The 56,990-nt window shown below is 37.7% G+C and overlaps 1 protein-coding gene across 1 annotated transcript; it reads left to right on the forward strand.

Moving 5' to 3' along the window:
* Positions 1–7,703: 7,703 nt before the first annotated feature.
* LOC149280699 (putative ATP-dependent RNA helicase DDX60) lies at positions 7,704–55,999 on the forward strand. Its single transcript, XM_089500166.1, has 37 exons — positions 7,704–7,803; positions 12,202–12,271; positions 14,536–14,725; positions 16,985–17,323; positions 18,031–18,147; positions 19,932–20,060; positions 22,490–22,640; positions 23,169–23,321; positions 23,579–23,681; positions 24,577–24,692; positions 25,095–25,264; positions 26,023–26,275; positions 27,327–27,493; positions 30,309–30,332; positions 30,474–30,608; positions 30,700–30,849; positions 31,594–31,713; positions 33,088–33,183; positions 34,316–34,431; positions 34,718–34,851; positions 35,117–35,226; positions 36,261–36,365; positions 37,333–37,461; positions 38,774–38,898; positions 39,825–39,968; positions 40,955–41,084; positions 46,114–46,266; positions 46,621–46,725; positions 47,776–47,976; positions 48,088–48,192; positions 48,469–48,610; positions 50,054–50,175; positions 51,103–51,250; positions 51,917–52,059; positions 52,706–52,857; positions 54,903–54,965; positions 55,903–55,999. The coding sequence occupies exons 1-37, from the start codon at positions 7,704–7,706 to the stop codon at positions 55,997–55,999; spliced, it is 5,007 nt and encodes a 1,668-aa protein (XP_089356292.1).
* The last annotated feature ends 991 nt before the right edge of the window (positions 56,000–56,990 follow it).

Here is a 56,990-nt window from a genome sequence, read left to right on the forward strand (position 1 = left end):
AGCATAATGCTTCTAACCCGCAGCATGACACTAATTTATTTTGTATTTAATATGTATATGATTTAGGTAACAACCAAGCTATAAATATTGATGTCTATGCTAAGAATACATGTAACATGGTACTAGTTATATTTAGTTGGCATTACCAAAGAGCAATTTATCTGGCAGAATAACAAGTTACATAGCTCTCACTACAAGGGGGTATATTAAAATACATATACATTTTTGATTTTCTTCTATCTCCCGAAATAAGTGCTGACTGCACATATCACATAGCAAACCCACATGAGCAGACAGCACAGTTGCTCAGTTTAGCTGCATCAAATGAAATTTGTCTTCTGTGGCATGGCTTGTGGCCAACCTGGCTAACAAACATAATTTGTCAGCAGATAAGAACCATTTAGTGCATCTAGTCTACCATTTTCCCGATGCCTTGTGCATATTTTAATTTCCTCACTGTATTAGCCTCTACCCCTTCTGATGGGAGGCTGTTCCATTTATCTACCACACACTATTACCAATCTTTAGAACTGGGTTTTACCCAGCCGTGGTTGCCTAGGCCCGCAGTGATATTAACCAATTGGTCCAGCAGACCTCTTTACGATATATACAGGTTAAGCTTCATCTTTTAAATAACCTGTACTCCATCTTCTATAAGACAAACATCAAATAAAGTCAAAATAATGACTCCTTCAGACCTGGGAGTTTTCATAACCAAAGGACCAAAATATTTTTGTCATTTTTGCCATATGTTTGAATATGTTATTCAGGAGATGTAGTGCATACTGTTAAAATAATAGAAATACATAACACATAATACCATATTTGCTTGATTATAAGATGACCCCCCAAAATTTGAATATTAATTTAGGAACAAAAAAAAGCCTGAATATAGGACTACCCTACAGGAAAAAAAAAGTTTTACTAGTAAATATTAACTCACATATAAACTATTTCTTCATATTTAATAAAAACTATGATTGAGAAAAATGCACGATTTGTTTTTATTTCCTTTTATTTGCCACTCTGCCCCCAGTTATGCACATCTGCCACCCAGATATGCCTTATACCCCCTTTTATGCCACTCTGTCCCCAGATATGTCTTTTAACCCCTATATGCCGCTCTGCCTCCCTGACGTGCATTTTAACCCCCTATTTGCCACCCTCCCCCCCACAGATATGCTTTATAAACCCCTATATGCCACTCTGCCTCCCTGATATGCCTTTTAACCCCCTATTTGCCACCCGCGAGATATGGCTTATACCCCTTATATGCCTCTCTGCCTCCCTGACATGCCTTTTAACCCCCTAATGCCACTCTGCCTTCAGAAAACCATTGAACCCCCCGGCTGTGGGATGTGCACAAACAACCTCCGCTGCTGCCGGCACTTCTAAGGTGGAGCACTGGAAGGTCATGTGATGCCGGCGCTCCGTCATAGAAGCCCCAGAGGAAGTGCCGGCAGCAGCAGAGGCTGCCAGAGGATCCGGGTCCCTGCAGCGCTGCGGGGGATCTGGATCTTAGCCTTGTAGTCAGACCTCTATTTGAGGTCTGATTAGAAGACGACCTTGAATATAAGACGAGGGGTATTTGTCCTTATAATTGAGCAAATACTGTAATTATTAGTGATAATATATATAAAAAAAGATACTAAAATAGAAAGAAAATTCCACATTTTTTCAATCTCACTTCAGTTGTACTGTACTGTAGGTGCCACAGCTGAACAATGATCCAATGTATGTTCAGCAACATCTCCTGATTACAGCCATAGCCCACATACATATTTTTTATGTTCCAGAGGGCCACATTCATGCTTTTCATATTACCATATATTGCATATTTCTAATACTAGTGGTAAGGGGCACTTTTAAAAAAATATTTTTATATTTTATTTATCACTGGGCTCCCAATGTTTTTTATTTATTTATTTCAATTATATCTAATATTTTCCCCCTTTTTAAAAAAAATAAAATTGTAAGGAGGTGAAACTGTTTTTCTCTCTCTCTCCTCCTGATCTGTTTGTGCTGATTACAATGTGATTAGCAAGCAGGGCTTCTTAGCCTTGCGTTGCAGATTACAATAATTGAAACCAGTCAGTAGGGGGAGCAATGGGCGAGCCCAGCAGGGTCTAGAAAGACCCTGCTGAGGCTATCCTGTCCTCAAGTGAACTTCTGGTTGGTGCCAGCAGTAACACCTACCAGAAGGTGCCCATTCATATGTTGAATGGGCATTCCTATATAATATAATTATTAATATAATTAGTCTTATAATTTTTCCTATACAATAACATATTACAATAATCAACATATAATATCCCTTATTTAGATTATGTCTAGAAGAAATTTGAAAGCATCACGCACCATATAATCCCACATATTTTAGTGGCCACATCCATGCCATTTAACATACTATAGAAACATAGTAATTTAGTCCATTTAGCCCCCCTCCTCCTCTACATTGACGTAATTTTCAGTTGTTGAAAGAGGAAAGATTTCTTCTTGACTCCAAAATGGCAATCTGATTTAAAGTGTTTCAGATTTTTCAATACAAATAAGGTATATAAGGTAAATGAGTCAGACAGCCCCGATAGTTTTGAAATATATAATGGAGCTGTAACAAGCTCTCTCCCCAGTCCATTTGTTCCTGAGTGTCAAGAAGATAAAGGTATGTGCAGCTCCTGGCACAGTCCATTCCCTGTCACCTCCTTTACAGTCTACATGTCACCTGCTGCTAGGCACTGACAGTTGTATTTTTTGCCCCACATTAAATATTGCCCTTCAGATGACATTTATGCGAACCTCTCTGCAGATTTATTATGCTGGGTCAGCCCAGCCCTTCCTTTAGCCCCTTTCCTTTTCCTTGACCCATTTGTTTGCCTAGCATTTTTATTTTATCTAGCTCCCCATAGTTTGTCTTGCCTTTATCTTTGTGTTGGCCCCATCTCTCCCCCAGCCATGTTTTACACCCCTAGACCTACACACCTCTAGAGTCCATTTCACTGTTATCATTTCACTGTTATCATTTCACTGTTATCGTTTCCCCTCTCATGTCTTTGCTGCAACTAATTTTCTCCTAGATCACATCTTTTATCCCCCAACTCAAAAGCTTTGGCTCCTTTGTCACTTCTGCACTCCCCACTTTCCTCTGTTCCCAGTTAATTTCTAGAACTCTCTTCTCTTTTCTTATCATATTCCCTTCATCCCCTGAACTGCCTTCTTTTTTGCCCCATAACCACCACTCTAGGCTTGTCCTTCCATGCCCTTGTCTGTTTCCTTGTCCCTGTACATTGTTCTACTATTGTTCTCTACATTATTTGGCACTTTGAATTCCATTTTAAACCACTTTCTTCCAAGCTCTGACCTTGTAGAACCTGATGGTGGTGGAGTTATGACCATATTCTAGGCAAATGTCTTCATAATAACAGCTTCCATAATGGGTATATGCTGTATTTGACAATTTGTCTGATTCACAAGATTATATACAGCCAGACTTCATGTGCCAGGCTGGTTAGTGGGTTAATATGTGGGATGTACTGTACATATTTTTTTAAGTATTTTATTACTCAGTTTAACTAACCTTAACCATGTGTAATAAGTGAATGATGTATCATAATCATAACACAATTAATGCCTGCCGTGTAACCCTTTGTGTAATCTGAAATGATTCTTCATATACCATATTGTGGTCAGCTTAGATGTGCATTTTTCACAGAATATGCTTAGAATTATTCTATGCCTTGATTGATTTGGGTACTATAATTTTGCAAACAAATATATGATCATATAGCGCCCTCCAGTGGTAGGTATTAAAATGTCTGTATAATGAAATAACTTTTTTAAAAACAAAAACTCTATAAAACCTAATAGTTGGCAAATTACATTTAATTATTGTGCAAATTGCACTAAGTGGGTTCAGTAGTTGCCTTAATTTTGAAAAAAAATAGTTGCAACTTGGTTAATTTGAATCTACCGAGGACTCTTGAATTTAGTTAGAATGTTCCAATTTCATAGCTTCTGTACATTAGATGCAAACACAGGTAGAACATGTTTACTTGCAACATTTCTGGCATGTGGTCTATGAATCATCGGATAGCCACGTTACTTTGATTCAAAGCCACGTGACCTTTGATTCAACAAAGGGGGAGAGAAACAAAGTTTTACTGATACAAGGTTTTACTGTATACTCTAATATGAGTTTACCACAAATATGTGAAAGAACAAGGCTCAACTTTAAAGTTTCTAGTTCATTAGATAAAGATCTTATATTTTAGGACCAGCCCTGAGAAAAAGCTGTTAAGGTTGTGGTCCACTTGTATTGTATTTGTATTGAGGGTATAACCAATGAATCATTGGATGTCCCCCATAAAGGTGCAGCTGAACCTCTCCAGGTGGAAGCAAAAGGGTGTGCCTTGTCTCGTGTTGTTTCTTGATGCAACAGTTGGCCTGGATGGAAAGATTAATTATATAATCCAGGCAACATGACAGACCAACATATGCCAGTGCGTCTTTGAGTAGATAAGACAAGCCCGGTCTTTACTGCAAGAGCTAGTTAGTTGCATTAAGGTCTTAAGCAGAGGATGTGAGTGTGGGGGCACTATATACAGCAATATAAATCCTTGGTTGATTTTGTTATAACCTGCCCCACTGCCAATGGCTTGAGGGAATATGGCGGCAATCATCACACACTCCCTGGTGATCATGCAGACCCCTGATTTGTTTCCCTTATTTATTTTTGTATCAATTCTAAAGTGGGGAGGCCTGCAAGTCATCAGACAACCTACAACCCTCAATGAATTTGCAAGTTGTCTCATTAATTAACATGTATGTGAGTTGTAAGTGCTTATTTGCTGACAGCTCTAATTTTTTGCCAACTCATAAGCACTACACACTTTGTAGTGAATAGACCTCCCAAGTTTACTTTAATGCAAAACCATTTCCCCTGCCCCATGTTTTTTTAATGCAATCGATTTACAGTGCTAATATTATTATTATTATTATTATTATTGTTGTTGTTGTTGTTGTTGTAAAAGATCAAATCCACTACTTAGAGCACAGGGAGTGTGCATGGATCTTCAAGTCTTATAATAAGCTATTTGCTTTTAGATTTTTAGATTTTAGACCCAAAATAATACACCAACTTATTACATCTGTCTTGGTAATCAGATAAGTATAAATTAATAAATCCAATGAAATATCTGTAAAATTAGTTATTATACTAACTTTATATATACAGTGCTTGTTTTTGTTAACTTTTACCTATGAAATAAAATTATTTACATTACCTGTCTGAAAATGTAACAAAAGGTAGAAAAGAAACCTTTTCTGATGAGTTTCAGGAATTGGTCTTGCAAAAATTGCATAAGTTCTAATAACTTTATATGAAATAAATTATTATTTACTTATTTATTATTTATTATTATAATAATATTTATTATGCATTACATTCAAAGCATAATCTACAAATCTTTGTTAATTGCAGTACTAAACTAAAAACATTTGGCACTTGCCAGCCTCCTTTCATAAGGTAATTAGGAAAACAGGGCTCCAAAGTCCTGCTTCTTGATCAGTGTTTGATCAGCAGATCAGCAAAAGTGAGAAAAATGAAAACGATTAAATAAAAAATATTTGATATGTCCCCAATTATATTACCATGCTATCACAAGAGGTATCCTCTATCAAGAGAGGTCCCTTGGGACTACCCCATGAGGATCTCTACTTGTGTTGCAAAGGTGAGTATTAAAAAAGTATTAAATCATAATATAGAATTTTGCAAGGCAGCATTTTGACCCATTAATCTCCTCCAAAACAATCACTATTGCTCAGATGATAAAAAAACATGTTAACCTTAAGGAGTTAATGAAAACGAAACTAGCTTGAGCCAAGAAGAAACGAAACTGAATGTGCAATACAGTACAGCCCCACTGTATATATACATTCCCACCAGCTGCACAGTACACATTTCCCATTGGAAAGGAAGAAGAAAGCCCAGCGTAGACAATACACTGCTCCGATTTCGAACAAGTAAGTAACAGAATAAACCTTTACCAATCCATTTACAACTAATGTATGCATATATGGACAGTAATGATAGCTCTTTGTTTCCATAATATTTTGGAATAACAGGTTTCATTCATAGTCAGGCCAGCTTGTGAATGCAAATAGACAAACAGTGACTATATGTGGCCATATAATTTTAGGAAAACAAAAATCATTGTTAAAGTGCATATTTTGTATAAATTGTTATACTTTCGGAGATGAATTTATACTTTATACATTATGCTATTCTGCAATTTTAAACCAGTACAGATCTCTATACATTGTTATTTAGACTGGAATTTTAATTTTAAGTATTAGCATAGGTAACTTTAACCCCTTCAAGACAGACATGTACATGTACGGGCTGCTTTTAAATACCTGCAATCGCTGCGTGAATCGTTTTCACAGCAATCGGCGGCTTTGCGGCATCCACGGAAGCCTCACAAGTGTGGCAAGCCATTGATATTGGGAAGAAAGCCCTCCCTCCCAAAAAATGGGGCGACTGTCCAAAACAGATCTTAGCAATCGATTCCTACACGTAATCGGTGTCGCTGACATCCCTCGATATCGAGGCATTCAGCAACACAACCCCCCTACACTGATCGCCTTATGATTGCTCCGAAGAGCAACCACAAGCGCCATCAGTGAATGGCATTGCTGCCACTCACAAGATGGCGAAGCCAACTGACACATCAGGGTCTATGTAGACCAACAATGACAGCATCCCCACAAACGTAATGTATGTGGTACATATTAAGAAATGATAATTTTTTTAAAAATGTATCTACTAACCTCTTCAATTATATCTGCAAATATCTTATAATTTAATCACAACCCAGTGTATCAACAAAAAAGTTGCATTCAATTAGCATAGGTCACTACCGCAGCTGGAGCTCATTATAGCTATTGGGTATAGCTAGTAGTAGTACTTTTTATGTTTGATGCTTGCTTTCATGTCTGTTCGCCGTAGTTTTATTAGAATATTTATTTTGTAACTAATTATATATATTCATCGATAAAGTGATGTGTTAAAACATAATGGTTAGATAAGAACCCATCCCATTAAAGAGTCTGTGAATGCGGTGTAGTAATAGTCTATGTTATTCAGAATTTTAGTAGCATATCATTTGGCATAGGGGGAGCATTGTGGTATTTTTGTGCTATGGTCCATGTGCTGGCATTGCAAGGGTTACAATCTATAGTTTTTTTCTGTCTGTTTGCACATATACAGGCTGTTAATTCCACATTTCTGAGGTGTGTAGAAGTATTTAATATGTTTCGTGTGAATTCTAGACAAAGTTTATTTTTATCCTCCGGAAGGTACGTGTGCATTAACATTTAAGTTGCACTAACATTCTGCTCGCTTATTAGAAACAGATGTTTATGGGCAGCAATCCAGAATGGAGTATAGTCAGGGAGGAACCATGCGTTTCAACTACTTTTATTTATATTTTAACACTAACATTGCCACCTTATTTATAAAACAATGAAAAAATCAGAATACTAATCTTTATATACTAATACAACGGACTAAGAAATAAATGACAAGACAATTCCAAGCAATAATAGCTTCCTCTACTGACATTGTAACTGCACATTTAACTCTTTTTCAAAACCTACAACTATGTGTTCTGTCCTGGAATTCAGAGGGCTTGATCTTGAACGGAGACATGGCCAGCAGTACGTGTTTGACAGATCCCGAAGTTTTGGAGGAAGCATCTGAGGCGGACTCCGATGACAGCAGTGAAGCAATATCACTCCATATACCAGGTAATACATATATTATTTATACACCAATATTTTATGGCTTAAGCCACTATATGTCTGCAAATAGTGTAAGCAAAACACTTTTTTTAGCACTCATGATGACTGCCCGTAAGTGTCGATCACACAGTTTGCCAGTCACTATGAGAAAGTGCTAAAATCTTTTTTGTTTTGGCGGTTCCTCCCGACTGTCTTCTTTAACCTACAAGACTTACAGCCTTGCACACTGTACATAGGTTCACTTTTTAGCCAAATTACAGTTTTAACTTTATAAGACCTGCTTTCAAAATGATATTTGGAAGATACTGTCCACCAAAAGATGGAGGCCTAGGTGAGATCTATGTTGACATATGAAGAATATGAATTATTTAATTCACATGGCAGAGATAATGTCTATCATATTGTTAATTGATAGAGACTTTATAGAGATAATTTTGTTGCTTTACCTCATGTAAGCTTGTTTAAGCAAGGCCCCCAGGGTAGTGAATTCAGGAAAAACAACACTCCCCGCCATGAAGTCACATATCGCTGTCTCTAGTACATATTGAGTTCCCATACACCGGGACTATTGTTGGCCTGCTGACGTCAGTGGGCAGTCCTGGCCACCTCCCGCAAGGGAAGGTTCCGGGTAGCCAGAGCCTAGAAGTTACCAGGTTTGCCAATCACTCACCAGATACTGCCACCACTCACTTGTGAAATATTGCTCTAATTCATTCTTGATCACATAAGACTACTAAAATACTAATTCATTCCCTTGGATTACTGTGCTTCACATCTCATACTTTACACTGCTCTAATCTATCCTGAACACCTCTGCCAGTCATTATTCTCCACCCATTGCCCTACTGTGCTCTCCATACCAAAATTAAATTTGAACTTCTTTTGAGTAAATATAATAATTTACTAAAACGACATAGGACTTGTAAAACACAGTAACAAAGTAGAGGTACACATGAAAAAGATACCCTAATAAAACATAACATAAAGAAGACAGGATAGGGCAAGAAAAAAGTCTCTAATAAGTGGCAGTCAAGTCCTTTAATTCCCGGTATATTGTACGCCAGAAAAGTGTTTTTTCTACCCATAAACCCAAACTACAATCTCTTTTCCACATCTCTATCTTAAACCCTGATTCACCAGGCATTAAGGTACAAGTGATCATGTGGTCTACTATATGAGTGTACTGGCCAGGCTCTTTCCAACTTCCTCTCAAAGTAAGAATCAAAAGAGAATGGTCGCACATAAGGAGCTCTGCACTGATGAATATGGATGAATATGATCAGAGCCGGCCTTAGGTGTTCTGGCGCCCTGTGCGGACTACTCCTCTGGCCCCCATCCCAAAAAAAAGAAAGGAATAAAAACTTGTAACAAAACTTGTAACAAAACCCCAATCACTATATACTACGCCAAACATTGATGTTTTCTAGGCCTACCACTTAATTGTCTGGCTTAGTAGTAGGGATGCACCGAAACGAATTCTGGACTGAAACCGAAAGTGCAGCAAGCATTTACCTGTCCAAAACCGAATATGACCCCCCCAACACCATAAAAAATCTAACACTTTTATTTAAAGTAAGTAACACACCAAAATAGGAGAAAACAATTAAATAATATTATATATATATATATATATATATATAAAGTCCAAAAATAGTTACCGGCACTCCAGGGACTTTCCAAATAACCACACAAACAACTTCGGTTTTCAAGTCTATATATATCATATATATATATGATTAACAGCAATCACATTCCTATCATGCCCAGGCATACCCAGATTCCAGGATTTACTCGCAGACTTGGCATAATAGGAGTATGATTGCCCTATCTACCCCTTCTCACTCTCTTCTGCCGTATCTACCCCTTCTCACTCCCTTCTCCCTATCTACCCCCTTTCCCCTGTCTCACTCCCTTCTCCCTATATACGCCCTCCTAACTATCTACCCTTTCCCTCTTTGAAGTTCACTTACCTTTCAGGAGTCCTGCGGTGGGGGTGCAAGGCCTCTGCCTCCCAGCTCTGCCACTGTATGGAACAGTATAGAATGATGGGAGTTATGATGTACTTTTAGAGCATAATTAGATCATGAAAAAGACATTGGAAATGGTACAGCATAACACCCATCACTCTCACACACTTACCAATCCACACATATACTAATCCACACGCATACCAATCCACACGCATACCAATCCACACGCATACCAATCCACACGCATACCAATCCACACGTATACCAATCCACACGTATACCAATCCACACATATATACCAATCCACACGTATACACTAATCCACACACATATATACCAATCCACACATACCAATCCACACATACTAATCTACACATATATACCAATCCACACACATACCAATCCAGACGTATACCAATCCACACGTATACCAATCCACACGTATACCAATCCACACGTATACCAATCCACACATATATACCAATCCACACATATACACTAATCCACACATATATACCAATCCACACATATATACCAATCCACACATATATACACTAATCCACACATATATACCAATCCACACATATATACCAATCCACACATATATACCAATCCACACACATACCAATCCACACACATACCAATCCACTCTCACTGAATGCTTTCCTACCTTTCCTCTTTTCTCCTTACAGCTCCTTTTCCTCCTCTTCGTTCTTCTTCTTCAGTTCTTCTGTCTTCTTCTGGGTCAGAGGGCACGGACAGCGGTGGGAGCGGCTTCAGTGTTGTGCGCCGGGATCTGACAACAAACCCCGGCGCACAGCAGCTGTTGCCGCGCGGATCACAAGGGAGCGGTATCGGAGGTCTTTAACAGACCTCCGGCTCCCTTGAGTGATGTTAAGCCGGGTTCAAGGGAGATCCTTGAACCGGCTTAAAATCACTCAAGGGAGCCGGAGGTCTGTTAAAGACCTCCGATACCGCTCCCTTGCGAGCCTGCTCCTCCAGCGGCGGACATTACTGTCCGTCTCTGGAGGGGTGCCGCTCAACCCCCCCCCCCCGCCGCTAGGTACGCTGCTGGCGGCAGCGGTACGCTACGGTGGCGGCGGCGCCCCCTGGAGTGTGGCGCCCTGGTCGCACAGGTCGCACACCCCAAAGGCCGGCCCTGAATATGATAAAGGTTTGCACCTGAAAGGTTTAGTCTTCACATACACTATACTCCAAAAATGATGTGGACATCCCTCCTAATTATTAAGTTGAGATGTTTCAGCCACACCCATTGCTAAAAGGTGTATAAAATCAAGCATATAGACATCTCCATATAGAAAAATTGGAAGTAGGTACTGAAAAGTGACTTAATATGTGGCACCTCTGGCACAAGTCAGTTTGAGACATTTTTGCCCTACTAGGTCTGTAAGTGCTATTAATGTGAAGTGCACGCATCTAGGCGTAACAGCATCTCAGCCGGAAGAGTTAGACCACGTATACTCATAGAGTGAGGCTGCCAAGAACTGAAACATTTAGCGTGTACAAATCTGATGGATGAATCTGGGTTTGGCAGATGCCAAGAGAACTCTTCCTGCCGGAATGCAAAGTGCCTACTGTAAAGTTTGGTGGAGGAGTGACAATTTCAGGGTTTGGGCCCCAGTTTGAGGAAGGCATTTTCCTATTCCAGCATGACTGTACCCCTGTTCACAAAGCAAAATAGATGGTTTGATGATTTGCTGAGGAGGAACTTGAGTGGCCTGCACAGATATCTGACCTTACACTCCTATGTGGTGAATTGGAGCAAGTCAGGTCTTCTTGTCCAACATTAGTGCTCTTTTGGCTGAATGGCCACAGACACACTCCAAAATCTTGTGGGGGAGTAAATGCTGTTATAGCTGCAAAGGGGGAGGGGTAGCAAAATTCCCATTAATGTAGATGAATGTTTTGGAACATTACTCTCATACAGGTGTAATGGTCGGCTGTCCACATACTTTTGGTCATAAAGTATCTTTACTTTACTCTACAGAAAGATACAAATAAACAGTAGCGGTGAAGCTGGGGAGTCAGGGGCAACTGTGTGATATTGCAGATAGTAATATGAAAAGTGATATGCTTAGCTACTCTGTGGGAGTGTGTGCCTTAGATTCCAAGTGTCCATCTACTAGCAATGTCAAGATTTTCTAGGGATTTCTAACTTTGTCCCTATATAATTTCATATAGTTACATCAAAGGAGGTGGATGACATAAAAACAGTTTTACACAAAACCTTCCCTGTATGCAGGTTTTTTTCTTTTAGACTGAATTGTCATAATTCCTGAAACCTTGTTTTCTTTAAAGTCTATCTGTTATAATTAGTATTATTTCTATTTCAGTAGATTCAGAATCTGACTATTGACATGTAATACATGAGAATAGAATAATATTTTTTTCATCACTTTTACATTTTTTTTAGGACTAAAGAAATATGCTTCGTTTCTTAAAGACATGTCCATATATCTGATGAATACGTTTTCCAGAACCATGTGAGTATTTACAAAATCTCTGAAATGTAAGAATAGCCAGACCACATAGAACGAGGGGACGTGCAGCTCAGTAGTTGCTGTTTCTCCCTACTGAAAGTACTCCATTTTATTTAAAATAATGCACATTAAAGTACTCATGGCTTTAATATGCATTCTGTTTTGGTGAGGCTGTCCGGGACATTGCACTGTCCCTTTAAGCAGTTGCTCAGGGTTCCAAATAGGTTAGGGAATGCATGCAGGCTTCGGTATCCATTTTTTTGTCCTGACATTACTTGAATGCATATGGTCCACATAGGAAATTGAATTCAAAAGGGTACTATGACAAAAAAAACCATAATCAAGAATGTATCGTTTTCAGATGTCCTTAAAAGTGTATCATGTATGTTACTACTACACTTTTTGATTAGGTTTTTTTTACATTCTAGTTATATTCTGCAGCTATTGAGAAGTCCCCATTAAATAAAAAACGGCGTTGGGACCTCAGGTTTTTCAACAGAGCTTAATATTACCTAATACCTAATTTTCTAGTAGCAATTGTCATTTAGACATAATATTAATCCATGAAATAATTGAATGTTGCCTTCTCAGTGGAGTACATACAGAGGTTGTGGTTGTAGGTGCAATGTCAGCTTGTAAGATGGACCCTCTCTAGAAGTGCTGTGTAAATTGTTGGCACTATATCAGCCATAAAATAATAATAATAATAATAATAGTAATAATAATAATAATAATAGTAAAACAATAACTGGGCCAAGTCACGGTGAAACTTGACTTTACTGCACTCTTTGGTGTTGAAGGAGAAGAAGATATGTTACTGGGTTTTAACTAATGATGCTATTGATTGTTCAGAGGTATGAAGCCATCATTGACAGATAAAACAGCTCACAAAGAAGAAAGAAAATAATGTAGATTGTCTGCTTCCCTAAACAGCACCCATTCAAAATCCTGGGTAATATGTTGCTAGGAGTGAGACTTCCTTAACCCCTTCAATCCCAGGGGTTCTTGGTACCTCAAAGCCAAGAGCAATTTTGCCATTTTTGGGGTATGTCGGTTTAGCGATGATTCTCTTTTCCTGTGAATAGTGTACCCATATAAACTATATATTGTTTTTTTCAAGGAGAGATAGAGCTTTCGTTTGATACCATAGTTAGATGATTAGCTGAAAATTTAGAATGAGAAATTTAGTAAAAACTAGCGAAGATTAGAAAATTAAACTAATTTTTTTTTACATTTTCCCTCTGAATCCTCACAAAATTAGATAAAGTGATGGAAAATCCCCTCTAAGTTTATTAATTCAGGTGTCCTGATTTCAGAAATACCTAATTTATATAGATTTTCCAGACTTTCCCAGCACCAGGGAGCATACTATAAGGTGTACAATTTTGTATAATTTTTATGCCTATGGCTTAACGGGTTTGGGGGTTGTGAACGGGGCCAGAAGGGTTATACTGGCTAGATGTTATGCTAGGGCAATGGGAAGTAAGGTTTTTTAAGAATTTTTTATTATATTTTTTTATATATATATTTTTTTAAAATTTTATTTTTTTTACTTTTTTTTTATTTTTTATATATTATTTTTACACAGAAATGGTTAGATGTCCTCCTAGGGACCTCCTGAACATGCCAGTGATGTCACAATGACATCACATCTCACATTTTAATTTTTTTTTGTATTATATATATTATTATTTTAATGATTTATTTAATATTATTTTTTAAATGAATTAACTTTTTTTTTCTGCTTTTCTCTTTCAGGACGGGAGGGGGGGTGAGAGAGATGGTTTCTCACTCCCCTCCCCGCGATCCCCCTGCACCGATCACACTGTGATCTCTATGCAGGTCCTCACAGACCTGCATAGAGATCGCAGCGTCTCTGTGCCTCATCGGAGGGCAGGATATCCCCGCAGGGGAACCCGGAAGGGAATGCCCGATCGCGCGATCACGCAGTTGCAAACTTTCAACTGTAACAGCTTACCGGCTTTCATGCCGGAAGCTGTTACGGGAGATCGGGCAGCAGAAAGCCGGCGATGCCGGCTTCTGCTGCCAGGGGGGAGTCCAGGCTGTCAAACGATGTGTCCCTGACGCTTGCACGAAGGGCTGGGCGTACTGGGACATCCATAGGGGTTTCTTTGTGGGCGTTTTTTGGACGTCCCGGTACGTCTATAGGGGAATGAAGGGGTTAAAAGGTTCATCGGTTGTACCGACCTAAACCAAATACATTCAGAGTACTTGACCAATAAATGTTTTTTCTTCCTTTCCTGCAGTTTTGCAAGCCTTCTTAATGATTACGTAGAGTCGGAGTTCTTTGTGATTGATGGTGATTCTTTGCTAATTACCTGCATTAAAGACAAATCCTTAAAGATGGGACAGAGCTTGCACTTTTTTTTCTTGGTAGAGCGTTTTTTACTCAATCTGAGTAACAAGGGGGCCAGATATGTGGTTGTTTTTTTCAAGGTGAGTACATTTATTGTGAAACCAAATGTTATCTATGTAATGGCTCAAGGGCACCTTAAGCCAGATTACAGTCCAGGTGACAATGAACAGAAAGGCATGCAAACTCTTGTTCTGCTTTACGTAGAGTTGCCTTCTAATAACAGTGAAGTATTTAAACATTTGATTTTTGTTAAAAGAGGGTGTGGTATAACCAGAGCCACCTTTACATTTTTCCCATAGCCACATTGAGTGCATTACTAATAGTATATTCAGGGCAGAGGTGGGCAATAGAACAATTACACTGGCTGGTCTGATACATTTTGGCAAATTATATCAAGCTTTTTTGAGTATCGACAGTAAGAAGGATTTAAAGTTCAATTTCCCTCATGACTGGATCACTTTCCTTTAATAGGTTTTCTGCTTATGTAAATATGGTTGCAACAAGAATAGATTGTGCACACAAACATGTTCTGTTTAGGCTGTGTGTGCATGTAGACAATAACATGAACAGATGGCAGTAGGCAGGCAACTTGTTTTGATCCAGGAAGGCTACAATGTTTCGAAGAAGTTTAACCCCTTAACGACCTTTGCCGGTTCAGGACCGTCATGGAAAAACGGTCACGTAATGACCTTTGATGGTCCTGAACCGTCAAAAAATTAAATAAGCTTAGAAAGCCCCGCCATACGGGGCTGTTGACGCCCCGGGGAGGGGCCAGACATGGCCCCCGATGCCGATCTCGGCCTTGCTGAATGCCTCGACATCGAGGCATTACAGTAATGCCGTTTAAGTGAAGTAATGCCGTTTAAGTGAAGAAAGTGATCGTTGATCACTTTCTAAGCTTATTAAATTTTTTGACGGTTCAGGACCATCAAAGGTCATTACGTGACCGTTTTTCCATGACGGCAAAGGTCGTTAAGGGGTTAAACTTCTTCGAAACATTGTAGCCCGTTTTAAAAGCTTAAATGATGTCGCTGGAATGCCTCGATCAGGAGGCATCCAGTGACACCAAACACTTACCTCTGGATGGGCTGTGACCGCTCCGGAGAGCGGTCACAGCCGCAGCTGCCGGTGATCTTCGCCATCAGCAAGATGGCGGCGGCCCGGGAAAAAAAACAATAAAGATGAAAGAGTTCGCTAGATGGTCTCCAGGTACTGCATTCAACCATGCAAGTCAATGGAGCCCAGCTTTCTAATCACAATGTGATTAGTAAAATATTCAAAAAATAATAAAAAAAATAAATAAATGTGCTAACATTTAAAAATAATTATGCAGTGATGTCACTAGATGAACCATCCAGTACCAGCAAAATGTGTATAAAAAGTATAAAAAAATAAAATAAAATAAAAAAATAAAGTTTATTATTTTGAGCAAGTGCTAAAATTTCTCAAAAATCTCAACAAAGAGTTAAAATAAAAGCACTTCAAATACCCAAGGGGTGTCTAATATAAAAAAAAATGGCTGATGGGGTAAATTGGAGTGGCCTAGCTCAAAGATAGGGCATAGGTACAGACTGACCAAAATGGAGAAAAAAGCGCACTTCCCAAATGTGGCATTTTAAATCTCAAACAACACGACAAACCCATGCATGTCGGGTATCACTGCACTCAGGAGATGTTCCTGAACACACATTGGGGTGTTGTTTGACAGTGACATATACTAGAACCTGTATATCTATAACTAAAGTACAATTTGTGTGAAAAAAAAATAAAACAAATTACTATTAAGTATTAAGTTTGACAAAGTGTGGTTGTATAATTGGTGCATGGAAAGGGTTAAAATAACAGCATTTGGGATACCCTGGGGTGTCTAGTTTTCAAAAATATATGGTTTGACGGGGTTCAATTGAGTTAACCAGCTTCAAAGATATTCCAAAGAGGAGATGGAGGCAGAATGACCAAATGACCACCTGAATTACGCATGCCCCAAAAGTAGCCTTTTACCAGCCAAACAATCTGACAAACCCATGCATGTGGGGTATCGCTGTACTCAGGAGATGTTCCTGAACACACATTGTTCGACAGTGACATATACCAGAACCTGTATATCTATAACTAAAGTACAATTTGTGTGAAAAAATGCCTTTGACATTTCATTTAACATTATACCCTCTTAAAGTGTGCCAAGGGAAAGGAATTTAGGTACTATATATAAATGTATATGTTATTGTCCCACCATGTCCCTTTACCTTTGCTTGTAGCATCGACATGTTTTTTTTTTAGGCCACATACACTTCAAAATGATTATTGCTCTAGAAATTGTGCTTTTACTCTATCCGCAGGACATGGAATATTTATACTTAGGACAACCTGATCTCATTTTGTTACGTACACAACTGAGGCTGCACTTAGCAAAAAATCTGGGTACAGATGTCTATATTTTCACGAGCTTCTTATCAATGGAATGGAAAGAGTTTCTGCAGCAAAAATGTCCTTATTTTTTAATGGTTTCTGATGAAGGAATGAATCTTCTTCAAACATACTTGTTAAATCTGCTGATACTTGATGCTCTAGGAAACAAAACTAATATCGTACTCACTGCTGGACAGGAAAATGATCACCTGAGAGTTTATGGATACCATGTTAGTTCCAGATTCCATCATCAGCGATATATGCAGAAGGTAAACCATGACATGTTTTACTGTCATAGTTTGTGACGGTTTCATGGATGATAAATGAAAAAACACTAGAATGCTTGTAATTTTGTTATATAGGCACCAAAATTACAAAATGAGTCAGGGAAAATAATAACAATGTAACAGTTTTGTAATAGTGATTGCTGCAACATGAGATACATTTGTATAGTAGTCATTAACCAGACATGGTTTAGAAGGATCAAACATAGATACCAGTTGCCTCTTGATATAGATACTGTAGGTACCTGCTATGTACTAAAAAATGAAATTAGAGAACTATTTTGTTCATCAAGCGGTTAATCTGATACATTACATGTGATGGTTATTTCTTTACAGCAGATAAAACAGCTGTGATATATCACAGTGCACCCACCTTCTTCCAAAGGTTTACCAAGAATGTGAGCATTTACATTCAGTTTTATGTGTCTCTATGATGGCAGTATTACATCTACTGACATATAATTGTGGACTGCCCTGACCACTGTACCAGCAGAAGTGGTGTCAGAGGTACCTTTAAAATGATATAAGTAAGAGAGAGAACAAACAAGAGGCCTTGGCAACCACAAGAATTGCAATGATAATTTTTCTCCAGAATGGACACAATTATAGAGTAATCAATTATAAAACAACAATGTTAAACTGTGGTGTTATTATTGGAAATAATATTTTATTTTCTTGGTGTATTGTCATAGAACTTAGAAAAAGTTACGTCAGCTGCTGAAGGGCTACGTCACCGTGCACAAATCTGTGGTAGACAAGCTTCACCATCACTCTTTAACCAAGTAAAGCAAGAGAAACTGTATACGAAGGTACAAAAATCTCAATACTTCTCACTTTAATACATTTAAGTCTAGGAAGATCTTGAAAATGCTACTGGAACCAACTATTTTTTTCACCCTAAATTCTTTCACTGTAATAATTCAATAGTCAAAACTCAAATATGACAATCCACTTCATAAAGCCCTTACAACATACCCACATGTTCATCAAGACCTTCTCATCAATTGTTATTGGTAACTGAGAGCTAATTCATGAATTTATCGCTACTCCCTCTTTTCATGTCACACTATCACTGGTGCACTCAGAGAGATCTCAGAAACCAACATCTATCGAAAGATATCCCCTTTCCCCATAGGCAAAATATTGGTTTACACTGACTGCCTACTGGAAAGGAAAGAGTAGAGAGAACTTATTATAATAACAATAATGTTTGCTATATTGTGACAGTATGCTAATGACACCCAGATCTATCTATCCTCCCCTGATCTCTCTCCCTCTGTCTTAGATCGTGTAACTAACTAATGCTAAGATTCCCCCATCAATTTCCCTCATTGTTAATGGTGCCATCATCTCCCCGTCTACTCATGTACGCTGTCTTGGTGTCACCCTTGACTCCAACTTTTTGTTCACCCCCCACATTCAGTCTGTCTCTAAAAACTGTTGTCTCCATCTTAAAAACATGGCCCGCATCCGTCCCTTCCTAACACAGCATGCCACTAAGGCTCTTGTCCATGCCCTAATTATCTCCCGTCTTGATTACTATAACTCTGTCTTAGCCGGTCTCCCTCTTAAACATCTCACCTCTCGACAATCCATCATGAATGCTGCTGCCAGACTCATCTACCTCTCCCATCACTTTACTAACGTCTCTCCCCTCTGTCAGTCTCTTCACTGGCTGCCTGTGCGCTTCAGGATTCATTTCAAAATCCTGACTCTTACTTTCAAAGCCCTTCACAGCGGTTCTCCTCCCTACATCTCCTCACTCATCACTAAATACACTCCACACCGGTCTCTCCGCTCATCCAATGATCTCCTTCTAGTCTCTCCTGTGATTTCTAGCTCTCATGCGCGATTACAAGATTTCTCCAGGGCTGCCACTGTCCTCTGGAATGCCCTCCCCCGTTCTATCCGTCTCTCCCCCTGCCTTCGGTCCTTCAAAAAATCCCTCAAGACCAACTTCTTTAAGGACGCTTATAATATTGCACATTAACAACCCCTGTGTTCCCTAGCTCACATCTCCTAGTCCCTCCAATGCAATACTTACACTAGTGTGTCCCTTACTATGGCACTTTTACATTTTACCTATAGTGTAATACCTATTGTCTAAATCCCTCTAGATTGTAAGTGTTTAAGCAGAGCCCTCCTCACCTGTTGTCTCTGAAAGTCAAATTGTTATGTTACATACTACTTGTTACTTGTTATGTCCTGTCTACCCATTGTACAGCACTATGGAATTTGATGGCACTATATAAAACAATAAATAATAGTAATAAGGAGTGTAGTCATAAACCTATTTATTGAATTCATGAAGTCAGGGTTCAATAGACCTCAAAAAAACTTTAAGGAACAAAGGTTAGAATTTGCAATTGAAAAAGCTTTGCAGACTGGGCATAGACTGATGAGTTAAGCATAACTTAAGTGTGTGTGTGTGGAGGGGCATTCTTGAAAGGGGTTGATTAAAAAGAGGCAGAGCATGGGAAGGAGTGGGCAGAGCATAGGTACGAGTAGAGAGTAAGTTAAACTTAAGTCAGTAAGTCTTGCTATACAGCGTTTCATTCTCTGAACTTTATTTTTGCGGACATATTTGTTACAGGTGATGAAATGCATTTCTCACTTGTCTAATTCTTTGGCTAAAAGATTAGACATAAGGATCATTATCACTGCTGTTTCATGCTCCTTAATACTGCCTATGTGCACTGAGAATCAAGACAGTCTTTTACAGGTATGTGTTTAAAATCTTACATTGCTTAAGAATCACTGTCTTGCTGACCTGAATAGAATAAGCCTTGAAATATTTTCCGAAATCCCTGTTAAATTTTAATGGTGGGAATATTCCTGAGCATAATGTTTTGATGCATGACACACTGAGAGATATGGTAAAATGGTAAATTTAGTGCAACATATCTTTTGCCTAATCAATTGACCTAGTGGGATGATAGCGTGTTCTGGTAGTCTGACTTACAATATACTAACTATAATCAGTTTGGGTAAGGTTGACGCTACATGCAAATCCTACAGACTAGCTAAGGATTTTATAGCCTACTTTTGTTTTCAGAATGATTGCTGAATATATATAATCCCATCTATCTAGGGATGCAAAAATAACAATATTAATAACTGCATTTACGGTATTTGACAGCAAACTTGCTCTCATAAAAAAACAAACAAACCAAATCCATATATAAATTGCCTAAACCATATGCACAGTGGGGTAACTACATGGGTCACAGCTGTTGTCACTGCGACGTCTCTCTAGACGTGAACATGTATATCTATTTTGAAGTATATGTGAGCATGGATGTGTATGTGAGCATGGATGTCTATGTATAAGTGTATGTGAGCATGGATGTGTATGCTTAAGTGTATGTGAGCATGGATGTCTGTGTACTAATGTATGTGAGCATGGATGTGGATGTGTATGCGTAAGTGTGTGTGTAAGCATACATGTATATGTGTAAGTGTTTATGTGTGAGCATGTATGTGTAAGTGATGTGAGACAAGCTGGAGCAAAGATGGCACAGGCAGGCTGTTTGGAGGCACTGCTAAGCTGCTTGGGGCAAAGGAGCTAATCACAAGCTGGTCTGGGGCAAAGGTGGCACTGTAGGACATGTACCTTGGTGAAGTTGGAGGGCTCTGGGGAAACTTTTGCACCGGGGGCCCTGTGGTTTCTAGTTAAGCCCTGCATATGCATCTACGATTAAGATTAACTTAAATATGTAACTGTTTTCTTTATGAGGTGTGGATATAATGTGAGACAATGTTACTCCATGTAAAGCAGTAAAACTAGGCTAAGTTTTGTGCCCCATGTTGAACGAAAGGGAAGACTTCGTTTTTGTGTTTTCAAATTTCTGTAGTTCTTTTTCTATGCAAAGGCCAATTTAATAATTAACTTTCTTTAAATCCACAGGATAAGAAAAGTACACTGACATTGGATGAAGTGGCTGATCTTTGTAAAATGTACTGTCTCACAACAGCTATTGTGCTTACAGTACCTCTCTCTCAAAGAGCAAAGATTAGGAGTCTAAATGCAGACTGGAACAAACATGCATTATTATTTATTAACATGGTAATTATGATCACTATTAATATTATCATTATATCACAAGCTACTCTAGAACACATATGCAAGTACGTAACTGTAATGATATAATGGTTTACGGTGACCTACAATGATAAACTGATATAAAAAGGTTCCTTATTAATGAGCAGTATACCAGGACTAATAGTGTGTATAGAAACAGTGAAAACATTTTTAAATTAAATTGTAATTTATGTATAAATAAAGTAAGTGCCTTACTTGGCTACTATCTAGAGGTGACAAAGTCACATAAAAAGCAAGTATAGTCCTGCCCCCAGTCACACCCTTAACCACAACCCCTTAAACAACAGCATCCCTCTTTAGCCATTTGAAATTATGGTATTATATCATGGGCTGATCCTCTCCTTGAAGCAACCAAACGGTACTATGTTTCACACCCTTATTTGGTGCTGGTTTTCCCTTCTGGTTTAGTTTGGCTCGATCGTCTCAACTCCTCAGATGCCAAACTGAACCATTTTTTCCATCAAAGCCTGACTCCAGTGCCATGTCTTTAACATGTCTTGAACCCCTGTGGCAACCAAACAACAGCAGATGCTTCATTCTAGTGTTCTTCTCCACCTCCTCTCCGCAGAAGGAGGTTTAACTTGACAAATCCCCTGTCCATCTCCTGGACTCAGGGCCATACTGGTTCACAAAGATCTATCTGAAGGTGGACAAGAATACATCCAGGTCCCACATGCAAAAAAATTCATTTTTGAACCCTACAGGCAAAATGATCACTCTAAGATTGTGTTTTTTTTCCTCTTCCTCCATGTTAGAAATATAATACATTAAGAACACTAATGTGTTTGCTATGTAATGTTTCCTAAGCACATTTTAGACTTATTATATGACATCAATTTTATCTTTCTACCTCAAATTCAACATTTTCAGTTTGCTTTTGGAAAGTGTTCTGTACTGCATATTCAGGCTGTGATTATTAAGTGAAATGTTTGGGCATATGCAGAAACATGATATTTTTAAGATTTGCCTGTATTTCTCATGATTATCAACTGATACTTTTTGGACATATGTTAATGATTTTTATGATGTGCTGTGATTTCCATTTTCAGAAAAAACTGTTTGAAAATATTGTTCTGACAGTGGCAAAAGATGAATCAAAAAAATCCAAATGGAAGATTTATTGGAAAAAGGTTTCTGATTTAACAGATGATCTACTGATGAAAAACATTGCATATTACTATGAAAAAGAAGAAGGTGCAGGTATAATAGTATGAATGAAACAGATATTTCAAGTAACAGATTGCTTACCTTTTTAGGAAAACTCATTCTCTTGTTTGTTGGCCACACAACCATTCTACTTTTATTACATAGTACCACTAAAAATCATAAAAAGGTTCAGGGGTTCTTATTTGTTGTCATCAGGACAGTCCTCTGAGGCAGCGGCAGGTCCAGGGGATGGCAGTCTCTTGGGTGATCAGGTCCCCTGTTGTGCCGCTGTGCAATGGGGCAGTTACAAGGGAGACTCTGATCTTCCAACTGGGCCATTTACGTTAAAGAGACTTGTGTTGTTTGCCTTCAAGACATGGAGCACCGGGATATGATGTCATGAAGTATGGCGGTGCTCCATTGGAGGATGGAGCAAGTGGAGTGAGTGGCTAAGGTGTATTCCATTGCTTGTTGTGGTGATAACTTGCAAGAAAACTGACCATTGGCTGTTATGTGGAACAACATAACCTTCTTAACACAACTTTTCAAACCTTGTAATTTATGTTTAATGTTCAATTTTAGGTCTTCAGTTGGAGTATGGGAGTGACATTGACCAAATGTATAAAGATATTTGGAGTACCACATTGCAATTAGTTGCAGAGCAAAAAAAGTTGGCGTCCTTTCAAATCCGAACCACATCAAAGCATTTCCTGTCAGATGATTCATCAGTGAATGGTAAATAAATGTAAATGTTGCAAGTAGTGAATGTGTAGTCTGTCTTTCAGAACATATAAAATAGTTAAGAATATTTTATCTACAAAGCAACATCCAGGAGGTATCATATGCACTAATGTTTTAATTGTATCCTTTGTGAGAAAACAAAGAATTGGGTAAACCACTGGTGTCAGTATTGTTTCTAAATGTTTAACCTATACTTTTAAACAATACACGTTTCTTTTTGTTAATAAACATAATTTTTTACGGTTCCCAAGTGAAAAGGGAGAGGATACCTACAGCAGGCCTCATACCCATTCGATCGGCCATAATTGAAGATTTTGCTGGAGACATCATGAAGGAGCTACCTTTTTTGAGTAGGTAGGTAAAGAAAAGTGTGTTTTTCTAGCAAGGCTGCACATATCCGAGTAAGCAAGTAATTGTCTATTTTGATATTCTGATTTAAATTAGAATGGATGGTATCCAAGCTAAATTTAAATGAATGACTTGAGCCATTTATACGATAGCACCAACTAGGGTTAGATAAATCCCGGTTGGCTCTTGCCCCTACAATTTTTCTGTTAGTTAATGATATTTTATGCTCTCATCGTTTTTTTTTTGATACAACACAGATTTGTCCAGTTCTTGCACCGAGATCCAATCCCAAAGGAAATAGTCCTCTGCATGCGCACTAATATATGTATACAGTATATACTATAATTCTGCTACACCTGAGATGCAATTATGGATCTACCTATGATAAACGTATCAGGGGATAAGAAGAGGAGCACTGTATGTTATACAATGGGCCAATAAGTGAAGACACCGTTAACAATGTATTTTGGAGGTTGAGGGAGCTAAAGCAGCTTGTTTCTTAACTGAGTTTTATTGTTTGTAGAAGATCCACAAGGGGACAGCAGAAAACATTTTGCCATAAGTCATACAAATGCATGGAAGGCCAGGAAAGGAATATATAGCTCTAAATTGGACGACACATAGAACAGAGAAAAATGATCTCCCAGAATCTCCCTCTGTTCTCTGTGTCGTTTTATATACATCTAGACTGGAGGAGTGCTGCAAAGCTTGCAGAGCTTACTAGGGAGAGTATATTTTCTTTTTGTCTGCTTTATTTTTAAGTCTGAATTTTGTTATTTACCCCATTTCAGTAACAATCCTCATGCTTTATATATTTAGTTTGCAAGTATGTCTACTAGTGCCTACACTGCCTCATTTATTTTCTTAAGAACATGTAAATTAATTATGTTTTATGTTTAAGCGATGATCCTGTGATGACTTTACTAAATAAGACAAAGTCATATGATGAACTTTTACATTGGCATTCTGGGAAACCACTCGGTGATCACTACGACCGCACAAAGCAAGGGTTCACTGGTAATGAAAAGCTACTGAAACAAAACATTTTTTTCTTATAACGATGTAAAATGTTATAGTCTTCTTTTATGCTGCTCTATTTCACCTAATACTGGAAGAGAAAACTTATTTCTAAGCTGTTTCAGAATGTAGTAGGTGAGGGATACGAGAATTCCAAAGGAAACATGGATTTTGAATGTGATGGGACATGCATTTAATGGAAAATAGATTACATCAGTTCGTTCTTAATCAAGAAATGTATTTGCTGCCATTTGTGAATTGTACACTTGTCTACTATTGATACTATTTGACTTTGTAACGTGTTTAAGTGGTAGATTGCCTTGTCATATTCAACAACATCAATTAAATATTTAGCTGCATTAGAGTTATGTAATAATAAAATGTACCTGCTTGCCTCAACAGAATCAAATCAAAGTAAATGGGCAATGAAACAATATCAAAAGTACCAGACTTTTCAGCGTTATTATGGACAAAGCTTAGGCGTGACTGTGGTTAAGAATATTGTTGTACAATGTGATGAGCTGGAAAAGTCACATGAAGGCCCCAAACTTGGGAAGAAAAAGGAACCTTGGGTAAGTATGAATCCACAAACAAACCTAGATCATGGGATCTAAGTCATCGGATGGTTGAAAAAGAGGAATGAGGAACAAGTATTCCCTACCAGCTGGTATTGCACCATTTGCTTGGAATTCTACTAATAGGTGCTGCCACAACCATAAGGAATTCTGGGTAGGCGAACGCAAATAAGGTCAACAATTACCTTATTTGCTTACTCTTTGAGGCTTGGGGAAGCAGTATCCCAACCTCTTGCTGACGAGTCCCATTAAGGACGAAACAGCTGTCCACGAGTGGTGATCTGGCTACTGCACCTGTTGCCCAGGTTTTGTCTTGTACAGCGGGCAATTACTTTCAAGGGATCCATGTATAAAGTGGATATAGAGGCAAAAGGTGATCATTGTTGACCTTATTTGCATTCACCTACCCAGAATTCCTTGTGGTTGTGGCAGCACCATGGGATTTCTGGGGAAAAAACAAGCCTTCTGGCTTGCCTGGTGTCTGTAGATGAGTGTTAAATAATGCTTTTACTACTAATGGTTCTACTTGTTAAGTAACAAAGTACGTACTAGTTAAACTGAAAAGCTTTTAAGTGGTGATCAGGCATCAACAAGTGCTGCTAGGCATGTATATACTAGTGGTTACCCACTGCAGTACAAACAATAACAGCTTTGTGGAAGGGATATGGACCAGACCCGTTATATCATAATGGGGACCCAAGCTTCTATATTAGAAACATTCAAACTTGTTAAAAGACTTGTATTTGCATTACAAGGTAAAAAAGAAGGATGCAATTATAGAAGAGAACCAAAGGAAGGCTAAAGCCATAGAAGAAAACAAAGATACAGAAAAGTGGAGAACAATGGCTTCTGGTCTTCAAAATGAAATCAAGAGGGACATTTTCCTAGGAATAAAAAGACAGGACCAATTCATCAAAAGCATAGCAACGCCATCTGTGAAATTTTGTGCAGAGTTTACAGCATTAAATACCTGCTTCCAGGTGTGGCAGGAGCATTGCAGACTGAAATGTAAGTGATTAAACTTAGCACATTAATCCTGATTCCTTACAACCTTTTGAATGATGATGCAATTTTTAGTTTATTTCAAGATCAGGCTTATTTTTGCTATTGTTAGATTTAGGTGAGAGTTTACACTACCATAGGTAAGACCAAACATGAGGATTTACCTCTTTCCTCTTCTTTTTTCCTCTGTGTTCTTTCTTCATCCGCTTCTCCCCAGTATCAGGTCCATTAACCACGCCTCTCGGATGGCTTCATCAAAAAGGTGAAGACTCATTGCACACCCTCTCCCCCAATTGGAGGAATAGGGAGAGGCTGTCCCTGGGGGGCATACGCTGGCTCTGCCCTTTTGTGGAAGTACTCCAAGATGCCAAAATATTACAGTCAGATATGTGGAGAAAGTGTTTCTGTTCTCTTTCTCTGCGAGTCTGTCTGCATGTGTGTATATACACTAGATGGAGAAAAGTATTGGGACACCTGACCATTACACACAGGGACTTTTATGATATTGTTAACACAATAAAAGACAATGAAAGCCCCCCCCCTTGCAGCTATAACAGCTTTCACTCTTCTGGGGAGGCTTCCAAGTTGTTGGAGTGTTTCTGTGGGAATTCTTGCACATACATCCAGTAGAGCATTTGAGCATTTGTTAGGTACTGATGCTGGAAAGCCTGTCTCACAATGACCGTTCCAGTTCATCCCAAAGGTGGTTGTTGGGATTGTGCAGGACGGTCAAGTTCTTCCACGCCAAACTCATCCAACCATGTCTTTATGGACCTTGCTTTGTGCACCACTATATGGACAAAAGTATTGGGACACACCTCTTAATTATTGAAATCAAGGTTTTGGCTAGGTCCAGTGAGGAAAATCTTAATGCTTTGGCATAGCAAGGCATTTTGAACAATGCTAATGTCCCAAGTTTGTGGGAACAGTTTGAGGAAAGCCCTTTTCTATTCCAGCCTTTGCCCTAGTGCACAAAGCAAGGCCCATAAAGACATGGTTGGTAGGGTTTCGAAAAGTGACAGATCAACTTAAAAGTTGTTTTTATCTTTTTATTTAGCCAAAGATCAAAGAGATATCAATATTGCTGTAGAAGTTATGAAGAAAATACACACGATTATGAACAAGCATGAAGCATTGCTGCAGAAACAGCATAGAAAGATGATTGCTGAATATCTTAATTTTCTAGGATTTGAGAACTTGGCGTGTTTTATGCAACCACCTAAGGTATTAGTTTATGTCCCACAAAAAAGTAGACAAATTGTTGCATATAGTATGACTTTAATAAGACTTCTTATATAATCATACAATCTTGTTTATGACAATTATTTCTGATTTCTCACTTGACCTGCAAACCAGGGCTGCCATCAGGGGTAGTGTAGTGGGTGTTACTCTGTGTGTGTATGTATGTCAGTATGTTACTCTGTGTGTGTAAGGATGTTTATGTGTGTGTGTTAGTGTGTGTAAAAATATGTTACTGTATGTGTGTGTAAGTATGTAAGTGTGTGTATTTTACTGTGTGTAAGTATGTTAGTATGGTAGTGTGTGGATAAACATGTTACTGTGTGTTGAGTCAATGTGTGTGTTTTAGTTTATGTTGTCGGATAGTGTGTGCATTTATATAAGACTGTTGTGTTAGCTTATGTGTGTGTGTATGGTGTTTTGTGTGTTACTATATGGCATTTGCAAGTCTGTATATCCACATGCAGTGTTAGGGAGCGTGTGTATTGGTGTATGGGGTTAGCATGTATGTGTGTTACTGTAAGGTGTTAATCTTTGTGAGCATATGATGATAACATACCTCCCAACATTTAAAAATGTGAAAGTGGGACACTTTTTTTTAAATCTCACGGAACTCACCAATACAAGCAATTACACTTTAAAATGTCCCGCTTGCATCCCCACTTAAAACACGCTTCGTTTTTGTCAGCACAGTGATGCATATTAAAAATGAGCGTCATGGGAAGTGCAGCAACAGTAAAGCTGCAGATGTTAGCTGCGAACTAAAATTCTCATGATTCTCAGCCAGCCAGGTGTCCACCATAATGTAGTCCACAGCAGCAGAGTAGTCTACAGCAGCAGAGATTTTTTTAGTTAGCCTCCCTCCCAGGACCCCTACACACTGCCTTTACACATACCTGCCCATAAACACACATATACACATACACTGCCTTTACACGCACACATATATACTGCCCTTACACACATATACACATACACTACCCCTACACACACACACATATACACTGCCCTTACACACACATATACATGTATACTGCCCTCACACACACACATATACACTGCCCTTACACACATACATATACATGTACACTGCCCTTACACGCAGATATACATGTACACTGCCATTACACACACACACATATACACTGCCCTTACACACACATATACATGTACACTGACCTTACACACACATATACACTTCCCTTACACACACATATACATATACATATACACTGCCCTTACACCCCAGCTAACAAATAACTATACTGCTCTTACACATACACAAGCTTACAGACACATACATACACATACACTGCCCTTACACCCCTTTCTCCCCATCTCTTACCTCTTCCTTCAGCCTTCTTACTTTTTCTTCCATCCTGTATCCTGCATCCTGTGGTGGGAGCACTTCAGACCTCATTTTACTGCTCCCTCTTCACTACGTGCCATCTATTGCTGTAGAGCGCAGGGATGATGCCATATCCCTGCGCTCAGCATTATTTGCCGACGCGTAATGATTAGGGAGCAGAAAAGCGAGGTCTGAAGTGACATACCTCGCGCTCCCTAATGTTGAGCCGATTAGAGGGAGATCGTGATCTCCCAAGTAGTCTGCAGGCTGCAGCTGCTGATCGGGCGTCTGTGCTCCCCCCGCAGCAGAACCTGAGGTGAGTATCGATCTCGCCTCACCCTGCCTCTGCAAAGCGGGACATCGGGACAGAGACCCAAAATTGGGACTGTCCTGCCTGAATTGGGACAGTTGGGGGGCATGCGATAGTATATGTGTGTTTGTTACGGTTATGGTCTGTTATGGTATGGAATGGGTAAGTGTATGGTGTTAGCATGAGTGTTATTATTTGGTGTTAGCATCTGTGTGTGTTATTGTTGCTTTGTGTGTTGGAGTGTAAAAGGTCAGCCTAGGGTTAGTGGTGCCTGGGAGGGGGAGAGGTGGAGAACAAATGTGTACAGTGGTAGAGTGAATGAGTGCTAAAGTGAATTTGCGTGTTAGTATGTATGCTTGTTAGTTATAGGGGGCCTTGAAGAAATACTGCACCCAGATACCACTAACCCTAGGCTTCCCCCTGTTCGCATAAGGTGTGCTTATGGGACCATCTTAAGGCGGAGTGAAGGGTGGATCACTGGGTGGGGCAATTGGATAGACATCGGCGGGCTTAGGAGGAGAGCATAGGGGCCAAGTGTTAAGCATGTACTGGGCCTCAAGATTTCTGATGGCATCCCTGAAACAAACTATAACTAATCCTGTCCTTTTAACCTATTATATCACTGTATATTCTTCTTCGGTTTAAAATAATCTAGCCCATAAAATATAATATATCAAATTTTATAGCACAATTTCTTTGGGTAAAAGAATTCCATACCTTTACTGTTCTTACTGTAAAAACCCTTGACATTGAGGACTGCCAAGGACCCATGCTGCCGACCATCCCATAGTAAACCCACAAACAAATACCAAATTTCCATCTCCTGAAAATGCCCCCTTTAAAGAATGACACAACACACTATTGGTATATGTGCACATTATTACACATTATACTATGTGGCTATCCTGAGTCAAACTTGAAGCAATGCATAGGTAGGATACATTTTAGTAGAATAATTTTAAAAATAAGTTGATTTTCACATAATTAGTCTAAAATAGGAGCTTTGACCATGCATGCTTCACTTTATAGATACTGCTATAAAATAAGTTCTGTGTTAGCCAAAAATCTCACTATGAATTCATATGGATCAAATATGATTACTTAAAAAATAAATGCATATATAAATATTAAAATGTTTCCAGGCAGCCAACCTTGGAGATAAGATGGTGACTAATGATGGAGATGAAAAGGTAACCAGACTTGAAAACAAGATGATAACCCTCCCTGGAGATGGAAAGGTAACTGACCCTGGTGATGGCAAAGTGTCTGTCCCTGGAGATAAGAACATAACAAGCTTTGGACATAAGACGATGAACAGAGAATATACAGTTGGAGTTGGTTCTAGTCGGTTCCAAATGCAGTACATGGGACCATACCTGTTAAGAGATGAGAGATCTGATCCAGACCCCAGAGTTGAGCATTTCATACCAGACACATGGCAGGTAATCAAATTTATTAGTACTATATATATGTAATTAAGCTTCTATTTACAATTAATTAAAAATACAATTTTTTTTTACATTTCATTAACAGAGAGAACTTCTTGATGTGGTTGATAATAAAGAGTCAGCAGTGATAGTTGCCCCAACGTCTTCGGGCAAAACATATGCATCTTACTATTGCATGGAAAAAGTCCTGAGAAAAAGTGATGAAAGTGTTGTAGTTTATGTGGCTCCTACAAAGGTAGGCTTTCAAAATGCTTGACATAGTCCCATCAACTCACAAATGCTAAATAGCTTGTAACTTTTCACTCATGCATCACTTTGTCTTCATTTTATATTTTAAATATTTTCAAATATTTTTCTTCATGTCTCCATTTGTAGTATGCAGTAATTTGTACCCCATATTTTCTAGTACTGATGGACCAGCATAGGACAAGCATGAACTATTCTAGTGGTAAAGGAGAAGGATAAATTATTAAAATATTTCGTGAGAGATGTAGGTGGAATCAGAAAGAGGATGTAAAATCCATACTAAAAATTCAGTTTAACAACAAAAAAAATTGTAAAGGTTATGGTATAGGTCGCTGCAGTTTTAGTTATCCTGGGGAGTTGTGCATACTGGCTGAGGCCAACTAGACATAGAATAGCTGGTTCTTGGGGCGGGGAAGCTCCACTATGCCAAAAACAAGGGCAGATAGTCTAATTAGCTTATGCTGAATTGTCCATGGAGATCCAACCCATTAGCTGCTGACTTCATAACCAAGCACTTAATAACGAGGGTAGTGGACCCTAGAGGTTGGTCCACTTGATTAACTGTGGTGTTGCATTTGGTCAAGCCTAAGGCAGTACCCAACTATAATGTTGATGCAAAAAACACAGACTGTACATATCTGGTGATTTCTAAATAAAATCATAAAATACTTGAATAACCAAATCATGAGCACATGTATGAATACCACATTAATACAATGTATTTAATTTACAGGCTCTGGTAAATCAAGTAGTAGCCACTGTAACTAACCAGTTCACAAAAAATCTGCCTAATGGTATGGCGCTCTGTGGTGTTTTCACAAGGGATTATCGCACTGATGCACTAAACTGTCAAGTATGTATACTGTAATGTTATGTAATGTCAAAATCACCAAGAAAATGTGGAATGCTGGTAATATACCCACGCTGACATCTACAGCATCCAATCCTCCTGCCTCCACACTTAAATGTTTTCTATTCGTAAATGCTGCCATAATATCAGGAGCCACACAGCCATGGCTCTGGGATTTTTACAACTGGTTCCTATATGTTTCTTTGTGTCATGGAATTTTTGACATTGTTAATTACCGTATTTGCTCGATTATAAGATGACCCTGATTATAAGACGACCCACCAAATCTGAATATTAATTTAGGAAAAAAAAAAAAGAAAAAGCCTGAATATAAGACGACCCTACAGGAAAAATGTTTTACCAGTAAATGTTAATTCATCTAAACAATTTTTTTTTAATAAAAGCTATGATTGAGAAAAATATTTTGGTTTTATTTCCTTCTATTTTCCAACCTGCCCCCCAGTTATGCACATCTGCCCCAGAAATTCCTTATACCCCCTATATGCCACTGTGCCCCATGATATGCCTTTTAACCCTCTAAATGCCACTGTGCCCCATGATATGCCTTTTTACCCTAAATGCCACTGTGCCCCATGATATGCCTTTTGACCCCCTATTTGCCACTCTGCCTCCAGAAATGCCTTATACCCCTATATGCCACTCTGGCATTTAGAGGGTTAAAAGGCATATTATGGGGAAGAGTGGCATATAGGGAGGTTTAAGGCATTCAGGAGGCAGAGTGGCGTATAGAGGGTTAAAAAGGCATTTCTGGAGGCAGAGTGGCATTAAGGGGGTTAAAAGGCATTTCACAGAGCACTCTGCCTCCAGAAATGCCTTATGCCCCCATTTAACACTCCCCCGCCCCCCCCCAAACTTACCGGTGCTTCTGGCTTCCCTGTCATGTAGCCGGGGCAGCGTGTAGATCCCACGCACTTACGCTGCAGCCGGAAGGAGGTGTGGCTAGCAGCGGGGGTTGTCTGCGTCCATCGCACAGACTTTCCCCGACTGTCATAGATCAGAGTTCCCCGCACCGCGATGGACTCAGACAACCCTCGCTGCTAGCCACACCACCTTCCTGCTGTAGCGGAAGTTGTATAAGCGAATTGCGTAGACATCTACACACTGCCCCAGCTACACACTGGGGACTCAGAAGTACCGGTAAGTGGGGCGGGGGGGGGGGGGAGACAGGAGGATCCAGGTCCCCTGCAGCTGCAGGGGATCTGGATCTTAGTCATCTCATAGTCAGACATATTTGAGGTCTGATTATAAGACGACCTCGAGCATTTGCTCTGAAAAAAACCTCGTCTTATAAAGAGCAAATACGGTAATTATATGAATATCTGTCCCTTAATAATGCATCTTTCTACGATCCTTCAGGTTTTAGTCACTGTGCCACAATGTTTGGAGATTCTGCTTTTGTCACCTCATCGCCAGACATGGATAAAGAAGATTGAATATGTAATATTTGATGAGGTGGGTATGTTTCTTATGAATATTTTCTTCAAGCATTGTTATCATTCAGACAAAGTTCCAGAAACTGGACATGATCACAAGATATTCAATGGACTTGAGAACTAAGTTGTTGTTAGATAGTTGTCTAAAAATTCTTCATATCACCTTCTTCATAGCACAATTACACATCCATGCTCACATACGCACACACACACAATTACACAACCATGCTCACACACGCACACAATTAAACACCCATGCTCATACATACACACAATTACACATCCATGTTCGCACACACACAATTACACATCCATGTTCGCACACATACAATTACACATTCATGCTCACACACAATTACACATCCATGCTCAGATACACAATTACACATCCACGCTCAGATACACAATTACACATCCATGCTCACACGAGCACAATTATACATCCATATGCACACACACAATTACACATCCATGCTCAAAGAATCACACATTCATACTCACATACAAGCACAATTACACATCCATGCTTACACAAAGAATTACACATCCATGCTCACACACACATAATTACACATCCATGTGCTCACACACACACACACAATTACATATCCATGCTCACACAAAGAATTACACATACATGCTCACACACACACACAATTACACATCCATGTGCACACACACACACAGAGTTAGACATACTTGCTTACACACAGACATCCATGCTCACACAGAAACACAATTACACATCCATACTCACACAGAAGAACAATTACACATTCATGGTCACACAAACAAGTACTTGTCCATTGCTCACACACAATTAGAGGCACAGGCCACGTCGCAGTTGCAAATCTTGAGACACTATATTGACTGGTGTTCAAAACCCTTGGTGTAAGTGTTAAAAATAAAATGGGTATAGCTATGCTGTGTATACCCTGTCCTTTGCTCATTCTCTATCAACCATCTAATAGATTTTAAACCCGCAAGAACAGGGCGCTCCTCTTCTGTGCCAGTTTGTCTTGACACGTGTTAATCTTACTGTCAATTTGTTTATTTATTATCTTTCTATTGTAAAATTGCCATGGAATCTGCTGGCACTCTTTAAATTAATGTAATGTAATTGTAATGAGTTTCTTATTTTAAAATACAAGGTTCACTGCCTGGGAGGAGAAATAGGGGCAGATGTTTGGGAACATATCCTAGTCATGATTCGTTGCCCATTCCTAGCTTTGTCTGCAACAATTAGCAACCCAGAACATCTAACAGCGTAAGTCATTTTTTACTTTTAGCTAGGGAACCTAGGCTACAACCTAGGGATGTATAAGGGACATTGGGGTCCAGGGGGTTTACACATCATACTGCTTAACTCAGAAGTTGAATATAAAACATTTATTTAAATAAAGTATTAATAAAAAGCTAAATTACTTTTAGAAAATGCTGCATCCACAATGATGAATTCTTAATTGCAGATGATGATGTTTTTTTAATATAAAAATCATATATGCCAGGTTTTATCTCAATTTCTTTTAATTACAACTACATTTATTGGTAAGGTGGCTTCAATCAGTAAAAACATACTGGCAGAAGAGAGAAGAAGTGATGGAAACCAGTAGCCTTGCTCAAATGCCTAAAAGAGGAGAGAAAAACCAAGCTTTGAGGACAAAAAAGTCTTACAGAGTTCGTCTTGGTAAATAGAAATTCTAAATTCATGAATTTTTTTACAAAAAAGCCTTCTGAGATTCACACACAAATTCAAAAGCAAATGGGAAGCTTTATTTTTCACACATTGGATATACAGTTAATATGTATAAGCTTATGTTGGAAAACTAAATGATGTCTATCATTTAAAAAATGATATAAGATTTTTTTTCATGTAATCAAACATTTAGATATTATTTTTGCAAACCATTAAACATGCTTTTAAATAATTGTATACTTTATTATTTTTTCAGTGCTGCATGAGAAGAGGTACAATGATCTTGAAAAGTATGTGTGTTCTGTAAAAAATTCCAACATCAATTTTGAGCACCACCACCCGTGTGCTGCATTAACTATAGATCATGTAAGTACAAAATAATGCAAAGCGGTATTTGCCACTAGAAACAGTGGTTCTTCTTCTTAGTGTTCAGTATGATGCAAGAATGTGAATAAGATTATATGTGTCTAAAAGCAAAAGTGTATGTACTGTACATAAAAAGTAAGACCAGAGATCAATTAATTAAAGAGACAGGCTATTGATGTTATGCACATTGATGCATATGGTACCTGTATGGTTCTAATAATTTCTTGTGATGTCACATTTGCAAAGGCATTTGGGTATTATGCAGAATTCTTCCCACGTGCCATTTGACCCTTTGCCTGACCAGCCATTGCAGTGCTTGAGATGCACTTGGCTGAACGTATCTCCTTGCACATGAAATACTCACTGCCAATCAGCTCTATCACTGGCTCGGTGAGAGCTGCAGGCGGGATTCTATTAAGACCCCCATGCACATACATGGAGCACAATCGCCAATCACTGGAGGAGAAAATAGTAACTGCCCTTTTAGACAGAGCTTTAGAACTTGATTAAATTTAAGGCACTGCTTAATCTGCATTTTTTATGTAAAAAATATAAACACAATATAAAGATATTTTTTGAGGGTCGTTTCTATGTTTTTGGTGCTACTTATTTTGACCAAGAAGTAAAATGTTCAAGTCAAGAGGAAGGAAAATATCCTTCTGTATTATTATTTCACTGAGGTGTCTGACCTCAGAACCCTGAACTCATAGAAGTTTGGGTTTAATTAATTACCGCATTATTATAAGATTATATTTATATAATTATATTTTTGAAAGCATTAACAAACTACCGTATTAAGCATACTACAAAAATAAACATACTACAAAAATATTGTGTGGAATTTAGTTATTTTCTTATTCATAGTTATATATTTACTCAGGTTCCAAAAACAAGTTAATCTAGTTCCGAGTATTCCGAGTATCTATTTTTGCTGATCCATATGAAGGCATAAAAAAACCCAAAATGGAACATATATCCAACATTGTCCCATTGTTTCAACTTGTGTTGAGTAACACATACATTCCATAATTTAGATAAAGAAATATGGCATTCCAAAGGATTTGACTTTCTCTCCAAGGGAAAATATACAACTATATGATGCAATGGTGAAAGTATGGCCAAGTTGGCCCAGGGCAAAGGTAAGAAACTGACATTTATTTTTTAGTGTTGGGATATTAGTATTAGATTGTGTTTGCAAGGGCAGTAAAAAAAGGTAGACATGTTTAAGCCATGCAGTCAACAGCTCCAAATTTCTAATAACAAAAATGTTATTTTAAGGAGATTTAATTTATCAAAGCCTGCACACATAGAAAGAAATAGCTGCTGAATTATGTATCCATTGTAAAAAGTTTTAGGAGTGTAATTTCATATATAGGAAATCCTAGGGTCTGACATAAACTTTTGAGTCTGCAGATATATTACCTGCTTTAATTGTGAGGGTTCCACCACGCTGTGCTTCTCCCGCAAGGCGAGAAAGGCTGATTTGGCTCTTTATAATGTACATTTAGATTTGTGACATGGCATTCGAGAAACCTCCCCATATTCTTGGAACTCGCTGGAGGCGACCCTTAAGTAATCAAAATGAAGTCAGAACCTTAAAAGTCTTCAACCCACTTGTAAACTCCCAGTTAAATGAATACAACTGATTGACAACATGAGAAATGCAACCAATATTTTCTTTCTATGCTCTGAGGTGTTTAGTAAAGAATCATGTGTATTTCTGAAAGCTTTAGACATCGTTAAGGAGCTATTCAGATACGGTGAAAGTAATATTTTGTTGTCAAAGTAGATCACTACAAGTTACCCCAAGATTCAACATATATACTATGGTCTGTAATTTTTGGTCATTCCCTGTAAGTGCCATAATGGTTAGGTTTTTATCTTGGCATGATGCATTTGATGAACCATCTATGGTGTAAATTGAGATCTGCCATCTAAACAAAACTCCTCTGAGGTCCCAAAAGCTCATGTAACATTAAATCATTTTCTTAACCAATAAATTAATTTGTATACGGTCAATTGACACAGCTTGGTATTTGGTTTACACCACCTCAATAACAATAATGATCAAATACAATGTTCCAATGTAATTTTTTATTGACAAAGGAACTGGATCCTGAGGAGAACATGCATATCAAAGACAAAATAATCATTACAAAAAATGAGTCAAGCAAATATGAAGAAGAACTGAAGACAGAATTAATTAACTGGACAAAAAATGGGCATGCTGAGAAGGTAATGAAGACCTTGTATTAAATGTTGGTACAGTATTATCAGCATATATCATATATTACATACATTTTGTATCTTAATGGACAAATTTCAGAATTCAGGTAGCCAGGGATTCTGAAAATGTACTTCTAGTGCCTTATTGTGCCTCTATATGGCTACATCACTGCATGACATCTAAAATACCAAACCTCCTATTTTTATGATAGGGCTTCTCAGTTCTACATAAAGTTTAGAGGCACTAATCAGCTTAACATAGGTGCGTTAACATTCTCAATTTGAAAGTATGCCTTGGTCTAAATGAAGAATTATGTCATAGGAAATTGATTGATAAAAAGGTGACATTACTAGGGCAGGGTCTCTTAAATTGTCAGATTCCACTACAAGCAAACACTGTTGCTGATAAGACAAAATACCACCCGCTGCAGCAGGTGCATGCTAAGGAGGTAAAGCTGCAGTGATAATGGGAAATGGAGTGCTGTATGTATGTTTGGGTATGGTGTTAGAGCGTGTGTTACTGTATGGCATCAGAGTGTGCATATGTTTGGTGTTAGAGTGTGAGTTTATGGATTTAGTATGAACATTTGCTATTAGCATGTGTGTGTGTTACTATATGGTGTTAGAGTGTGTGTTACAGTGTATAAGTGTATAATGTTAACATGCGTGCATGTGTCAGGATATGAAGTTACAGTGTGCATGTTTGTTAATCTATGGTGTTAGCATGAGTGTACGTTTTTATTTGGTATCATCATTTATGTGTGAGTGGGAGTATGGTGTTAGTGTGAGTGTGTGTGTTGTCTTATGGTGTTAGAGGATCAGGGGTAAGCCTAGGGTTAGTGTTGTAAGGGAGGCGAGGGAGATAGTGCGTGTATGTTGTTAGAGTGAGTATGTGTTAAAGCAAGTTTGCGTGTTAAAATGTGTGTGTGTTTTTTATTACAAAATACACCAGTAGCCCTAGGCTTACCCCTGAACAGTGGATGAAGGATCTGGCTCCACCCTTTACTTTCCACAATATGAATGTGTGACACCAACATGGGTGCAGGAACATACTTTTGGGGGGAGTAGGTGAATGGATAGGAGGCACTATAGGCTGCCTGTGTGTTGCCCTCCTGTAGAATACTTTGCTGTGCATGAGCACTGTGGTTTCCATTGCTGAAGAATGATCTTGGGATCTGAACAGTAGTAAGATTTTTGTCACAGTTAGTAGGAAAAAAACAGTGACTAGTTTGGAATCCCTCATTTCAATGTATTTTTTTTAAAAGATCTTTCTATACATAATTAATGTTTAATTTTTGATTTATCTATAAATTTTCTTTAGACAGGTGATGTTCTTAAGCATCTTCAAGTTGCTGAGCCACCCCCTGGAATGAGGTGTGAAGAATTTTTTCCAAAACTTGTTGAAAAACTTATGGAAGAAAATAAACTCCCTGCGCTGTTTTTTGCGTAAGTTGCATATTTATATGTTTTTGTGAATATTTTTCATAAAAAAATTAAAACAAACTAAAATTACTGTATATTGAATATGACGACCCCCCAACATTTGAATATCAATTTAGAAAAAAACGATTTTTTAATAAAAACTGATTTTTTGTATTTCTTTTTATTTGCCAACCAGCTCCCCAGTTATGAACATCTGCCACATGGTTTGCTACTCTGCCCCCCAGATATGGCTTATACCCCCTATATGCCATTCTACCCCCCAATATGCCTTATACCCCCCTATATGCCACTCTGCCCCTATATGCCACTCGGCCCCCTGGTATGCCTTATGCGCAGACATTCACTAGCTGCCAGAGAGGAGGATGCCTCGCAGCGCTGCGAGGGATCTGGATCTATAAGACGAATATAAAAACCTTGTTTTATAATCGAGCAAATACGGTATATAGACAGCTCTTGTTGGGCTGTCTAAAGGACACTGTGGGCTACGTTCAGCAAAAGAGAAAAATGTAGTTTTTCATCACCCTGATATAAATTTCTATCATGAACGCCCAACCCAAATTAGATTCTCATACAAGGGGGCTCAGCTGGCCCTGCAAAGTTGTAGGGGGAGGTGTTTCAAAAGTCAATGATTTCAAAGGGAATTGACTTTGCAGTTTTTGGCAAAACATTTTTTTTGTGAAACTGATTGCAGTACATACTTGTTTTGGAATAATTAACCCCAGTCCAGCCCTAGATATGTACTAAGGGGAGTCAATATATAGACATCATATGGGATATGCATCTTGGGGATAAGTGTCCATTAAGTATGTTAAGTTGCATACTGGTGTTTTAGCTCCATGCCACACAATTGTTGGGCCACTTCACAGTCTATAATTGTCTTTACTGTTAATTTATACATTATGACAATATTTTTCTATCATTTTATTAAGGTTCAATAAAATTCGAGTGGAAAGACTGTCAGAAGATTTGTTGTGTTCTCTAACTGAGATATCTGAAGCGAAGCAAACAGTAAAAGTTGATAAAGAAATTAAGAAACTTGAAACAAAATCCAGAAAACTGAAAAAATCTCAACAGTAAGTACTGTACATCTTTTCAATCTGAATGCTTGCAGGCTTCATGTTATATGTTTGAATTAACTTACCTGAAGGTTGCAATGAAGAGCTTCTTTAAAAAGTTTAGACTATACTAAAATATACTAAAATATACTAGAATATACTAAGATATCCATCCATCCAACCATGTGACCATGTGTACCTTGTTGCATGGGACAGTTCGAGAATTTATGGATCCCTCTTGTGTCTCAGTAGTTCCTTTTCTGGGACCACTACAGACAAATACTTACCTTAAGACATGCTGGAATGACTTAAGTAGCCTAACATTCCAGGAAACTTCCTCAGACGAGGAGTGGCAAAATCCTTCAACATACTGAGTATGGCCAGCAAAATCAAATACGTGTATGCCAATATGGGCATGTCTAAAAGCTTTTAAAACATTCTAAAAGTTTCTAATGCACTTTGGGATTTGAAGCACACAATATATGTCATTGTTTATTCCATACCTGCTTGCATGGGGTCCCTCATTTGCATATGCCTGCTACTTTATATGTAGCTTGAGCACCACAACTTGGAAATTGAAGGTGGAAATTCAAAATTACTGTCTGATTCTTCTTGGTTTAGTTCTGTTTGATATCCTAGTATGTACACATGCTATGTCACATAACAGTCTAAATGGGCCATTTATTAGTGGCACGAAGAGGAGTCTGATCACCCAAGGGGACAATGTGCCCACTGGTTTTACTGCCGGAGAACTGCCTCACCCCTGGACCTGCTGTTGTAAGCCTATTGGCTATAATGTGAGAACAAAAATGAGAGCCATTTATAAACAAGCAAACACAATATAAGTAACATATCTAATTATAGGAGAGCGAAATAGTGTAGCACAGAAGCATTGTTGTCACAAGTGTTTTTGCCTGCAATTTATTACATTTTTAAATACTTTTTGATACTTTAATTTGATTAGACTTAAATTGCCTTAAAATGTTGCTTCTCTGCTTCATCAGATCATCAAGCAAAGAAGATGCATTGATATTAAATCGGACTAGTTATGAAATGTTACAAAAAAGACTTCAGAAGATTAATGAAATACCACCAGGTGCTACCTACGCTGATGAGACAAACATAGACAAAGAGGTGAACCTACAAACTATGCAATTTGAATCATCTTAACGTATTTTAAAAGATATGCTAGAATGTAATCATATCTCAATGTGCTGTATACACCAGAAAATGAATAGATTTACATCATATTCAGGCTAGTGTGTCAAAAACATATGAGCTTCATGTAATCTTCTCGAAATTCAGATGATACTAGTAGAACTCAATTTATTTATGAAACGGATAGGTCACAGTAATCAATTGAACATTTGACAACAGTGAAGTGATGTCTTAATATGCTAATTTGTCTAATCTGCAAGGGTAGATAATGGGGGGGGGGCGGCATTTTAAAATTCGCCCCAGGCGGCATTTTGCCTTGGGCCGGCCCTGCTAACACACAAACACTTATATCAGCTACAAATGTGGCATGTAGCTGACCCAGTGATAAATAAATACCACATATATTGTGGCACTCTGAGGTCCCCTCTCCACGTTTAAGTGTAGCGTCATGAGCTGACTAGTAGACGTTTTACTACCTCCAGGAGACAGTCTAGAGTAAAGAGAAAAGCCCTGCATTTAATGTTAAACATACTGGCTTGCTCTGAAAAAGAGAGAAAGCTGCGGATTGGTTACATATGAATCGACAGCTTCTCCAGCAATAATAGAAAAAAAATGAATAAAGTTCAATCATTGCCTTTAGGTAGGAACTGGCCTAATATGGCTGCTTATAATATGGCTATATTAAATAATATAATAATAATAAAGCTTTTTAATGTTTTAATATCATCAGTAAACTTTTGTTGACTTTAACAACTACCACCAGAATGCTGATGTAAGTTGTAATCCTCAAAAGCAGGTGTGTCAGAGATGGAAGAAGGTTGGCATACTGGCTGACATATGTAATTTTTACCTGTATTTTTTTCATCATTACAGAATTTGAACCCTTTCTTTATAGGCCTACTCTGCACTATTGTCCATTGTGGCCTTTATGGGCTGCATGTGCAATCTATGTGTACGTGTGTTATTGTGTTTATTCTTTTATTCTGTAACATTCTTACACTTGCACATTTTATCCACTCTCATCGCACCCAGGCATCTATTCTCTAACATACATAATCTTTTCCATTGTCTTAATACTTGTTATATATACATGCATACGCCTTATTTATATTTTGATCTCTAGTTCGATTTTATTTCACACCAAACTATACACATCCGAAAGTCTTCATAATTTCCATTGAAGCCTGTAATCTCGCTTTCATTTATAATATCCATACATTCATTTCCAATTATGTTCTTTGATGACTGGAACTGCCGCGCTTGTATCTAAGTCCATATGAGGCTTCTTGTTATTTATCATCACATACTGATTTTTCCTTTGTTATATCTTCTTAATTTTTTACTTTGTCCTTCAGTTTGTCTTTCAGTTTTAAAATCAGAATCACTTTTCTATTGACTTATATAATATGCTTTTTTTCTGCATACTTTCTTAATATGTTTGCCACACTTGTACCTTTCTGCATTTTGAAACATCATGTGTTGGCATTGTAAAGCCGACCACCACAATAGAAACACTGTCTACATTGCTTTATCCTACTGGTATTTTTGTAATCCGTATCTTCATGTTGTATCTGTTTTGCTGGTTACTTCAGTCTTAGAAAGCTCTTTTGTTGTTTTATCATTTAACTGAAATACATCCTTTGTAGCAAATGCCGTCACACTGGTGACCTCTAATGCCTTACTTACCAAAAGTTGAAATTTCCTTCAGTTAAAGCATTTTTGTGTAGTATAGCATTTCATCCCAGTCAGAGCCGGCCTTAGGGATGTGCGACCTGTGCGGCCGCACAGGGCGCCATGGCAACAGGGGCGCCTGCTGAGTGCCCGGGACTTAAATTAAAGCATCGGGGGTTTTTTTGCTTTGTTTTTTTTTTAACTTTATTTAACATTTATGTTATATAAAGTTTTTTGTAACTTTATTTAATATGGAGAATGTTAAATAAAGTTAAAACAACAAAAAACCCACAATGTTTTAATTTATGTCCCGGGCAGGGGCGCCGAGCGGTCGCTCGTGAAGTTTTCAGCAACCGCTCGGCGCCCCTCACTCTCCGTGACTCCGTGGCAGTGCCGGCGTTTCATGCTGAGTGCCAGAATATTCCCGCGCTCACCTGTGAAGCGCGCACCGCGGGAAGACGGACACCTCCCGCTCCCACCGCAGAACTCAAAAAAGGTAAGTAAGGATAAGGAGAAGTAGGGAGAGGGTGTAGATAGTGAGAAGGGGCAGAGGGGAGAGGGGAAGGCAGTGAGAAGGGGCAGGGGGGGCAGTGAGAAGGGGCAGAGGTGGTAGATAGTGAGAAGGGGCAGAGGTGGTAGATAGTGAGAAGGGGCAGAGGGGGGAAGGCAATGAGAAGAGGCAGAGGTGGTAGATAATGAGAAGGGGCAGAGGTGGTAGATAGTGATAAAGGGGGATAGATAGTGAGAAAGGGGAGTTTTGTTACAAGATTTTTTAATCTCGGCTCTGATCCCAGTTACAAACATGTCTCTTAAGGCTGTGTTTAACCCCTCAACAAAATGTGGCAAATTTCCTCAAAACAGATGCATATTCTTTCACATTCATTCGCAGCTTGTTTCCTGCTATAAAACAGTAGTGCCTGATAGGCTGCTTTTCTGCTAGAGAATATATGATAGATCCTGGGTCCTATAACAGTAAGAAAGACTGCAAATTCTTTATCCTGAGGTTTAGAATGTACTTTTAGGAAATGGCTGAAGCATTAATACCAGGGTTTCCACTGATCAGTGTCAGGGTCAAAATGAAGTATTGTAAAAATGAGCGCAATTGGACACTACTAATGTACTACTGTAAAATACTTGCAAGATAGAACCCGGTAAGAAGCACAGACAGTTTTTGTTTTTTGTATACATTGTACAGCCAATACACTGTTTTTGCAGCACGCTTACACAGTTTGGTAGGCCTCAAATTATACATTTGTATTATTTGAGCCTGAGACTAGCTTAGCGCACCAACATTTATTCTTTTCCCCGTTTGCACATATTTGAGGCTGTTGGCTCTTCATTTGTCTGGTTGCAGCTTGCTGTCCAGAGGTTAATGGGGAGGAGGTTTTGGTAGCAGTATAATCTGCTGTGTGCCCACTATGTAGGAGGTGAGAGTAGGTTCTCACCCTATTGAGAGTGTGTCTTGACGTGGCGGTGAGCTTAATTATGCTTTGGCCAATTCATATAACCAAAACCTCTCATTTATATTATTTTTATATATTTGTTGCCAACTTTATTAGGGTAAGAAGCGCAGACGGTTTTTGTTTTTTGTATAAGATAGAACCTGAGGCCAGATCATGTACAACTCACTTCTATTGAAGTAACTTTGAATAAGTCTGACTGCATCACACTCCTAACAATGGGCTACTAAACAAAAACCAATTAAGCTACGTAAGACCAATCATCATTAGGTCCCATAGCAAGTCTCACAAATGACTGTTGGAATCCTTAACCCCTTCAATCCCCTATGGACATACCGGTGCGTCCGAAAAAACGCATTCCAAGAATTCCCTATGGACGTACCGGTACGTCCAGCCCTTCTTGCAGCGTCAGGGACCCATCCCTGCCGCTGCACGGGAGATCAGGCTGTCCTTTCACAGCCTGGACTCCCCCCTGACAGCAGAAGCCAGCATTGCCGGCTTTCTGCTGTCTGATCTGATGTAACAGCTTCCGGCATGAAAGCCGGAAAGTTGTTAAATTTGAAACTGCCCGATCGCAAGTTTCCCCTGCAGGGAATATCCTGTCCTCCGATGAGGCACAGAGACTCTGCGATCTCTATGCACGTGTGATCGGTGCAGGGGGATCGCGGGGAGGGGAGTGAGAAACCATGTCTCTCACCCCCCTCCCGTCCTGAAACAGAGAAGCAGAAAAAAAAAACACGTTATTCATTTAAAAAATAATAATAAAAAAATCATTAAAATAATATAAATAATAAAAAAAATAATAATGTGAGCTAAGTGATGCCATTGTGACATCACTGGCATGTTCAGGAGGTCCCTAAGAGGACCTCTAACCATTTAAAAATAAATAAATATATATATAAAAAAAAAATATATATAAAAAAATAATCATAAAAAAATTAAAAAACCTTACAGCCCATTGCCCTAGCATAACATCTACCCAGTATAACCCTCCTGCCCTTGTTCACAACCCCCAAACCCGTTAAGCCATAAGCATAAAAATTCTACAAAAAATGTATACCTTATAGTATGTTCCCTTGTGCTGGAAAATCTATATAAATTAGGTATTTCTGAAATCAGGACACCTGAATTGATAAACTTGGAGGGGATTTTCCATCAATTTACCTAATTTTGTGAGGATTCAGAGGGAAAATTTAAAAAAAATTAGGTGTTTTTTTCTAATTTTCGCTAGTTTTTACTAAATTTCTCATTCTAAATTGTCAGCTAATCATCCAACTATGGTATCAAAAGAAATCTCTATCTCTCTTCGAAAAAACAATATATAGTTTACATGGGTACACTATTCACAGGAAAAGAGAATAATCGCTGAACCGACATAGCGCGAAAATGGCAAAATTGCTCTGGGACTTGAGGTACCAAAAACTCCTAGGATTGAAGGGGTTAAAAGCACAAACACCACTAACAACAATAACATAAAAGATTAAAAACAGAGCTCTAAGGTGTATGCATGTACGTAAGCTGTACAAAGGCAATATAAAAGATTAAGCATTTTAGAGAATAGACATCTGAGTGTGATGAGAGTATGTGTAAGTGCAAGATGTTTCCCTAGAAAAATGTTGACTGTATAAGATTTTCATCTAAATGTAACTATAGCAAAACTAAATGTACCCATTTAAATTAGTGTTACTCAACACAAAGAAAGGACATGTTCAATGTAGTGCTATATTTCTCATGCTAGAATGACTCATAGGGGCGTATGAGACAAGGGTCAGGGCTGGTGTTTCATTGTCCTATTTAATTATTTTAGCTCTACTGTTATATAGTATTTTATAAAGACAATTCAATTGATCACATGCAAATTATTTATGTTGTAGACCCTTATGACCATGTTTGAAAAACTTAGAAGTACCAGAAATGCAGAAAAATTAAAATATTTGGCTGAAAGGGGGATTGGTTATCATCATGGAGCCATGCAGGAGAAGGAAAGGCGTTTTGTTGAGATGTTGTTCAGACTGGGACATATGAGAGTAAGTATTAGTCCATGGCTAAGTGGAAATTTTATTTTAGTGTGTTATATATATATATAAATATATATAAATATATATATTCAATATTAAAGCTAATTTGAAGTCTGACTTCAAATATTTAATTCATTGGGGGAAAAAGGTGCCACTGTTAATATCATTAATAATTCGGCTAAGGTAAAACCATATTTAGTGCTAAAGATCCTGATCTGTATAATTTATGATTATGTTATTTGTGCCATGATTTGAGGCCATAGGACCATATATACTGTATTCTTACTGTGTAATGAACACTGTTATGCTACATAACTTGCCCCTTTAAGAAACTAAACTTAACACTGTGTGTATTATTTAAAGGTTGTAACAGCTACTGGTACACTAGCTCTTGGAATCAACATGCCCTGTAGGTCTGTGGTGTTCCTGGAAGATTCAATTTACCTTGATGCACTGAACTATAGACAGGTAACTATACATAATTAAAGGTTCAACAATATTTAAATGAACGGTGTATAATATATAGTATGTCATAAGAATGTGAACGACAGGCTAATGATCTATTAAAACAATAAACACATGCACATGTGGCTATCATGTGGCTATCATGACTGTGATCCTTCATAACTTGCAAGGATAGCATTATAAATGTATTTAGCAAAGTATTGGTTTTGATTGTCCAAATATTATATGGCACTGCATTAACTGCATGGCATATTTTCTAGATAATTCCATAGTAAAGGAATAAACCAATCAACTAGTTCCATTTTAACTGATCCGGATGAAAGCAAATAAAATTATATCTTATGATCATAGTCAACCCTAGATAAACTACTATTAAGATAAAAACTGATGCATATCCTTCCATACCAACAAAACACAGATAATTCTCAGAAGCCTACATTGTACCAGAATTGAACCTATCTATACATCCCTGACTTTCTCTCTTAAAAATTTATATTGAATATATTACATTTTCTTTATACATGTATGGAGCATCTTTGTAGTGTTTTAATACATTTTGTCTTTATGAATTTTGTCTTTATGAATCTAAACGACACTACATATTTTATCCTGTATATTTCCTTATTATGTACATAGAACATTCAAATTGGATGTATTTCTATGAATGATGTATTTCTATCAATGTATGCAGATGTAATACACAAGAAATATGCATATTCTGCAGTTGGAGATATTAAACTGATATTTTTTTTAATATAATTAGATTTTTTTTTGTAAGCCAATGGTTATAACCAAGTATAATTTATTTTTCACTTTAATTGAGAAGATGCCCGTTTGATCTGAAATATTGGTAACCTTTAAATATGATTTTACAAAATAATATTTTTAATGTATTTGTCTCACATTTTAAGTGGTATCATTTTTATTGTGTCAGATTTAGTTTTGTTTCTAGTCACTAAAAGGAAGTTCACAGACAGTTGGCAACCTTGCTCTACATATTGCCATTCGGATGTGTTTTAATATACGACTTTCTATGTTGTGGTCTTCTCTTAGATGTCGGGACGTGCCGGAAGGCGAGGCCAAGATCTATTGGGAAATGTCTTCTTTTTTGGCATTCCAATGCCTAAAGTGAAGAAACTCTTGAAATCCAATGTCCCTCAATTAAAAGGCCAGTTTCCTTTAAGTATTAGTTTGGTACTGCGGCTGATGTTGCTGGCTGCACGAGCAGATGACAAAGAAGATGCCAAGGCAAAGGTAAACTGGATTAAGGCATGAATAGGGTATCAACTAGCGTGAAATTACAGACATCAGAAACAATAAATTAACATTTATATTTGTCTTTTTTTTTTTAAATTCTATTTATAGGCTTTATCGATTTTGAAGCACTCTCTTATGACATATAAACAACCCCGGGAAACACATCTGTTAAAACTATTTAGTCTCTTTTCACTCCACTACCTAATCCATGAGGTATGTGTTCAATCTTAATACCTTGATATAACCACCTTGGTATGTGATGCACTGCAACCTAGTTGTGATCTTATTTCTATAGAATTAACTAAATTACAGTGATTTTGGAAATTTTGAAAACAGTATATAGAGTAACTTTGTAAGGGTGTCCACAGAAATGTTTCCAGAGGGAGGGGCTTAATACTTGTCCTGCCCGAAGGGTGGGGCATATATAGTAAAAGGTGGGGCTAATATTTTCTACTCTAATTATGCCGTGTTTCTTACTCCTTTTCTTAGGGATATTTGGATCAAGATTGTAAGCCTATGTTATTTACTGGACTGGTTACACATTTACATTATTACGAGCCATCAAATTATGTCTTTGTCAGCTTTCTCAAAAAAGGTCTCTTTCGGAAGTTGTGTCAGCCATGCAAAAAAAGTATGTGCAACTGTATTGCTTTGTTTTTCACTTTTTTTTCTGTGGAAGTTTTTCCTATTTTTTTTCAGAATAACATGAGCAGAATGTAAGCTTAATGAGGCAGGGACATTCTTTCCTAATGTATTATTACCTATTGTACCCCAATCAAAAGATCTCTATACTACTATAGTATTATAGTATATAGTATATTATAGATCTCTATAGCACTTATTGTACTTTTTTTATACTGTGAATTGTATAGTAAATATTTTATCACTTAAATAAATAAAAACACAAACATATGCGAGCAAAATATGGATTAGTGTGGAAACTGGGGAAAAAAACAGTCAAAAATTGGGAGCTAAGTAGATATGTTACTACAACTAAACAATGGTGGAACATAAATACATTTTATTTTATTTATTTTTACTTTATAAATTATTGCAATACCAACAGTAAGCATGTAGCAAAGATCTACAATGGACCTGTAAATATATAGTGAAGGAATATATTGACGTGTAGAGGAAAATTCACAAGTGGCAATTCCCACCTCTAGTGAGATACTGCACTTAATCTATATAAGCATACTTGGGAAACTCTGGGTGAACTGCTGCCTCTCCGGTTCTCCGGCCTCTGCTGAGAAAACTCCAGGACACGAGAGAGTCAATGTGGCATGCCCTACTCCCCACCTATTTCCCCTCCAACAGTGCCCCCTATTCTGCGGGAACCTCCTACCTCCATCTCGCTTTGAGGGGGGAAAGTTGCTCAAGGCAGCTGGAGCCAGAAAGTTCCCAAGTATGTATATAAGTCTGGTCAGGCTTAAAACTGATATATAAACCAGCAGAGGAAGGGTGACATTGGGGGACAATTTCTCCCTGGGCTTTTCTGATTTAAAGATTTTGGACCGCTACCTGAAGTGTGTTTTTACAAGTCTACATATAGTTACAAGGTTCTGAAGTGTGAACTGGACTATTTTTTTCAGCTTGTATGTGTTTGCTATGCATTTCATTTCTGTAAATGCATTTTGGACACAATTGGATAGTGCACATACGGCATGCTTTCTGCCAGGTGTGTTATGGGCTGATTTATTAGTGGACCACTTAGTTGGCTTCCCCCCTACCCAGGCTGTTAAGTGTCCTCTAAAAAAGCAAAAGTCCTTATTCTTCCTGCATTCTGATTGGTGTGAGAAATTCTGGTAATAAAGAACATTTCTATCAAAATTGCCATATTGGCCCAAGAGAAGATATAGCTGTTTCTCAAATTTGATACATGGCCAACACAGAAAAAGATGTCACATAAGCTTTGCAGACTTCAGAATTGGGTTTTTTTCAAATGGAATCAACAAAATAATTCTAAAGATATTTTCTTTTATTCTATAGATAATAATTATTTTTGCATCCTTTGTAATTCAGCTGTTGCTCTATTAGCTTCTATTTACATAGTTTTTTTTATTTCTCCACACAGATCCAAACAAATTCCCAGATTCTGTTATGGAAAGTCTAGTGCTGATTCTGGCAAATCTGTTTGCAAGAAACTACTTTGTACCACATTTTATGAGCCGTCATGTTAAATTTCACCAGTCAAAGGTATTGAATACAACAGAACTTATAGTTTTATATAATTATAGTTTTATTTAATATGCATATTAAAAATTGAGCGGCCTCTCCGTGCTGGTTTAAAATAGTTTAGAAAGGAACTTTCTGACCTGGAGCAGTGTGGTCCAGGTCGGAAGAGCCCTTTCTCAACAATTTTGAACTGTTACGAAGAGACAGGAACCCTCTAGTTACGCTAGGGTCCATACCCACCCATCAGTGATGCCAATATGTTGTCCCATCAGTTCAAAAGGAGAGTATTAAGGTCCCTACAGTACAAATATTCCCAAAGTACAATATTTAGGAATATCTGATGGTTTATTGAGCTTTTTAACTGGGGGGTATCTTTAAATAAGGGGGATTATGCACTTAGCGCCTGACCTGCAATTGAACATCAAACAAGGTACAGTTGAGAGGTAAACTAGTTTCTGTGTCAGCAACAGCTAAGAACATTCCTTCATAATAATGGGTAGTAGAAAAGGAGCGCCCCTGTGTGGATGTCAGACTGGCAGGAGAATCCACCATTTTGGGGGACCACCTGTTTGTGATTGTGATATCTAAGAATGTCCTGGTCAAGGTTTTCTGCAGTGTCACACCACATGACATGGAAATGAGTCCTTACTGAATAAATTGGTTGCACAAGATACTTAATAGGCCATTTCATGATGAGGTAACCAATACTACCAAACAGATATTTATTTTAATCTTTAAGTCATATAAATAAGTTTGTTTTGTAGCCAGTGTAGAAAGGTGTAGAAAGTGTAGCCAGGTGTTTTCTTCAAAAAACAGAAAAACTCTGCCAACTAACACTAGTGTCTTTTTAAAAAAAATAACAGACAATAAATAAAACATTGTTTTATTTGTCACTGTTGATTCTTTGTGACATCAATTTAATGGTGTTATTTAATATTGTTGTTTTAGGTTTTCCTTGACCCACTCCCCGATGATTTTTCTTCTGCTGTCAAAGAGCACAACAAGAATGTAGCAACAATATTTGGACACTGCCTCTTTACAGCAGCAAAACTAGCTGATATGGAGAAGGAATGCCAGCTTCCATTTTCAGAAATAAGTAAGTGCATCTTGATTTGCATAATAAAATATGCACAATTTGGGCAAAGACTTACGCGCATAAAGTAAAATACAACAAATACTATTACATTCAGAGTTGTTGGGGTGATATTTTAGCAATAATACCTCATTTCACAAGAATGGAAGACCTTCAAAATAAAACAGAGGGAGATTAAAAGATAGATAATAGAAGATCCCTCATATTGTTTTTACGTAGGCACCCTAAAAATGTGCTTTGCTTCAGCAATGAACCCAAGGGAATACCATTCACCTCCAAAACTCCATAGTCTGTGCAAGCATTAGCAAAGGAGATAGACTTAGACATAAATGTTGTATCAATAAAGGGTGTTTTTCTTTCTCCTAGATGGAAATCATAGTATGACTTCATAGTAAAAATAAACAAACAAGTATAGCAGGGGTAGTGGGCTGTTTTTTTGCCAGTTTCAGATGAGGACATACGAGGCAAGTTTTCATTGAACTTGCGTGCCTGCTCTGGAAGCTTACAAAATGTAAGATTGCATGCTCTTAGAAACAACTTGCAAAGTCCTTAATGGGGTGTAATACATTTTGTACATGACTATTTATTTAACATGAAACAAAATTAATAAAATGTTTCACATTCCTGCGAATCTGGAAGCTTTATTTGTAACACAGTATTCATGATTAGGTTTCTCAGGTAAAGAGTGTACAGATTCTCAGTTGGTGAACCATGTCATGGATTGTGATGAAGAAAGAAGTGGAATCTCCCCTTTTGCATGTCTGTCTGGGAATTCAGATCACAATCTGTTTGCTATGGAAAATGTCAACAGTGTAAGTGTGTAAATGAGTAAATGTATATGATAGCTAATGCAGATGAATGTTCATGTGCGATGCATTAGTATAAAAAGATGCATCGCACATACCTTGCACATGCACAAACACATCAGGAAATTACGCTTGGACAATAATGTTTATAGATAGTAGAAAAAGGTAATCGTTTTATTATTTATTGTTTCTAAATAACTTGTTATGGAAAATAAACTTCTAAATTTCTGAATTTTAAATGTACCTTTTTTCATAATAAAGTTGTCCTCAGTTCTTGCCAGTGGTATAGGTTTACTGAATTACGTTAGCTATTGTTTTCGGCTCCAACTATCCTGTGGTTATAAGAGAAGACATCTATACTTCTCGATATCTGCACTATTCAACCTTATTAAGCTATATCTTGTCTAATGTTAAGTAAATGAGAGAGAATTTGCCAGGATTCATGATTCTTTAGGTCAGAAAACAGAAGCAGTAATCTTCAATGAGGAAACATTTTAAGCTTAATATTTCAAAGAGAATAACAATGAAAAAAAACACAAGGTATTTTGATAAAATAATTTAGTTTAAAGCCTGGGGCTGTGACCATACCATACCATTGTGATTATAATGGCTTTTGATCAACGAAAAACATGAATTTTGTGTTCATCTACAGCTCATGTTACAGACAGCTCAAATTCCAGACAAGCACATTCCAATCCTACCGCTGCAGAAAAAAGATCCTTCTGGAAGAAGACTGATGCTTAACGCATTTGCACTTGATTTCTTCAAACATAGATCTCTACAAGCAATTGTTAATGATAATGGGTAAGCAATTCCCTTCATGCCTATCGATATCTCAAATTATACTAACAAAGTAGTTATATCAGATGGTATAATGCTCTCAGCTTCCTCAAAAGGAAAGAACTGTCAGTGTTGTAACATTGAATGCTTCATATCTAAAAATGTATTTAACTTTCATACCACCAAAAATATTACACTGTAATATATTTATGAATCTGGAGCTGAAAATACAAATAATATTTCCCACTGATGTGCTGGGGTCTGAGGCTACCGTTGTTGGGAGCAGCTGAATAATACAGATAATATATATCAGTTTGGACTGTATGGCTTGCTTATGTTAACAGTACAAATCAGTGGGGGTAAGTTATTCTCATGCAGACATAGAATGAACTACCAATACCTGCACTTCATTAGGATCTACGTGTGCAGATTTAAGGACTTTCCACTACCTCCCAAGTGTGTCTCTTTAGTAGGTACAGCCCCTTTCCAGGATCTACATTCTATTGTCTCTTTATTTCTAGATCATAATGTGTGGTGGGTTTCAGTGTGTCAGTGTCACACAGACCTACAGACACACAATAACCTGTATTGAAACAGCATTCTTTAACACATTTACTTGGTTACATAAATAGTTATCAATATGTCACATGGTCACACTAAAATGTCTTGGTAAAGCCTTGCTCATAGCCACACCTGTAATCACATTTGCTAAAACAGCAAAGATAAATGTATAATCATAATTATTTTAATATTTTGATATTTCATAATTTTTTATTAGTTAGTTTTTTTTTGTTATTTTGTGTTGTACCATTTGGCTGTAAATTGTAGTTATCCCAAAACAAGGGATAATTACAAAGGGTGTATACCAGGTTTGACTACCCAGCTGGTGGTAGATATATCAATTTGGGTCACAACGTTAACTAATGAAAATAAATGAAAAAAATAGTAATAACATGTGAAAATCAAACATGAGTCAGAGTTAGAAAAACTCCCAACTAATTGTTTTGTCAAATCCTAATAAGTCCATATTTGATGAGACAAGGGATGTTGGTCTTTGGTTTCAAGTTGTCACACATGTGGGGTGGTGCTGTAATTCCAACTTGATAAACTGAATGTCTCAAATGTGGCCTTTTATCCCCCAAACAATCAGACAAATCCCTGAATGGGTGGTATCACTGGACTCAGGAGATGTTACTGAACACATATTAGAGTGTTGTTTGGAAGTGACATATACCAGGAGCTGTAAATGCATATTGCATATTGCAATTTGTGTGGAAAAAAACACAAAACAATTGCTATCACAGACTCTGACAAAGGCTGGTGGTAGATTTAATACATAGAAAGTGTTAAAATACCAGCATTTTAAATCTACAACTTACAATATCTTAGGGTGTTGTTTAGAAGTGACGTATACCAGAAGCTTTAATTTATGAAATACACTGTGTGGGAAACCCCCCTACAAAATATATGGTTTGATGGGGGTAAACTGATTTGGCCAGCTTGAAAGATGTTTCAAATAAGACGTGGGGGCAGGATTACTAGAGTTGAAAAAAATAATTGGTCTGGACATAGCTACTTGTACTTATTGCCCTATAACTTGGAAAAAAGTAAAAAACATAAAATCATTGGGTATATATACTGAGGACATATATTAGAATCTATTTAGCAGGTTTTTTCATGAGCATGAAAAAAGGTTTTTTTACTATTGTTTTACATTAAATTAGATGATATGATCAAAATAATGGTATCTAAAGATAGCCCTTCTTGCCTTAAAAAATATAACTTGTGTGGGTACACTAAATGAGAAAGAAGAAAATTACAGCTAAGCAGCAACACTGCAAAAATGTTAAAACAGTCTCGGTTACGAAAGTTCTGGTACAAAAAGAAAAAAAATTATCCTTAAGAGGTTAAAACCTTTAGAGTGATTAAAAAACAAGGGTGGTTGATTTCATTTTGTGCAGATAATGGTGTCAGCAAACAAAATATGTATTAAATATGTATTTTTGGCAATTCATCCCCAGTTTGTTAGATATAAAATGTAATGTTAAAATTAATGTTGCTTTCCGCAGGTTTAATGAAGGAGACGCCTACAACAAATTAAAAGATTTTTCACTTACTATTTCTGCCATAAGGTAAGCTGTTGTTATTATGACTAATTAATACATTATGAACTGACAGTAAAGGGCTACCTATCTGCAGATAAGGCTATTACTCTTTTTATGACCATGTAGCATTAACATCATGAACCCAGATGAAAATATTAATTAGCAAAATTTAAATATGAAATCTGACATAATAACACTAAAAAATAATACTAACAGGTCACAAAACTGTAGTGGGTGGCTTCTGCAAGCACACAAAAGTTACAAAAAATGTTTTTGTGCCACATACATCTATTAAAAATGCATTCACAAATGAATTTGGAAAGGAGGTATGTTAACCAATAACATGCTTGTGAAGGCCTGCTCATATACTTTAGGGTGTGTTGTAGGTTGCCTTAAATTTACCCTCCTTCATTGTATTCTTGTACCTCAGTTTGCCCTTTCTCGTGGGCAGATGTAAAGCCTTATCTTAGGAGGGGAAGAGGGGCCACATGACACTGCATGCCCCTGAAACGCTTCCAACATCTCTGATAACTGTCAGTAAGGTACAATTAGTGAGGCACTTCCTTGGGGGGGGGGGCTCTGTTGGCCATTATTAGATCTACCGGTCTTTTAGGTTGATCGGAAATGGGTGGAGTGTGGTTAAAACCTACTAACAGAAGAGAAGGCCTTACTATATCTAGTGGAAAAGCTGAAAAAGATCCTGTATGGAAGTGCACTATGTACCTTTGAGGGAATCTGGATTTGCTCCTTTATCACAATGCTTGACAAATCTTCAGCTTGTCAATCATCTCGCATATGCTGATCCACCATTTAGATGGTTGGCTTGTAAAAGCCATCAAATTTAGATTTATCTTTCAGTGCATCTTCCTCCCTTTAAATTGGGGATATAATGCTTTTTCCTTTCATCTATATCACTACTACTACAGTGCAGTCTAACCTATATCATTGTAACTTTTCTTAACAGTGTTTCTGTGAAAGAAATGTGTGAAGATGAAAATGACCCAGTTGTCCTGGCTTTTGAACAACTCAACACAATGTACAAAGAGATGATGGATTTTTAATTTATATTGCCTTCATTTCAGGAAAAATGTTCTTACCTCTTGTTCAGATTATGTTTAAATGCTATTGTGTAAAATGGAAAGCAATCCAGATCACTCTCTTTGAGAGCAAACAGCAAAACAGATTAAAACTCACATTTATAGGGTGAGATAAGACAACAAGTTAAATGTGTTTTTCCTACAAACCAAATATACAAGGACATATATTGTTTTAAAGAAATAACAAAACCCACGGTTGAGTAATGCTCTTGTATTTTAATACTAAGAATTTTAATTAAGAATCTGAAAAACTAACCACTCACAATATTATTATGAGCACCCATGGCTGCTGGAAACTTCATACTCCCTTTTGGGTTGGCAGGGGAATTGTAGGGCAGCAAACTTATGTACATATGTATTATATCTTACAATTTTATTACAGGTCTTTGTCAAGACATACAAATAAGTATGGACACATCAAATATTTAGCATTAAGGACATAATATTAATTCTATTAAATCATATTACAGCACAAAACATTGAATTACATTATGTAAATTTCACATTTTACCACATATGTTCCATTTTTCGCTTTCAATAGATAGCAGTAAAATTATGTGGTTAAATGACAATAGTGATGAAATCTATGACCTAGTTTCCAAAAATTCCAAGTTCTGCCCCATTTTTTTTAAACAGGTTAAAAAATTAGATCTGTGCCAACAAGGCACAAAACAACTGATGGGCATTCATGTCTGCTTTTATATTGCACCTGAGTCAATTACATTGCGCACAATGGACACAGCCTCGCTTTTGAACAACAATTACTTTAATTTTTTAATTTTTAACTGAGCTATGAATTGACCAACCTCATGGCTAAGCTTTAAATACAAGCTCTTGGGTGGGACAAATATTTGAGAATGGTTCTCAAAATATTTTAGAATTGTAATATTCAAATACTAGATACATATTTTTATGCTGTGTTATTATTCCTTAAAAATGTGATCACATTAACTAA

The sequence above is a fragment of the Sceloporus occidentalis genome, unplaced genomic scaffold (genome assembly GCF_023333645.1).
Source record: "Sceloporus occidentalis isolate IW3139 unplaced genomic scaffold, rSceOcc1.0.p SCAF_149, whole genome shotgun sequence".
NCBI lineage: Eukaryota > Metazoa > Chordata > Lepidosauria > Squamata > Phrynosomatidae > Sceloporus > Sceloporus occidentalis.

Coding starts and splice junctions, on each gene's coding strand:
- LOC149280699 (XM_089500166.1), top strand. CDS start 7,704: ATGGCCAGCAGTACGTGTTTGACAGATCCCGAAGTTTTGGAGGAAGCA. Junction 23,322..23,578: donor AGATGATTCATCAGTGAATG/GTAAATAAATGT, acceptor ACGGTTCCCAAG/TGAAAAGGGAGAGGATACCT. Junction 38,899..39,824: donor CTCCCTGCGCTGTTTTTTGC/GTAAGTTGCATA, acceptor CATTTTATTAAG/GTTCAATAAAATTCGAGTGG.